Source organism: Bos indicus x Bos taurus, chromosome 6, assembly GCF_003369695.1.
Source record: "Bos indicus x Bos taurus breed Angus x Brahman F1 hybrid chromosome 6, Bos_hybrid_MaternalHap_v2.0, whole genome shotgun sequence".
NCBI lineage: Eukaryota > Metazoa > Chordata > Mammalia > Artiodactyla > Bovidae > Bos > Bos indicus x Bos taurus.
In genome coordinates, this window is record NC_040081.1 from 72,740,244 (window position 1) to 72,812,332 (window position 72,089).

Sequence of the window (72,089 nt, forward strand, 5' to 3'; positions counted from 1 at the left end):
TGCATCCCTCTCTCACCGTCCCATCCTTAGGAACCACTAATCTTTGTCACCAAAGCGTTACCTTTTCCAGAATGTCATATCATTGAAATTAAGCAGTATGTAGTCTTTTCAGATTGGCTTCTTTCACTTAGTAATATGCATTTAAGTTTCCTCTGTCTTTTCATGGTTTGATAACATTTATTTTTAATAATATGTTATGCTGAATAACATAATAATAATGCTGAATAATATTCCATTATCTGGATAGACCACAGTTTCTTTATCCACTCACCTACCATCTTGCCCATCTAAGTTTGGGGAATTATGAATAAAGTTGCTATAAATGCCTGTGTATAGTTTTTATGTGGACATAAGTTTTCAACTCCTATGGATAAATACCAAGAATCACAATTGCTGGATCATACAGTCAGCAAAAACAAGACCAGGAGCTGACTGTGGCTCAGACCATGAACTCCTTATTGCCAAATTCAGACTTAAATTGAAGAAAGTAGGGAAAACCACTAGACCATTCAGGTATGACCTAAATCAAATCCCTTATGATTATACAGTGGAGGTGAGAAATAGATTTAAGGGCCTAGATCTGATAGATAGAGTGCCTGATGAACTATGGAACGAGGTTCGTGACATTGTACAGGAGACAGGGATCAAGACCATTCCCATAGAAAAGAAATGCAAAAAAGCAAAATGGCTGTCTGGGGAGGCCTTACAAATAGCTGTGAAAAGAAGAGAAGCAAAAAGCAAGGGAGAAAAGGAAAGCTATAAACATCTGAATGCAGAGTTCCAAAGAATAGCAAGAAGAGATAAGAAGCCTTCTTCAGCAATCAAAGCAAAGAAATAGAGGAAAACAACAGAATGGGAAAGACTAGGGATCTCTTCAAGAAAATCAGAGATACCAAAGGAACATTTCATGCAAAGATGAGCTCGATAAAGGACAGAAATGTTATGGCCCTAACAGAAGCAGAAGATATTAAGAAGAGATGACAAGAATACACAGAAGAACTGTACAAAAAACATCTTCACAACCCAGATAAACACGATGGTGTGATCACTGACCTAGAGCCAGACATCCTGGAATGTGAAGTCAAGTGGGCCTTAGAAAGCATCACTACGAACAAAGCTAGTGTAGGTGATGGAATTCCAGTTGAGCTATTCCAAATCCTGAAAGATGATGCTGTGAAAGTGCTGCACTCAATATGCCAGCAAATTTGGAAAACTCAGCAGTGGCCACAGGACTGGAAAAGGTCAGTTTTCATTCCAATCCCAAAGAAAGGCAATGCCAAAGAATGCTCAAACTACCGCACAGTTGTACTCATCTCACACGCTAGTAAAGTAATGCTCAAAATTCTCCAAGCCAGGCTTCAGCAATATGTGAACCGTGAACTTCCTGAACCCATCCTGAACCTCCATGGTTCAGGATGGGTTCTTAAATTTGTAAGGAATATATTAAATTAAAAAAAAAAGAATCTTCCTTCAATGTGGGAGACCTGAGTTTGATCCCTGAGTTGGAGAGATCCCTGGAGAAAGGAATGGCTACCCACTCCAATATTCTGGCCTAGAGAATTCCATGAACAGAGGAGCCTGACAGGCTAGTCTGAGCATATTTATATTTTTTAGTTTACAAACTTTTAATTTTAGAATATTTTTAGATTTACAGAAAATTTGCAAAGGTATGTAGTGTTCCAGCATATTCTTTACCTAGTTTCCTTCTATGAGTTTTTTTTTTTTGTAACTATGCTTAATTTTGTAAGAAACTGCTGAACTGTCTTCCAAAGTGACTACACCATTTTACATTCCCACCTGCAATGAGTGAGAATTCCTGTTTCTCCCCATCTGTACCAGCATTTGGTGTTGCCAGTGTTCTGGATGTTGGCCATTAACTAACAGGTGTGTAGTGGTATCTTGGGCTTCCCAGGTGATGCCGTGGTGAAGAACCTGCCTGCCAATGCAGAAGATTCAGGAGATGTGGGTTTGATCCCTGGGTTGGGAAGATCCCCTGGAGTAGGAAATTGTAACCCACTCCAGTATTCTTGTCTAGAAGATTCCATGGACAGAGGAGCCTGGAGGGCTACAGTCTATGGGGTCGCAAGGAGTCAGGCATGACTGAGCGATGGAGCACAGTGGTATCTCCTCGTTGTTTCAGTTTGCCTTTCCCGCATGAGAAATGATGTGGAACATCTTTTCATATAATCTGTGTATCTTCTTTGATGAGGTGTTTGTTCAGATCTTTCTCCCATTTTTTACAACCAAGATGTTTGTTTTCTTACTGTTGAGTTTTAAGAGTCCTTTGTATATTTTGGAGAGCAGTCCTTTATTAGATGTAACAAATAAATATTTTGTAAACATTTTTTCTTGCTCTGTGACTTGTCCTCTCATTTCTCTCTCTCTTTTGATCATTTGTACTTTTTACCTAAGTTTAGATATAAAAATGGACAAACTGGGGTGGAAAAATAAATATAAACCCTATCCTAAACATGATAATGAAATTCTTCCTTTACACAGTACACCTGGACATGGCTGTGCTCCATAAGACCTTACATGAGTCGGTCCTGACAGTTTCTCTGTCTCATATGCACTGCTCTCCCTCTCTCCCACTCTATTGCAATTCCTGGTCTTCTGGATGTCTGTTAGAACACTGGGCTAACTCATTTCTAGGGCCTCTACACTTATACTTCCCCTAGGACTCTTCTTGATCTCATTCTCTTCATACCATCTTTTGCAAAGTAGAAATTTTAATTTTAATGAAGCCCAGCCCATCAATTATTTCCTTCATGGATTGGGCCTTTGGTGCTGTATCTAAAAGGCTTCTCCATACCCATAGTCATCTATCTTTTTCTTTATGAGATCTTAATTACATCACTTTCCTGTCTTCTCTTCATTTCCTTATCTAAAAATGGTTGTAATACTGCATAATATTGTAAGGTTAACTGAGATAACATATTTGAAATTTCCTGTCAGGACCTCCTATACAGTAGATACTCAATAAATGTTAATGCTGCTGCCTTTTGTCTTTTCCACTATCCTCTTCTTAGTCAATATAAAAAAAGTTGCTGAAATGAACTGTAAGCCTTCATAGCATTATGGTAATAGAACTTCAAGTTAACAGCGTGAACTCCTGGTATACGTAGCATGGGCTACAGAGACCAGGACAGAAGGAAACCGCTTGAATAGTGTCAGTATGTTGGCTGTGCAGGCAGTCCCCAGGCTCTAGAGGACTCATCGCCTGCTTAACGAAATGTGTTTAACTCTAGCCAAGCTTGCAGCTGCCTCTGGCAACCTCTGAGAATTGTGTCACACCATGCAATGGCTGCTTTGTCACAGATAAGGCCAGAGGCAGCAGGCAGAGCTTAGGCCAGTGCTGTGTCCCTACCTGACCCACTTAAGCCTCCCCCAAGGACTGCTGGGGTACTGGAGTGAGAATAGAGGGGCTAAGGGGAAATCCAGTTTCAGGAGAATGGCCTAAAGTATGTAATATGTGGTGCCATCAGTATGGGTTTATTCAGATACCTACAGCTTTTCAGGTTCTTGGGGAAGTAAGATTTTCTAGCCATGGCCATTTACCTGTGTGAAATGGAGAAAAGGAAACCAAGGAATGTAGACTTTTCACTTATTTTTATTCTTGCATCTTGACTTCTCCCCCAGTGGAATATTATCACTGTCACACTGGAGTGGGGAACCAGCCTGGTCTGAGGGGCCATGTGAATAATGATTAAGGTCAAGGCCTCAGAGCCAGAGCATCCTCAAAACTCACTTCTCATGTGATTTTGAGGCACCAAATCTCCATGTGCCCCAGTTTTCTCATGTGTTGGATGGGCCTAATTACCTCATAAGGCTCTCCTAGGATTGCATGAGTTAATATATATATATAAGAGCCTTAGAACAGGGCCAAAGGTAGTTTCCATGTAAGTTTGTTAAATGAATATTCATATATGTATAGAGCTGAAAAACCACTTTCTTTCCTTCCTCACCAGGCTCCACAGTGTATTTATTATACTCATGGCAGGTGTGTGCATGCATGCTCAGTTGTGTTTGACTCTGCGACCCCATGGACTGTAGCCCGCCAGGCTTCTCTGTTCATGGGATTTCTCAGGCAAGAATACTGGAATGGGTTGCCATTTCCTCCTCCAGGGCATCTTGCTGACCCAGGGATTGAACTCACGTCTGCTGTGTTTCCTGCATTGGCAGGCGGGTTCTTTACCACTGTGTCACCATCACCTGGGAAGCCCCCATGGTAGGTGAGGAGCCTCCAAACCCTTTAGCATTTACCGCAGTTTGGTTCAGACCCATTTGGTATGTTAAATGTACTTATGTGCATATAAACTGAAGCCATATCTCAAGAAAGGTGTTGTGGGGATGGGGTAGAAATTTGAGAGAGAATTTACCACAAAGAAAGAGTCTAGCTTATCTAGGAAGACAGATTTCTGAGGTGTAGAGAGGAGTAGATTCCAGGTACAAGATGCTGGCTGGGAACCAAACGTATCCTGCCTGACTATTGTGGCAGTGTATCCTTGCCTTGGGAAGAAACAAACTGAAACCAGACACATCACCCATTAATGGAGCAAAAATCAGAGCAAGAGAGAGCCTTCCTTTATTTCAGAGGACTGTGGAGCACTCACAGGGCGTTGATGACTGAGGGATTGGTTTCTGGGATGACCACAAGAGATGTGGGTCTCAGTGAGGTTAGAGGAAGAAGATTATGCTGAGCAATTCAGGCCCTTTGGGGCAGCTCAGGTGCTATAGACAGCCAGAATGACTTCCTGTCACTGGCTGGGTTCTCTGGAAGTAGATGCTGGAGTGGAGTTTGCTATGCAGGATATTTATTAGGAATCAGCGCCTGAGGAGGGAAGCAGCAGGAAATAGGATTGGGCAGATAGAGAAGATAAACTGATGGAGGCCAGACAAAGCCTTGGTCAGTCCCATTGGGAGTTCTGCGTTGCACGTGGTTCATCAGAGTTGTCTTGAGTGGGCTGAAGTGGTCGAGCCTTTACATCCCTCCTTAATCTGCCACCAGGCTTCTCTGGTGGCTTAGACAGTAAAGAATCTGCATGCAAGGTGGGAGACCTGGGTTTGATTCCTGGGTAGGAAAGATACCCTGGAGAAGGAAATGGCAACCCACTCTAGTGTTCTTGCCTGGAAAATCACATGGACAGAGGAGCCTGGTGGGCTATACTCCATGGGGTTGCAAAGAGTCAGACATGACTGAGTGACTAACACTAACTCCACCTGCTGCTGGGTGTAGGCTGCCTTGGGAGGGGTGTGACCTTGAGTGACATGGCTCTTTGTAGCTGAGGCCAAACCCTCATGGCAGGGACAAACCCTCCCCTGAAAGGGACACTCTCCATGTCCACCAGAATTCATACAGGTGGTGGAGAAGGGGATTCTCAGAGATATTGGAGGAGGAGTGGGAGCTCTGCCAGGGACTGGTGCTCTCCTATATTAGCAAGTAGGGCTTTAAAGCTGATGAAATATGTCCAGTTAATATTAATATGAACTTGTTCATACCCATGACCTGGTGAGATCTGGGACATTCAAGTTACATATGTTGACTGTACACTTTTATAATAAAAATAATTGAAATAATGAAAAAATGATCTAAAATTCCACCACTCTTTCTAGTCACCTGTTCCTTCTGGTCTTTCTCAAATATGTCTGTAAATTTTATAGAGTTCAGTTTTATCTTGTTTTTATGCTAATTTGAAGACTTAGATCTAAAAGTCTAAACACTATGTGGGAAAAATGGTTTAGGTGGTAATGAAAGAGGTGTAACCTGGACATTGTGGGCGAGGAGGTGTGGCATATATCACTGCTCAGCTCAGGCATCAGGTAAAGAATTGGCCTGAGGGAACAAATACTCCTACAGCTCTGACTACGAACTCCAACCACCTTTTTAGAAAAATTAACCTTTATGATTAAGTGGTGGTGTTGATATCAAGAGCAATGTTCTTGAAGTCTTATAGCAGCCTGTTTCTTCTGAGTCATCAGTACAGTTTCCCTGAGCTTGTTAGTTTTTGCATGTTGGCCTCATAACAGGCAGCTGCATTTTGGGTTGATTATTTTCATTTTAAAAAATAGGCTGCTCACACTGCATTAAATTTTTATAGCTACTGTGTTCATTGATCAGATCACTCTGTTAGCAGTTACTATTCCAGCTATATATTTTAATTACACTTGAACAATCAGCCTTTCTTTAGTCCTTGAGTAATTTGCTGAGTTTAATTTGTCCTTTTGTCTAATTCCAACTTAAATTATTTCATTAGTGTTGGCAGTCCTCTATTACACACCCTTCCTGGTCTTTTTCAATCAATTTCTTGCAGTTTTAATTATGCAGAACAGTCAATAAAAGTTGATGCCAACAAAAGAACTATCAAGGCAAATGATTATGAAGAATATGTGTGTACAAGATATATTTTATTAATGAATATCCATTGCATTTATGCCAAAACATTAGCTAATTAATTTATACCACACCCCATAAGAATGGTCAGCAATTTAATTTTTTGTTTAGTTAATGACAAACTGTGGCACAGAGAAACTATATAAACTATTGAAAGCTGCACAACAAGTGTGAGGAAAATGATTAGGTATTTCTGGATCTTGGAGGCGTTGAAATAAATGATTTATTTGAAGATAGTAATAGCTAGTAAAAATAGTAATAATTAGTAATATTAGTTATTAGACTTGGATCAAAACATTGACTTCTTATAACCGTTTATTTTCATATCTATTAGAGACTATAGAGGGAAGGGATCTAAGCTTCAAGTTCAGAGGTGTTAAATTGTCTGACTATGGGCTATATCTGACTCACAGGTCTGTCTTTTGGATCTACACTATTTTGTGTTTTTTAAATTTGTATTGGAATGCCTTTAAAAGGAATATGAACTCTCCAGTTTCCTACTTCTGCCTTGTAGTCTTGTATTTGGCCTGCTTTACACATTTAAGTTCCTGTCCTGATCCTCTGGGGCTTCCTTGGTTGCTCAGATAGTAAAGAACTCTCCTACAATGTGGGAGACTCAGGTTTGATCCCTAGGTTGGGAAGAAAGAAAAGTATTTTATTATCTTTTTGGATTATGGAAATAAAGACTTAAAGCTATAATATAGATCCATGGAGGACATAATAAGTTTTCTAACACTTAGAAAGTGTGTTATTTTGGTATGGCATAGAAATATTAGCTATGAGCAAAAAGTTGCAGTTCCAGTCTCAGCTATGTCGGTAACTAGAGACTATTTGACTCCATGGGCTTTTATTTCCTCAGAGTATTGTGTTAGATAAGCTCTAAATTCCCTGTTAGCCCTAGGATCCTACAATTCTTTCATGAACTCCAATAAAAGAATATACAGTAGTAGAAAGATAAGCCATTAGAGTAAAATTCTATTGTTCTAGGCAATTGGTTGTCTTCTGGAAGCATTTTGAAATTAAAGTTTGACATCCTCATCCATCTTTTTAGTTGGAGAGGAAATTTAGAAATATAGCATCTAGGGAGGTAAGTGAAAATTGCTCAGTTGTGTCCAACTCTTTGTGACCCATGGACAGTAGCCTGCCAGGCTCCTCTGTCCGTGGAATTCTCCAGGCAAGAATAAAGGAGTGGGTTGCCATTCCTTTCTCCAGGGGATCTTCCTAACCCAGGGATCGAACCTGGGTCTCCTGAATTGCAGGCAGATTCTTTACCATCCGAGCTGTCTAAGGAGGTAGTTATTAGTAAGTAAACCCATAAACATGTAAAAGATTTCTAGACAAAACTAAATAGATAATTTAGAGATCTTGAAAGTCTCTAATTGCTTTGAGAAGGGTGTTGCCAAGCCACTGACTGTCATGTCAGCTAGACTATGAGCTCCTTGAGGACAAGGGCTCTCTTTCTTTCATCTTTGTTTTCTGTGTGCTTAGTATGTTGTCTGATACATTGTAAGTGTTAAACAGATATAGACTAAATTTCAGTATTCAGGGGAGGACTGCAGAGTCCTTGTGTTGGGAGGAATCTTAGAAATTGAGTCCAGCCTCTCTTGCCAATGCAGAAATCCTCTCTATGATATCCTAGGAGGTTGCTCAGTAGGCTGCACTAGCTCACCTAGTCATTCATTCCATGAATGTGTTGTTTGGATCACAACAAGCTGTGGAAAATTCTGCAACAGATGGGGATATCAGAATACCTTACCTGTCTCCTGAGAAATCTGTATGAAGGTCAAGAAGCAACAGTTATAACTGGACATGGAACAACAGACTGGTTTAAAATTGGGAAAGGAGTATATCCAGGCTATATATTGTCACCCTGATTATTTAACTTCTGTGCAGAGTACATCATGTGAAATGCCAGGCTAGATGAATCACAAGCTGGAATCAAGATTGCCAGGAGAAATATCAACAACCTCAGATATGCAAATGATACCACTCTAATGGCAGACAGTGAAGAGGAACTAAAGAGCCTCTTGATGAAGGAGAGTGAAAAACCTGGCTTAAACTCAACATTCAAAAAACTCAGATCATTGCATCTAGTCCCATCACTTCTTGGCAAATAGATGAAGAAAAAGTGTAAACAGGGGCAGGTTTTATTTTCTTGGCTCCAAAATCACTGTGGATGGTGATTGCAGCAACAAAATTAAAAGATGCTTGTTTCTTGGAAGAAAAGAGATGACAAACCTAGATAGCATACTAAAAAGTAGAGACATTACTTTGTTGACAAAGTTTTGTGTAGTCAAAGCTATGGTTTTTCTAGTAGTCATGTACAGATGTGAGAGCTGGACCATAAAGAAGGCTGAGCACCAAAGAATTAATGCTTTTGAACTGTGGTGTTGGAGAAGATTCTTGAGAGTCCCTTGGACTGCAAGGAGATCAAACCAATCAATCCTAAAGGAAATCAGTCCTGAATATTCATTGGAAGGATTAATGCTGAAGCTGAAGCTCCAGTACTTTGGCCACCAGATGTGATGAGCAGGCTCATTGGAAAAGACCCTAGTGCTGGGAAAGATTGAGGGCAGGAGGACAGAGGATGAGATCGTTGGATGGCATCACCGACTCAATGGACATGAGTTTGAGCAAACCCCAGGAGATAGTGAAGGACAGGGAACCCTGGTGTTCTCCTGTCCGTGGACTTGCAAAGAGTCAGATACAACTTAGTGACTGAAAACAATGTATTGAGTGTCTCTATGTATAGGAATGATTCTAGAATACAGTAGTGACTCAAAGAGGTACAGGCCCTGTACTGGGAAGCCTGCCATTTCAACTGGAGCATGATTAGTGATGGGTATACACTACGTGCAGAGAAGGCAATGGCACCCCACTCCAGTACTCTTGCCTGGAAAATCCCATGGATGGAGGAGCCTGGTAGGCTGCAGTCCATGGGGTTGCTAAGAGTCAGACACAACTGAGCGACTTCACTTTCACTTTTCACTTTCATGCATTGAAGAAGGAAATGGCAACACACTCCAGTGTTCTTGCCTGGAGAATCCCAGGGACGGGAGAGCCTAGTAGGTCTATGGGGTCGCACAGAGTCAAACATGACTGAAGCGACTTAGTAGCAGCAGCAGAAGCATACACTATATGTGAAAGCTCTCCACTCCTCCAGTGACCAACTCTCAGTTCTAACAAACTTCTTCTGGAAATGAAACTCCTTCTCTGATGATACCAGCATCAGATCCCCCTGGGACTTTCCCTGTGTGTCCCAGCACATTGTTCTAGGACCTCCAGTGTTCCTGAGGTTGTGTGCACTTATTCCATCTGTCACCAGCCTTTACCTTGAACTCAGTTTCAGCTACCATTTAACATCTCCCAAACCACCAGCATGTGGAAACTTACCTATGCCAATGGCCACATTCACCTTCAGAACAACCTGACTTATACTTGGTCCTAGGGGTAGGAATAGGAGAATATATTCTAGTCTGCTAATACCTTTCCTGGTTGGGCAGAAAAAAACAGTAATGGCAGTCATATTGGGGAACACTGCCTTATAGCTCAGCTTCCTGGAGAGTTTTCTCTCTTGACAGAGGCCATTCAACCCTTTCTCCAAAGTCTCAGGGAATACCTGGTTGAAAACTTGGTAGTATCTTTTTGGAGTCACTATTAAGGAAAATCTGAAATGATTATGGATAGGGAACAATATGGCTGAGGGGCAGGCGGGGCCTGAACACAGAGTCATGAAACATGTCCAGTTTCAGGAACACACTGTTCAAAGTCTTCAGCCGCCACTTGCATCCTCCACAACTGGTTGTTCAATCAAATCTAAACTCTTTAGCCTGGCATCCTGACTCTCCATGGTTTGCTCATAAGTACCTTTCTACCTTCATCTCTTATAAGTTGCTCTATAGTCTTTGCTTTGGTTAAACAGAACCTTTCACTATTTACTTAATCATCGCCATGTTTTCTTCCTCCTATTCTTTGCTTAGGCTTTTCTCTCAGTTTGGAATCCTTTGTCTTTACTTAAAAGATCTTTCCTTCCCTCCTTTCTCTGCATACCTAAAGCCTACCCATCATTTAAAGCCCATCTATGAAGCATTCTGTAATTCATAATGGTTTTCTGTTTCCTATGATTTCCTTCCCAGCTGTAAGTCCTCTGTCCCTATTCTGAGCTTCTACAGAGCCTGATCTCTGTTTCTCTTTCTCTGAGTATCAGCTTTGAAATAGAATATAATTGTCATAGTCATTAAATGGTAATTATACCAGCTTAAACTCCTTGGAAACAGGGCCCTTGTCTGATATCTTTAAATTTTCTACAGGCCAGGTTGAGTGTTTTGCACTTAACAAATACTAAATACATTGAATAAATTACTCTAAGGAAAAGGCCAAACAAATATAAATATCTAAACATGACTGTGTAAGATGAAGTCAATGTGTGGACCAGTTTCAACACAGGCTTTAAAAATAAAAGACCCTTGTCTGCAATTTCAAAAATACTTGAAAAAAGCAATTTTAATCTTTAAACAAGCAATCTCTCAAAAATACAAAGAACAAGACAAAGAGCAAGCAGAAAACTAAAAAGAGTTTTACCTTTACAATGTACAGCATAACTTCTTAGAATCATCTTTTTCCATCATCCTCTTAAAAAATGTCTTAAAGCCTTTCACCTCCACACCCTAATTAAAAAAGAACACAGGAGAACATACTATGGTGTTGGTACCTGATAGCCTCTTTCTGAACTGGGTCTTTGGAGCAGACAACCTCAAGTCAAGGCAGTGTACCCCAGGACAGTTAGGTGAGACTGAGTCTTGCTGCTGGTTGGCAGCCATCAGCTCTCAAGCTACAAGCGAAAAAATGAAGAGCCAGAGTCTCCTGAGCCATTTATTACCTGTGATGGCAGGCCTCCCCATCCCCTTGTGTGAGGTGACAGTAAGCATTTTTCAGCTTGTGCTTTCAGAATGTAACTAGTGTGGTATTTTTTATTCCAGTGCTGCTTGGCTTGCTTCATTTGCTTTTATGACAGTGCTTGGGTACGATTAAATGACAATTTAATGTGTATAATAACTCATTTAAAGTTTTAGCGAGGGCTTGAATGAAGGTGATGGGGTTTGAGCACATATTCAAGAAAACGGTACAATTTAAACTAAGCTAGGGGCAACTTAGAACCATTACTTATTTTGGCAGAAGAACAGATCCATTTTCTACATTATTTCCCTTCTCCTTAGTGTTCTCTCTCTCACTCTCTGTTTTTTTATATGTAGTTTTTACTTTTTGATTGTGTAGGGGACAATGCTGGGGAATCTGGGCTTAACATCCTTCTATGTGCTTTAGTTTTTTCCTGGGATTCATAAGCTATTTGAAGAATACATTGTCACTGAAACTCCTCTTAGCCCAAGGCTTTATGAACCAGGAAGAGTATGGGGTGGTGTGCTTTGGAACATGGGCAAAGGCTCCAGAATCTTTTTCTCTTCCTGTCAGAACATGAGGAGAGTGTAACTTGTCATCTGTTTGCCTCATACATGCCTCCTGAGGATGGTCAGATGATGTTTTGCTACCATTCAACGAGCAGTTGGTGGAGGAGAGAGGTGAGTCGGAGTTGGGTTCACCATCCTCTGAACCCAGGGGCTTGGCTGACGGGAGCAGGCACCAGGACTCCAGATAGGATGACTGATGCCTGCTTCAGCTAACCACTCTGGTTGTGGCCTAGGAGGAGTGGGGAGCAAAGAGAATCCTGACCCAATACATTTTTCCAGCTTTAAATATTCCCTGCAAATGGAAGTGCCAAAAAACATCTCCTGAATAGATTGGAGCGTAATTTTTTTCCAAGGCCATAGCTTTTGGGTCTTAAACTCTTACCAGTCTGCTGATGACCTAGTGTCTGTACTAAGTTTGGTAAGAACATGGTGACCTCCGAGAGGCCGGGGACCACCAAGTTGCCTAAGGAGGGGTGAGCCAGCCCAGATCAGAAATGGAGCAGGTCAAAACTCTCATGCTGTTCCTGTGGTTGTTCTTTTAAAAATTTATGAGAAACCTCCACACAGTTTTCCACAATGACTGTAACGACTTGTATTTGCATCAGCAGAACATAAGGATTTCCTTTGCTCTACAGCCTCACCAGCACTCATTATCTCAAGTAGTTGTGATAAAAGTCTTTCTACCTGGTAAGAGTTGATGTCTCATTGTGGTTTTGATTTGCATTTCCATGGTGATTAGTGATGTTAAGTTCTTTTTCTTGTTGTAATTCAGTGATTCAGTAGTGTTCGACTCTGTGACCCCATGGACTGCAGCATGCCAGGCTTCCCTGTCCCAGAGCTTGCTCAAACTCGTGTCCATTGAGTCAGTGATGCCATCCAACCAGCCCATCCCCTTCTCTTCCTGCCTTCAATCTTTCCCAGCACTAGGGTCTTTTCTAAAGAGTCAGTTCTTAGTATCAGGTGGCCAAAGTATTGGAGCTTCAGCTTCAACATCAGTCCTTCCAATGAATATTCAGGACTGATTTCCTTTAGGATTGATTGATCTCCTTGCAGTCCAAGGGACTCTCAAGAGTCTTCTCCAACACCACAGTTCAAAAGCATTAATTCTTTGGTGCTCAGCGTTCTTTATGGTCCAACTCTCACATCTGTACATGACTAGAAAAACCGTAGCTTTGACTATATGGACCTTTGTTGGCAAAGTGATGTCTCTGCTTCTTAATAAGCTGTCTAGGTTTGTCATAGCTTTTCTTCCAAGAAGCAAGCGTCTTTTAATTTCATGAGTGCAGTCACCATCTGTAGTGATTTTGGAACCCAAGAAAATGAAGTCTGTCACTGTTTCCATTGTACTTTTTCATGTACTTGTTGGCAATTTGGATGTGTTTGGGAAAATTCTATTCAGGTCATTTGCCCACTTTAAAACTGCATTATTTGTGGGTATTTTTGCACTTAAATTGTATAAGTTCTATATATATTTTGGATAGTAATCCCTTGTCAAATGTATAGACTGTATATTTTATTCCATTCTGTGTTTGCCTTTACATTTTGTTTTTTTTTTTCCTTTGCTGTCAGAAGCTTTTTAGTTTGATGTTAATCATTACATATTAAAGCTGTGTTTTAATTCTTAAGTTAGCCCTGCGAAAAATAGCTTTTTATTTTTTCCTTTCATAACTGTCTACTGGCTCTAGACCAATTAATAACTACAATTTAATGATTTTAACTTTATTCAGAGAAGGCAGTGGCACCCCACTCCAGTATTCTTGCCTGGAAAATCCCTTTAGCAGTCTGTATTTACTGCTGATCAGAAGAGTCTTGCAGAAGGTGGAGGAAGTCAGGTTTCAGTGGCTTATTTTCTTCCTCCTTTGGAGGTGATGCGTATGAGTGCCAGTGTCTTGACACAGCAGACCTTGAAGGGTGCTGCTGAGAGAGCTCTGGAGGGGAGCAAAGACAGCAAGGGAGGCTGAGTCTCCTTTCTGCAGAAGCCTTTCAGAGCCAATTGGAAATGAGTGTCTTAATTACATGTGCGCTTTTCGTGTTTTGTTTGTTTCCTACATGAGGAGGCAATTAATTTTCACAAAGCGCAGCAACCATATTTTGGAGTGTCAAGTTTTAAAGTCATTTTGTTTGCATCTCAATGGCCATTTTCAAAATAGAGGCGAAGAGGGGTGGTTTGCACATTCCAAGAATAGTAGGGTAGCCAGAACATCAGTGGGGATGCCGCTTTATAGGGCAATCAAAAGGAGAAGCTGAAATCACAACCTCTCATTTATCCACTAGTAATAATGCCGAGTGAATTACAGGGTGCTTTTCTGGCAGGAGTGTTTGTTTCTATAGAACAGGACTTGGTTTAAAAATGCATGTTGGGTTAGCATCCCCCCGACTGAGGGATGAGGGACTTGAATACTACTTTTGTGCTCACTGGCTAATTGTGTGTGTATGTGTGTGTGTGTGTGTGTGTGTGTGTGTGTATGTATATGCGCACACACACACTCACACGTGCTGTCAGGGCAGGGATCGGTGGGAGAGGGTGATGCAGGAGCACTGTAAGAAACAGGTGGGGACACACACGTGCTCCCAGTCCCATGGCTTTTCTTTCTGTATCTTTTCCTTGGTGCCAAATCTGAGCAGTAGGTGTTAAGAGAGAGAAATGGGCTCATGGTGGAAGAAAGATGAAAAAGACGGAGGACGACAAGGGAGCTGTCTGCTCTTTGTCTTTATCACCAGGGGCCTAACACTTGACTCTGAATGCTAAATTTCAGTACTTTAAAAAAAAATTCAACTTTATTTTAATTTCTGTCTTAGAGGACTTAGCTGAAGGCTGAACATTTGATCTAATCAAGATTACGCTCAGCACTGCTTTCAGTCTTTGCTGAGAGCTCTGTTGAGTTATTTATTAACTCAATGGCTTAAACAGAATTAAGAGGGCAGTCACAAATCTAAGAGAGAGAGTCTAGACCCAGGCAGGCAAGGGGAAGAGAGTGGGCCTGTTTTATCTTGGGGCTAGAAGGCCCTGGACAGTATGACAGTGACCTCTAAACTGAGGGGTGTGTTTGATGAGAAGTATGAGGATCACCGTTTGTCATCAGCATAGAATGGACAAATAGTTCATGAGTTTTAGCAGCAGCATAAAAGCTATTCCTCATTAGGAAGAACTTGGCACTTGGGGGCATGTATCCCATTGGAACAGTGGAGGCCTCTGAAAAAGAGTGTTCCCCTCATTACTTGCCCCCATAGCAAAACATTACCTGCTTACACATGGCTGCATCTGAGGCCCAACCCCGCCTTTCTTGAGATGTGTGACCCAGGAAGCCTGGGCTAGGTAGCCTTAGACATGAAACTGGTAAGAGGACGTCCAGTTATTGGCATGTGAGGAGATCTCTGATTCCTATCAAGATAGTACCTAAGGTGATTTCTCTGAGTCTTATTTTCTTGATAATTCTTTTCTGAGCCTGTTACTTCTAACTAGAGTTGGTCATATCTGTGTATCGTGCTCTTCCCTTTCCATTCCTGATAACGTTGTACTGTGCTGTGCTTAGTTGCTCAGTTGTGTCCGACTCTGCATGACCCTATGGACTGTAGCCCACCAGGCTCCTCTGTCCATGGGATTCTCCAGGCAAGAATACTGGAGTGGGTTGCCATGACCTCCTCCAGAGGATCTTTCTGACCTAGGGATCAAACCTGCGTCTCTTACTTCTCCTGTATTGGCGGGTGGGTTCTTTATCCCTGGTGCCACCTTCTGATAATACCTTCCTTTAATTTCGATGCTCTTCACTGTGGTGGAGGGACAAATAGCAAATGCTCCCTTCTCTGTAACAGTCTGTGGCTCTGTCGCTACCAGTATCTCTGTGAAGCTGCAGCTATAGTGGCTTTTCTGGGGTGAGACGTGACAGCTGGATATGATAGCTTCTGAATCCCCCAGTCACACGCTCTGGCCCATGTAAGTATTTGGTTATAGCAGTTAAAATCTCAGCATATCCTTGTGTCCTGTGTCTCCAGAAACAGGAGCTGAAGTACTAGATGTTTATACATTAGTCTGTGGCACCAAACACATTCCAGAGTGGAGGGATGTGCAAGTGTCTGTTCAGTTGTGTCCAACTCTTTGTGATCCCATGGACTATAGCTTGTCAGGTTCCTCCTTCCATGGGATTCTCCAGGCAAGAATACTGAAGTGGGTTGCCATTTCCTATACCAGGGAATCTTCCTGACCCAGAGATCAAACTCACATCTCGATCTATGTCTCCTGCATTGATAGGTAGATTCTTTAGCACTGAGATACCTGGAAAGCCAGAGTGGAGGGATGCCCAGGGTTAAATCACAGCAAGTCTATTATGCTTTACTCTGAGCAAATCAACCCCACTTCCAGCAAAGTAGGCTGGGTAGTTGTTTTCATTTTCAGAATGAAATGACAGATTTACAAACCGGTCCCTAAGTTTCCTAAATCCCCCCAACAAAGCTCTTTACCAGATATAGGTGGGAAGACACTGGATGAAGGACGGCAGAGGGCTGTTGTCTTCCGTGTTTGAGGACAGAGTCACGGGGAAGAATTTGGGCTACAGCCTGTGCTTCAAGACAGTCAGTCTTGAGGAAGGGATGCTTTTAAAAAGAAATCGTAAGAAGGCACTGTTTGCCAAACTCTTCACCTTCAGAGGAATGACTTTATTTTCTGCACAAAGATCCCATATATGCTGTAATCCTTATACATCCAGATGCTATGTGTCCTATTGCACATTGCACAGCCAGCACAGGGGCTGAATGAAAATCTAATGGCAATCCATTTGGTCAAGTTATTCCATTAGCATTAAAGTCTGACACTCCTGGATCATGAAGGATCATGATTGCTTTTTGGGAAGCTTATGGGAAGCAGGGAAAATAGAGGTAGGATGGGGATTTTGCTTTACTTCTCCCCTTTCTTTTGTATGCTGCTCTCATGGTTGTCTAGTAAAGGTAGGGAAGCTGATTACAAAGAAAAGCAGTAAATTTCAGGGAATTGATACACTCTTATGAAAAGAAATGCTATATAAAATGTCCCCCAAATGTAAATGCAAAGTGCAGAATTTGTCTTTGGGCTGTCTTCAAGAAACGAACTTAAATCCAATTGCTATGGCTACATGGGACTCATCTGATCAGCAGGGCTTCAGTTCCACAGAGGCTGAAACTGTTTTGTTTTCAAAGGGGAAAACATATCTGTGTTTGCCCTCCTTTGCTTTGTAAAATTGAATTGCAGCGAACTCATGAATAATAGAAAGAACACTAAGGACTGTGAAATTAACACTGTCATGAAACAGAATTTCTAAAAGGGGAAGCTTTATTGGAGGAAGACACACTTCAACCTCCTTCAGACAGGGGTTTGGAAACTGGGACATCTTAGTACTGGAGGGTGAAATAAGAAGTCCAATTTGGCTCCTGCTTTCAGGAAGGTGACAGTTTTCAAATCCTTTCAGTTCAGTTCAGTTCAGTTGCTCAGTTGTGTCTGACTCCTTGCGATCCCATGGACTGCAGCATGCCAGGCCTCTCTGTACTTCATGGAGTTTACTCAAACTCATGTCTATTGAGTCAGTGATGCCATCCACCTATCTCATTTTCTGTTGTCCCCTTCTCCTCCTGCCCTCATTCTTTCCCAGCATCACGGTCTTTTAAAATGAGTCAGCTCTTTGCATCAGGTGGCCAAAGTATTGGAGTTTCAGTTTCAACATCAGTCCTTCCAATGAACATCCAGGACTGATCTCCTTTAGGATGGACTGGTTGGATCTCCTTGCAGTCCAAGGGACTCTCAAGAGTCTTCTCCAAGACCACAGTGCAAAAGCATCAGTTCTTCGGTGCTCAGCTTTCTTTATAGTCCAACTCTCACATCCATACATGACTACTGGGAAAACAATAGCCTCGACTAGACGGACCTTTGTTGGCAAAGTAATGTCTCTGCTTTCTAATATTCTGTCTAGGATGGTCATGACTTTTCCTCCAAGGAGTAAGCGTCTTTTTATTTCATAGCTGCAGTCACCATCTGCAGTGATTTTGGAGCCCCCCAAAATAAAGTCTGACACTGTTTCCACTGTTTCCCCGTCTATTTCCCATGAAGTGATGAGGCCGGATGCCATGATCTTAGTTTTCTGAATGCCGAGCTTTACACCAACTTTTTCACTCTCCTCTTTCACTTTCATCAAGAGGCTCTTTAGTTCTTCTTCACTTTCTGCCATAAGGGTGGTGTCATCTGCATATCTGAAGTTATTGATATTCCTCCCGGCAATCTTGATTCCAGCTTGTGCTTCTTCCAGCCCAGCATTTCTCATGATGTACTCTGCATATAAGTTAAATAAGCAGGGTGACAATATACAGCCTTGATGTACTCCTTTTCCTATTTGGAACCAGTCTGTTGTTCCATGTTCAGTTCTAACTGTTGCTTCCTGACCTGCATACAGGTTTCTCAAGAGGCAGGTCAGGTGGTCTGGTATTCCCATCTCTTTCAGAATTTTCCACAGTTTATTGTGATCCACACAGTCAAAGTCTTTGGCATAGACAATAAAGCAGAAGTAGATGTTTTTCTGGAACTCTCTTGCTTTTTTGATGATCCAGCGTATGTTGGCATTTTGATCTCTGGTTCTTCTACCTTTCTAAAACCAGCCTGAACATCTGGGAGTTCATGGTTCATGTATTGCTGAAGCCTGGCTTGGAGAATTTTGAGCATTACTTTGCTAGCAAGTGAGATGAGTGCAATTGTGCAGTAGTTTGAGCATTCTTTGGCATTGCCTTTCTTTGAGATTGGAATGAAAACTGACCTTTTCCAGTCCTGTGGCCACTGCTGAGTTTTCCAAATTTGTTGGCATATTGAGTGCAGCACTTTAATAGCATCATCTTTTAGGGTTTGAAATAGCTCAACTGTAATTCCATCACCTCTACTAGCTTTATTCATAGTGATGCTTTCTAAGGCCCACTTGACTTCACATTCCAGGATGTCTGGCTCTAGGTGAATGATCACACCATTGTGATTATCTGGATCATGAAGATCTTTTTTGTACAGTTTTGTGTATTCTTGCCACTTCTTCTTAATATCTTCTGCTTCTGTTAGGACCATACCATTTCTGTCCTTTATTGAGCCCATCTTTGCATGAAATGTTCCCTTGGTATCTCTAATTTTCTTGAGATCTCTAGTCTTTCCCATCCTATTGTTTTCCTCTATTTCTTTGCACTGATCACTGAGGAAGGCTTTCTTATCTCTCCTTGCTATTCTTTGGGACTCTGCATTCAAATGGGTATATCTTTCCTTTTCTCCTTTGCTTTTCACTTCTCTTCTTTTCACAGCTATTTGTAAGGCCTCTCAGACAGCCATTTTGCTTTTTTGGATTTCTTTTTCTTGGGGATGGTCTTAATCCCTGTCTCCTGTACAATGTTATGAACCTCCATCCATAGTTCATCAGGCACTCTGTCTATCAGATCTAGTCCCTTAAGTCTATTTCTCACTTCCACTGTATAATCGTTAGGGTTTTGATTTAGGTCATACCTGAATGGTCTAGTGATTTTTCCTATTTTCTTCAATTTAAGTCTGAATTTGGCAATAAGGAGTTCATGATCTGAGCCACAGTCAGCTTCCGGTCTTGTTTTTGTTGACTATAGAGAGCTTCTCCAACTTTGGCTGCAAAGAACATAATCAGTCTGATTTCGGTGTTGACCATCTGGTGATGTGCATGTGTAGAGTCTTCTCTTGTGTTGTTGGAAGAGGGTGTTTGCTATGACCAGTGCATTCTCTTGGCAAAACTCTATTAGCCTTTGCCCTGCTTCTTTTTTTGTATTAATTCTAGAAAGTCTTGTAGGTCTTCATAGAACTGTTCAACTTCGGCTTCTTCAGCATTACTGGTCGGGGCATAGACTTGGAGTACTGTGATATTGAATGGTTTGCCTTGGAAATGAACAGAGATCATCCTGTCATTTTTGAGATTGCATCCAAGTTCTGCATTTCAGACCCTCTTGTTGACTATGATGGCTACTCCATTTCTTCTAAGGGATTCTTGCCGACAGTAGTAGATATAATGGTTATCTAAGTTAAATTCACCCATTCCAGTCCATTTTAGGTCACTGATTCCTAAAATGTCGACATTCACTCTTACCACCTCTTGTTTGATCACTTCCAATTTGCCTTGATTCATGGACCTAACATTCCAGGTTCCTATGTGATATTGCTCTTTACAGCTCTGGACCTTGCTTCTATCACCAGTCACATCCACAACTGGGTGTTGTTTTTGTTTTGGCTCTGTCTCTTCATTCTTTCTGGAATTATTTCTCCACTGATCTCCAGTAGCATCCTATAAAATCCTTTAGGTCAGGTAGATATTTCTTAATTTACGAAGATCTTGTGTAACTCTATAAAGCTATGAGCCATGCCCTGTAGGGCCACCCAAGACGGTTGTGTCATAGTGGAGAGTTCTGACAAAATGTGGTCCACTGAAGAAGGGAATGGCAAACCACTCCAGTATTCTTGCCTTGAGAACCCATTAGACAGTATTAAAAGGCAAAAAGATATGACACTGAAAGATGAGCCCCCAGGTTGGAAGGTGTCCAAAAAGCTACTGGGAAAGAGCAGAGGGCAGTTACTAGTAGCTCCAGAAAGAATGAAGCAGCTGGGCCAAAGTGGAAGCAAGGGTCAGTTGTAAATGAGGCTCAGTTCTGGTGGTGAAAGTAAAGTCTGATGCTATAAAGAACAATATGGCATAGGAACCTGGACTGTTAGGTCCATGAATCAAGATAAACTGGATGTGGTCGAACAAGAGATGGCAAGAGTGCATATCAACATTTTATGAATCAGTGAACTAAAATTTTGGTATTGACCATCCAGTGATGTCCATGTGTACAGTCTTCTCTTGTGTTGTTTGAAGAGGGTGTTTGCTATGAGCAGTGTGTTCTCTTGGCAAAACTGTGTTAGCCTTTGCCCTGCTTCGTTTTGTACTCCAAGGCCAAATTAGCCTGTTACCCCAGGTATCTCTTGACTTCCTACTTTTGCATTCCAGTCCATGTAATGAACAGGATGTTTTTTTGCGTGTTAGTTCTAGAAGGTCTTGTAGGTCTTCACAGAACTGTTCAGCTTCTTCAGAATTACTGGTCAGGGCATAGACTTGGATTACTGTTATATTGAATGGTTTGCCTTGGAAACGAACAGAGATCATTCTGTCGTTTTTGAGATTGCATCCAAGTACTGCATTTCAGACTCTTTTGTTAACTATGGTGGCTACTCCATTTCTTCTAAGGGATTCTTGCCCACAGTAGTAGATATAATGGTCATCTAAATTAAATTCACCCATTCCAGTCCATTTTAGGTCACTGATTCCTAAAATGTCGATGTTCACTCTTGCCGTCTCCTCTTTGACCACTTCCAATTTGCCTTCATTCATGGATCTAACATTACAGCTTCCTATACAATATTGCTCTTTACAGCTTCAGACCTTGCTTCTATCATCAGTCACATACACAACTGGGTGTTGTTTTTGCTTTGGCTCTGTCTCTTCATTCTTTCTGGAGTTATTTCTCCACTCTTTTCCAGTAGCGTAGTGGGCACCTATTGACATGGGGAGCTCATCTTTCAGTGTCATACTTTTTGCCTTTTCATACTGTGCATGGGGTTCTCAAGGAAAGAATACTGAAGTGGTTTGCCATTCCCTTCTCCAGTGGACCACATTTTGTCATATGGCCATTAATATCTACTACTGTGGTCAATAATCCCTTAGAAGAAATGGAGTAGCCCTTATAGTCAACAAAAGAGTCAAAAATGCAGTACTTGGGTGCAATCTCAAAAATGACAGGATGATCTCTGTTCGTTTCTAGGCAAACCATTCAGTTTCACAGTAATCCAAGTCTATGCTCCAACCACTAATGCTGAAGAAGCTGAAGTCAAATGGTTCTATGAAGACCTACAAGGCCTTCTAGAACTAACACCAAAATAAGATGTCCTTTTCATCATAGGAGACTAGAATGCAAAAGTAGGAAGTCAAGAGATATCTAGAGTAACAGTCAGGTTTGGCCTTGGAGTACAAAATGAAGCAGGGCAAAGGCTAACAGAGTTTTGCTGAGAGAACATGCTGGTCATAGCAAACACCCTTTTCCAATGAAACAAGAGATAGCTACAGATGGTCAATACCAATATCAGATTGATTATATTGTTTATATTTTTTGCAGCTGAAGATAGAGAAGCTCTATACAGTCAGCAAAAACAAGACTGGAACCTGACTGTGGCTCAGATCATTAGCTCCTTATTGTGAAATTCAGGCTTAAATTGAAGAATGTAGGGAAAACCACTTGGCCATTCAGGTGTGACCTATCAAATTCCTTATGATTCTGGAATGGAGGTGATGAATGATTCAAGGTATTAGATCTGGAAGACAGTGTGGCTGAAGAACAGCTGTGAGTGGAGGGGCATAATACTGTACAGGAGGTGGTCACAAAACCATCCCAAATAAAATGAAATGCATGAAGGCAAAGTGGTTGTCTTAGGACAACCATTATTTATAAATAACTGAGGAAAGAAGAGAAACAAAAGACAAGGGAGAAAGGGAAAGATATACCCAAATGAATGCTGAATTCTAGAGAATAGCAAGGAGAGATAAGGCCTTCTTAAGTGATCAATGCAAAGAAATAGAGGAAAACAATAGAATGGGAAAGACTAGAGATTCCTCCAGGAAAATTGGAGACATCAAGGGAACATTTCATGCAAGGGTGGGCACAATAAATGACAGAAATGGTAAGGACCTAACAGAAGCAGAAGAGACTAAGAAGAGGTGGCAAGAATACACAGAAGAACTGTACAAAAAAGGTCTTAATGACCTGGATAACTACGAGAGTATGTTCACTCACCTAGAGCCAGACATCCTGGAGTGTAAAGTCAAGTGCCTTAGGAAGCATGATTATGAACAAAGCTAGTGGAGATGATGGAATTCCAGTTGAGCTTTTTCAAATCCTAAAAGATGATGCTGTGAAACTGCTGCACTCAGTATGTTAGCAAAGTTGGAAAACTCAGCAGTGGCCACAGGACTGAAAAGGTTCAGTTTTCATTCCAATCCCAAAGGACAATGCCAATGACTGTTCAAATTACCATACAATGTGCTCATTTCACATGCTACAAGGTTATGCTCAAAATTCTTCAAGCTAGGCTTCAGCAGTATGTGAACCAAGAACTTCTAGATGTATAAGCTGGGTTTATAAACAGTGGAGGAACCAGAGATCAAATTGCCAACATTTGTTGGATCGTAGAGAAAGCAAGGGAATTCAAGAAAAACATCTACTTCTGCTTCATTGAGTACGCTGAAGCCTTTGACTGTGTGGATCACAACAAACTGGAAAATTCTTCAAGAGATTGGAATACCAGACCACCTTACCTGTGTCCTGAGAAACCTGTCTTCAGGTCAAGAAGCAACAGTTAGAACTGAACATGGAACAACTGACTAGTTCCAAATTGGGAAAGGAGTATGTCAAGGCTATATATTATCATTCTTCTTTTTAAATTCCTATACAGAGTATATCATGTGATATGCTGGGCTGGATGAATCACGGGCTGGAATCAAGATTGCTGAGAGAAATATCAACCACCTCAGATATGCAGATGATAGCACTCTAATCGCAGAAGGTAGAGAGGAACTAAAAAGCCTCTTGATGAGGGTGAAGGAGAAGAGTGTAAAAGCTGGCTTGAAAGTCAATATTCAAAAAACTAAGATCGTGGCATCTGGTCCCATCACTTCATGCCAAATAGATGGGGGAAAAGTGAAACCAATGACAGATTTTTTTTTTCTTGGACTAGCAAATGACTGCACAGTAACTACAGCCATGAAATTAAAAGATACTTGCTCCTTGAAGAAAAGCTATGGCAGGCCATGACTGTATTAAAAAACAGAGATATCGCTTTGTCGCCAATGTCCAGGTAGTCAAAGATATGGTTTTTCACTAGTCATATATGGATGTGAGAGTTGGACCATAAAGAAGGCCAAATGCCAAAGAATTTATCCTTTTAAATTATAGTGCTGAAGAAGACTCTTGAGAGTTCCTTGGACTGCAAGGAGATCAAACCAGTCAATCCTAAAGAAAATTAACCCTGAATATTCCTTGAAAGGACTGATACTGAAGCTGAAGCTCCAGTGTTTTGGCCACTTGATGCAAAGTTCTAACTCATTGAAAAAGACCCTGATGCTGGCAAAGATTGAAAGCAAAATGAGAAAAGGGCAACAGAGGAGATGGTTAGATAGCATCAAGGACTCAATGAACATGAAACTCAGTGAACTCAAACTCTGGGAGATAGTGAAGGACAAAGGAGCCTGGCATGCTGCAGTCCACAGGGTCACAAAGTGATGGACACAACTTATTGAGTGAACAACAACAAGGGTGGCAGCTATGGTGGTTTACGGCTCCAATTAGGACCATAGGTTCAACTGTGACCTTTGTTGATGGGAACCACCATCTTACTCTTTAATAATGAAGATAGCTAACTTTTACTGAACACTAACTACATGCCAGGCACTGTGCTTTACACAGTTTCTCACATAATCTCATTGTAATGAGTAATACCTAATAGTAGGTATTACTTTACCTAGTAAGGTAGCTACAATTTTCTCCGTTGTCCAGATGCAGAAATGGAGGTGCAGAAGGGTTAAGTCATACAGCTATTAAGACATGGGGCTGGCCCTCAACCCAAGCCTGAATGATTAGGGAGCCTGGTCTTTAACTAGAACAGCGCCCCTCTGTCTGCAAAGCCCTTGTACAACTTATTGTGATATTCTAGTGATCCCTCTTCCCCTTTCTGCTCTCCACAAGCAACACCCTGCCTTGTGTATTCCTCATGTTCCAGATTTTCTCTAGGTTGTCTTGGGGTCATATAGAATAAGCTGGGAGAAGTGGGAGTATCCTGCAAGAAGTGCTTTATTGAGGAGAACAGTGCTGTAGAACTGTTTCTAGCCCAGGGTCACTACAGAATACTTTAAAGTACTAAAAATGGTAAAGCACTGAATAAATAATCTGAGTTTTGGAATCAGACAGATCTGCATTTCATTCATTCATTCATTTGGGGATTGTTTTCTAAACCCCTACTATGTGCCAAGTGCTGTGTTAAATGCTAGATTTGAATTCTAGAGTCACTTCTAACTATGAACCTTGGGAAATTTATTCAACCTCTTTAATAATAGTAATAATAGTTATCTCTGGGCTGTTCTAAGATTAGAATCTGGCACATAGTAAGAGCTCAGTAAATAGTATTAATAAAAAAATGAAAAAGTACTGTTTTGGGGCCAATGCCCACTTATATTACTCTCCCTTTAGGCCTCTGCTTGCCAAGGTTTCAGCTAGCTAGTGTGCATCCCAAGGCCTGGGAAGTTAATGTGCCAAACTAAGCTATTAGCCTTTGCAAAGGCCTTTTAGCAAGATAATGACTTAGCCCAAAGGAATACCTAATTTTGGGCACAATGGCAGACTCAAATGGAGGTCATGTCAGCCAGGAACTTGTATATCAAACCATCAAATATCTGCCTGCATTTTTGCTTTAGTAACTGTCTTCTGACAGATAAGAAGTGTTCCTCCTGTATGATCAAATGAATCGGTAGTTGCTTACAAGTATGGATACATTTATTTTAAATAATGAGAGAATTTCCATTTGTCCTTCTAGGCATTGTATCTCACCTCTATTTAATGCATAGTACACTGACGTTAGCATTTGAGGTTTTTCAGATGCCCTCAATAACACTACTTGGCTAATCTAATGTGATTCAGCTAATAGGTTTTCTATCAGTGTTTATGGACCATCTCATCCATCTACCTTTCTGCCTAAGACAAGTGTGTATATACAGTAGGTCTGAGCTATTTTCTTTCCCAAAGCAGTTAATTGTTTGAAAATCAATATGTAGAATTTGTACTTCCATAGTATATTTTCTGAGACAGACTGGAAGCTAATTTCTCTCTTTCCAATGAGTTCATAAAAGAGTAAAGAATGAGTTGTGAAACAATCCTGTTTTTAGAATAAGGCTTTTAAAAATTATTATTTTAAAATAAAGCCTAAGAGTTAGTAGTAATAACTACTTAAAGATGATTTCAGTTAGCAGGAAGTAAGAGTATTCCCCCTCTCTCTGGTTCAGTAGCCTCCATGGACTTCCATCCCAAGTTTCAGCCAGACAGAGCCAGGTTTTGGCTGCAAAGCCCAATCCTATCTGGCCTCGTGTTTTCTCTGACTCCGTTTCCTCCTAGGCTCTCCTCGCCCACTTGAGTCCAGCCCCATTAGCTTTTCCGTGATTGTTAGGCTCAGTCGTGTTGAAGATGCTTCCTGCATAAGGTCACCTCTGCTTGCAGGTAAGTTTACCAGTGATGCTGTTTCTTGTTTCTTGCTCTTTCTGGCCTTTACTGGCATTCCTTAACTCCTTTCCTGACTTTATTTTAATTCTTAGCCCTTATACCTTTCTCGCATACTACATTTTTATTTAAAAATTAAAAAAAATTATTTATTTGTGGCTGTGCTGGGTCTTGGAAAAGGCAATGGCACCCTACTTTAGTACTCTTGCCTAGAAAATCCCATGGGCGGAGGAGCCTGGTAGGCTGCTGTCCATGGGGTCGCCAGGAGTCGGACACGACTGAGCGACTCCCCTTTCACTTTTCACTTTCATGCATTGGAAAGGGAAATGGCAACCCACTCCAGTGTTCTTGCCTGGAGAATCCCAGGGACAGGGGAGCCTGGTGGCTGCCATCTATGGGGTCGCACAGAGTTGGACACGACTGAGGTGACTTAGCAGCAGCAGCAGTGCTGGATCTTTGTTGCTGTGTACACTTTTCTCTAGTTACAGTGTGTGGACTTGTCACTGCGATGGCTTCTCTTGTTGCAGAGCACAGACTCTAGGGTGTAGAGCTTTAGAAGTTACAGTGTTTGGGCTCAGTAGTTGCGGTTCACAGGCTCTAAGCCATAGGTTCAATAGTTGTGGCGCATGGGCCTAGTTGCTTCACAGCATATGGGATCCTCCTGGACTGAGTATCAAAACCGCATCTCTTACATTGGTAGGCAGACTCTTTACCACCGAGCCACCAGGGAAGCCCACTATGCTATGCTATGCTAAGTCGCTTCAGTCGTGTCCGACTCTGTGTGACCCCATAGATGGCAGCCACCAGGCTCCCCTGTCCCTGGGATTCTCCAGGCAAGAACACTGGAGTGGGTTGCCATTTCCCTCTCCAATGCATGAAAGTGAAAAGTGAAAGTGAAGTCGCTCAGTCGTGTCCGACTCTTAGCGACCCCATGGACTACAGCCTACCAGGCTCCTCCATCCATGGGATTTTCCAGGCAAGAGTACTGGAGTGGGGTGCCATTGCCTTCTCTGAGGGAAGCCCACTACTTACTTTTAAAAAATTGTTTACTATGTCTTCCTTCAGCACAATGTAAGCTCCTTGAGCAAGAATTCTTCTGTCTTCTTTATTGCTGAATCCCCAGGGTTTGGAAAGGTGCTCGGCATGTAATAATCACTCAGAAAAAACATGTTGAATTCAAGTATGACTGTGTTACAGAGTCCAAGCTTGTATACTTATAGATACAGACATCACATTGCTGACAAAAGTCTTTATAGTCAAAGCTATGGTTTTTCCAGGAGTCATGTATGGATGTGAGAGTTGGACCATAAAGATGGCTGAGTACTGAAAATGCTTTCAAAGTGTAGTGCTGGAGAAGACTCTTCAGAGTCCCCTAGACAGCAAGGAGATCAAATCAGTTAGTCCTAAAGGAAATCAGCCCTGAATATTCATTGGAAGAACTAATGCTGAAGCTCTAATAGTTTGGCCACTGATGTGAAGTGGCCACTGATGTGACTTACTGGAAAAGCCCCTGATGCTGGGGAAGATTGAGGGCAGGAAGAGAATGGGGCGACAGAGGATGAGATGGTTGGTTGGCATCACTGACTCAGTGGACATGAGTTTGATCAAACTCTGGGAGATAGTGAAGGACAGGGAAGCCTGGTTTGCTGCAGTTCATGGTGTCATAAAGAGTTGGAGATGACTTAGAGACTGAACAGCAATAGCTATAAACATCACCCTTTTAGTAATTATAGTAACAAAAGCAATGGAAAGCAAAGGTTAAAGTAAAAGAAATAGATCCAACATGGAGTCAGATTTTGTTCTTCCCTGTTAAAATTGTGGATGAATTATTTAGTTTGTTAAATTTCACTCTTGGTGTTTATATAGAATAATAACAATATGTTACTGTTGTATAGAAACTTTGAGGTTCTCAAACACTTTTCAATCTTGGTTATTGAAAAGCCTGGATTCAAAAATATCCAGAAAGCAGCAAAAGTCTGTCTGGGATTCCAAATATCTCAAAATATGGGGTTGTTGTAAAACCCACTGGAAGTAGAAATCTACATGCTAAAAGAAATCTACATATAAATGAAAAGCACATTAAAGACTCAGATCACAGGACTAAAGGGAGTCCAGGAAGAGAAAGCAACTGGTTTGCATCCGGGTTTCCATCCTAAGTCACTTTTTGACCTATGGCAGTTTTCCTAACCTCTGGAACTATAAAAATTTTTTAGGGAGAGATGACTTTTCCCTCTTTCTTTACTTTATTATCTTTTATTGTTTCAGCCATTTACTGTGAGATCTTTAAGCTGTGGCATATTATTTGTAATGAGCTAAGGAAGGCACCTTGACTCCTTTGAAACTTCCATTATTGTTAAAACTAATGCAGCAAAGTTGAGCCCTCTTCTGGGGCTTTCTGATAGCCATTGCTTGCTGCTGGTAAATATTCATAAATCTGCTATCATGGAAATGAAATAGAATGCCTCAAAATTACTTTGGGGGCATAAGAAGGCCCTGAAGAGTGAACAAGGAAGGCGCATTTCATTTTCAGACTTGTAATGAAGAAAGTATGTTTTTTGTCAGTGGACGATGTGCCCTGTCCTGGAGAAGTCCTGAGCAGATTGTGTTCAAGGCAACAGTTGCATAGCATGTGGTGGCAGCAGGTTCTATTTGCACCTGAGTCGAATACCTCTGAGGTGGCTGGTGGCAATTTCTTAGGAGTTCTCATCAGTAAAAAGGAACTCTTGGAATACACCTTAAAACCCCTTGATGCCTTCTCATGCTCATTAGAGGATTTTCTTTAGGCCAGTACACATTTTCTGAGTGCCTCCAGTGGGAGAGGGGGCTTATATCCTAGAAATACCAGCCCCATCTGTAAAGAGTTGATAAACTAATTAGCTTCTGATGGTGGCCATACCATTAGGGCACCTTTAACTTTAGTGTTGAATCCTCTCTTCCTCTCCCCCTTGCATTATCTACCTGTGGGCAAATCTAGGCTCTGGGGTCAGGGGCAGAATGAGTCAAAGATTTTGATGAATTGATGGATGTGATATATTTAATCAGAGACTGTTCCCAGAGACACAATCTTCTTTGGAATCACTTAAAGGAGAACTATAATCTAGAAAATTAAAGGCATCAGCAATATTTGCAGTTGTGGAACGTCAAGGTCAGGAGAAAAAAATAAAAACCTGAGAGGGCACTCTTGTCACTGATTCCAAAGGAGCTAATTCTTAGGGTTATTAGCTGCCTCACTTTACAACGCTACATACCCTTGAACACCAAGTGCTCATTATAAAAAATTAAAGAAGCGTGGAGCTGAAATTTGAATTATATTTTAGATAATAGATTTTGGAACATGCTTCATATTGTTAAGATTGACCTGACCTTACAACTAATAAATGTGTCCAGTAGGCACAGAATCCCAGTTTATAGTACCATATTTCCATAAGAATGAGAAAAGCAAGGAAAACCTCCTTTGTTTCTACTTCTATCATGGTACCCAGAAGTAGACAAAATTATTAGATGGGTCAAGCCTGGCTTTGGAATATGTAGTCTTGGACTCTCTGGGTCTGAAAGATCTTACCCACCTACTCTATCTTAATCATTCTTCAGGGAGGAAACAGAAGAATACTCAGTTTAAAAAAATAGACAGTAGCTTAGTGGGTTTGCATGCAGCCAGAGAAAAATGTTCTACACGGTGGACTTTCGGGCTCCTGCTATCTATACAGGAGGGACTGGAAGGCAGATGGTTATATATTGAGTCAACAGCAAAGCTGGCTCATCGCGATGACTCTAGCTGGTCCCCTTAACCCTGTTTTCTTATTCCAAGCCAACCTACACATAAGTCCTAGAAAATAAAAAGCTTCATTAAATCTGGTTTTTGTCACAAGTCTTAAATCAAGAGTGACTGCCTATTATACTGTCACCATCACAGACACATCTGTCTGGCTTCCATGATCTTTTACTGACCATTGAATTCTCCTTCCCTCTGTTAATAAAATCCCGGTTCTTTCATTGTTAACCCTAACAAACACATTTTCAGGATCCTCTGGAGTTTTCTTCTTCAACTGAACAAATTGTTGTCATGGCTCAGACTTGCTAAAAAATGACTTCTGGGCCTCAGCCCTTGACATTTCACCTTCAAAGTGTTTTTTCGTCCCCTCTTCCACCACATATCTTTGTCCAAAAGCCTATTTCCCAGCCTAGTATATTCTGATCACATCTCTGGAGCAAGAGACTGACCAACTATTCATAATAATTTTTTAAAGGTATCTCTGGGCAGAAGCAATTCCTTTGATTTGTCTAAATCAAAGCCCTTACATTATGGTTTAAGTCCACATGCTTTTTTTCTTTTGTTTTCTTAGGATATGATAAAAACTAGTTACCTTTTTTCATTTAAGAATTCTTCATAAATTTAAGCTTGTTAAATTGCCTTTTATCTTATTCTTCCAGCTAAGTACTCTCAGTTTTTTCTCCCCTCTTTTATGGGCATGTTTTTCAAAGTTCTGATTGTTATCTGCAGCTTTCTTTTTATATCAAATCTACACAGAAATGTCATATTTCATTGATTCTAAGAGGCACTTTTATTCCTCATGTTTTAACAGATCAGATTTCAACATTTAGCAGGATGCATTTTACAGTTGATGACATTTTGCAATTATAAATGACAGTAGTTTTTTTCTTAGTAATTTTAAAAATTAAGGTATTTCTTGAATGATTAAAAAAGGCAGGAGGGACTAGTCTGGATAAAAGGAGAATGAAGAGAAATGACAATCAAATGTATTGTGTAATTTCTTGATGAGATCTTAGATTGAAGACAAAAGCAAAGAGCAATAAAACTTTTACTACTTTTTTGAAATTGCTTCTTCAACTTGCTTGAGGTATAATTAACAAACAAAATTAAAACATATTTAAAATATACAGTGGGGCTTCCCAGGTGGCACTAGTGGTAAAGGACCTGCCTGCTGATGCAGGAGAGGTAAGAGATGTGGATTTGATCCTGGGGTCAAGAAGATCCCCTGGAGGAGTACATGGCAACCCGCTCCAGCAGCCTTGCCTAGAGAATCCCCATGGACAGAGGGGCCTGGCAGGCTACAATCCATAGGGTCTCAAAGAGTTGAACATAATCAAAGTGACTTGGCATGCAGCAGGGTATATGATGTGATGACTTGATGATTTGATATACATATACTTTGCAAAAGTATATGTAGATTTAGTGGATTTAGTTAACATATCCATAGTTAACATATCCACTGTGGATTTAGTTAACATATCCATCCCCTCACAAACTTTTTTTTTTTTATTCATGGTGAGAACACTTAAAGTTCTACTTAGCAGATTTCAACTGTATAATATTATTATCAATCATAGTTACCATGTTAAGTATTAGATTGTCAGAACCTTATTCATCTTATAACAGAAGGTTTGTACCCTTTGATCTGCTGCTGCTAAGTCACTTCAGTCATGTCCAACTCTGTGTGACCCCGTAGACGGCAGCCCACCAGGCTCCCCCGTCCCTGGGATTCTCCAGACAAGAACACTGGAGTGGGTTGCCATTTCCTTCTCCAATGCATGAAAGTGAAAAGTGAAAGTGAAGTTGCTCAGTCATGTCTGACTCTTAGCGACCCCATGGACTGCAGCCTATGAGGCTCTTCCATCCATGGGATTTTCCAGGCAAGAATACTGGAGTGGGGTGCCATTGCCTTCTCCGACCCTTTGATCAGTGTCTCCCTATTCCCCCCACTCTTCCAGGTCCCTGAATATCATCATTCTACTCTCTCTTCTTTGTATTTAATTTTTTTAAAGATTTGATATATAAGGATACCATGCATTATTTGACTTCATTTGACTTATTTCATTCATTTAACATAATAGAGGAACCAGAGAGCAAATTGCCAACATCCATGGATCATAGAAAAAGCAAGAGAATTCCAGCAAAACATCGACTTTTGCTTCATTGGTTACGCTAAAGCCTTTGATGTTGTGGATCACAACAAGTGATGGAAAATTCTTCAAGAGATGGAAATACCAGACCACTGACCTGCCTCTTGAGAAACCTGTATGCAGGTCAAGATACAACAGTTAGAACCAGACATGGAACAATGGACTGGTTCCAAATTGGGAAAGGAGTACCTCAAGGCTGTATATTGTCACCCTGCTTATTTAACTTATATGCAGAGTACATCATGTGAAATGCCAGGCTGGATGACTCACAAGCTGGAATCAAAATTGCTGGGAGAAATATCAGTAACCTCAGATATGCAGATGACATCACCCTTATGGAAGAAAGTGAAGAGGAGCTAAAGAACCTCTTGATGAAAGTTAGAAAGGAGAGTGAAAAAGCTGGCTTAAAACTCAACTTTGAAAAAATGAAGATCGTAGCATCCGGTCCCATCACCTCGTGGCAAATAGATGGGGAAACAATGGAAACAGTGACAAACTATTTTCTTGGACTCCAAATTCACTGCAAATAGTGACTGCAGCCATGAAATTAAAAGACACTTGCTCATTTGAAGAAAAGCTATGACCAATCTAGATAGCATATTAAAAAGTGTAGACGTTACTTTGTCAACAAATGTACATCTAGTCAAAGCTATGGTTTTTCCAGTAGTCATGTATGGATGTGAGAGTTGGGCTGTGAAGAAAGCTGAGCACTGAAGAATTGATGCTTTTGGACTGTGGTGTTGGAGAAGACTTTTGAGAGTCCCTTGGACTGCAAGGAGATCAAACCAGTCTATCCTAAAGGAAATCAATCCTGAATATTCATTGGAAGGACTGATGCTAAAGCTGAAACTCAACTACTCTGGCTGCCTGATCTAAAAAGCAGACTCTTTAGAAAAGACCTTGATGCTGGGGAAGATTGAGGGCAGTAGGAGAAGGGGATAACAGAGGACAAAATAGTTGGACGGCATCAGTGAATCAACGGACATGAGTTTGAGCAAGCTCTGGGAGATGGTGAAGAACAGAGAAGCCTGGCTTTTTGCAGTCCATGGGGTCTCAAAGAGTCAGACACAACTGAGCAACTGAACAACAAATAACCTCTGATTTCATCTGTTATCACAGTGGTAGAATTTCCTTTAAATCTGGATAATATTTTATTATATATATATATATACACATACATGTATGTATATATAGATACATAAATAGATATACATGCACACACATGCACACACACCATATTTTCTTTATCCATTCATCCATTGCAGACACTTAGGTTTTTTTCCATATGCTGACTATTGTGAAAAATGCTGCTATGAATATAGGAATACAGATATCTTTTTGAGATAGTAATTTATTTTCTTTTGAGCATGTACTCAGAAGTGGGATTGCTGGATCATAGATTAGTTCTATTTTTAATCTCATAAGGACCTCCATACTGTTTTCTGTGGTGGCTGTATTATCTACATTTCCACCAACAGTGTATAAGGGTTCACCTTTCTCCACATCCTTGCCAGGATTTGTTATCTGTTGTCTTTTCGGTCTGAGAAGGCAATGGCAACCCACTCCAGTACTCCTGACTGGAGAGTCCCATGGACGGAGGGCTGCTGTCTATGGGGTCACACAGAGTCGGACACGACTGACTCGAATTAGCAGCAGCAGCAGCAGCAGCAGCAGCAGTCTTTTCGGTAACAGACATCCTACCAGGTGTGAGACGATATCTCATTTTTGTTTTGATTTGCCTTTCCCTGATATTTAGTGATGTTGAACACCTTTTCATATACCTGTTGATCATCTGTATATCTCCTTCAGAAAAATGTTTAGTCAGGTCCGTTGTTCATTTTTAAACTGGGATATTTGATTTTGGCTCTTGAGTAGTATAAGTTCCTTATGTATTTTGAATATTAATCTCTGATCAGACATCAAACACGTGGTTTCCAAAATTTTTTCCTAGTAAGTAGGTTGTGTGTTCATTTCATTAATAGTTTCCTTTGCTGTTCAGAAGCTTTTCAGTGTGATGTAATCCTAAGTGTTTATTTTTGTTTTTGTTGCTTTTGCTTTGGTATTAACATAAAAAATCATTACCACTATCAATGTGAAGAAGCTTATCCCTATATTTTCTTCTGGGAGTTTTATAGTTTCAGATCTTATGTTTAAGTCTCTATTTGAGTTGCTTTTTGTGTATCATGTAAGGCAGTGGTCCAGTTTCATTCTTTTACATGTGTCTGTGCAGTTTTCTCAACACAGTTGTTGTAGAGATTATCCTTTCCCCATTGTATATTCCTGGCTCCTGTGTTGAAAACTAATTGACAATATATTTTAATGGGTTAATCCTGAGCTGTTTACTCCATTGACATTGATCTATTCTGTTCTATTGGTATCGGTTTTTATGCAAATACCATCATTTTTTGATTGCTATATCTTTGTATTACAGTTTAAAATCAGGAAGTGTGATGCTTCCAATTTCGTTCTTCTTTCTCAAGACTGCTTTGATGATTCAGGGTTTTTTGTGTTCCATACAAGTTTGAGGATTGTTTTCTCTATTTCTGTGAATGCCTTTGGAATTTTATAGGAATTGCATTTATTTGATGATTGCTTTGGGTAGTAGTGTGTACATTTTAACAAGATTAATTCTTCTAATCCATAAACACAAAATATCTTCATTTAGTTGTGTCTCTTCAGTTTTTACATGAGTGTTTTATAGCTTTTATTAATAGTTTACAGAAATTTCACCTCTTTAAATTTATACCTAAGAATTTTATTCTTTTTGATGCTGTTGTATATGGGATCACTTTCTTAATTTCTCTTTCTGATAATTTATTGTTAGTGTATAGAAATGCAACTATTTTTTGTATATTGATTTTGTATCCTGCAACTTTACTGAGTTTATTCTAACAGTTTTTTTTGATGGTATCTTTTGGTTTTTCTGTATATAATGTCATATCATCTGCAAATAGTGACAGTTTCTCTTCTTCCCAATTTTTTAAAAAAAATATTTACTTACTTATTTGGTTGTGCTAGTCTTCGTTGTATCGCACAGGATCTTTGATCTTCGTTGTGGTATGCAGGGTGTTTTAGTTGTGACTTGTAAATTCTTAGTTGTGGCATGTGGGATCTAGTTTCCTGACCTGGGATTGAACCTGGGCCCCCTACACTGGGAGCCCCGAGTCTTAGCCACTGGACCACCAGGAAAGTCTCCCTTTCCAATTTGTATGCCTTTTATTTCTTTTCTTGGTGATTACGAATGGCTAACACTTCCAGTATTATGTCAAATAGCAGTGGCAAGAGTGGGCATCTGTGTTTCTGTCTTAGAAGGAAAGCTCTCAGTTTTTTAACGTTGAATATGAAGTTGACTGTGGATTTTGCATACATGACTTTTATTTTAAATTGTGTTCCTTCTACACTGAATTTATTGAGGTTTTTATCATAAAAAGATGTTATGCTTAGTCAAATGCTTTTTCTGTGTCTACTGAGATGGTCATATAATTTTTATCATTTAGTTTGTTAATGTGGTATATCACATTTATTGATTTGTGTATATTGAAACTTTTTTTTTTGGTATCCCAGGAATAAATCCCACTTGATCACAAGAAAGTAATCTTTTTTAACATGCTGTTGAATTCAGTTTGCTAATATTTTATTGAGGATATTGGCAGTAACAAAAGTGTTCATCAGACATATTAATCTGTAATTTTCTTGTAGTGTTTTTTTCTGGCTTTGGTATCAGGGTAATACTCAATCTTGTAAAATGTATCTGGAACTATTCCCTTCTTTTCAATTTCTGGGAAGAATTTGAAAAGGATTTGCATTAATTCTTTAAATGCTTGATAAAATTCATCAGTGAAGCCATCTGCTCATGGACTTTTTTTTGCTGGGGAGTTTTTGATTTCTGGTTCAATCCCCTTGCTAGTAATAAATCTGTTCAGATTTTCTATTTCTCTTTATTATTCAGTCTTAGTAGGCTGTATGTTTCTAGGAATTTATCCATTTCTTTTGGATTAACTTGTTGGCATATGATTATTCATAGTGGTCTCTTATGGTTTTTAGTATTTCTGAATTAGAAGTTGTATTATTTCCTCTTTCATTTCTGATTTCATTTGTTCAAGTCTTCTCTCTCTCTTTTTTGTAGTTAAGCCAAAAATTTGTCAATTTTGTCTTTTCAAAAGAGTAAGTCTTAATTTCACTGATTTTTTTCTATCATCTTTGTGGTGTCTATTTTCACTCTGATCTTTGTTATTTCCTTCATTCCTTCCACTAACTTTGGGCTTAGTTTGTTCTTTTTCTAGTTTCTTAAGATATAAAGTTAGGTTTATTTCAGATCTTTTTTCTTGATATAAGTATTTATTGTTATAAACTTCATTCTTAGAATTGCTTTTGTTGAATCCCATAAGTTTTGATATTTTGTATTTCTATCTTTGCTTGTCTCAAAGACTTTTTTCCAGCTTTTTCAAGGGATAAATAATGCATAAAATTTAATAAAGTGCATAGTATCATGATTTATGTAATCATTGTCTATCCATCCATCATCACATATTTATCTTGTTTTGTGAGAACATTCAAGTTTTACTGTCTTAGCAAGTTTTAATTATATGATGCAATGTTATCAACTCTAGTTACCATGTTATATCAATTAATTAGATTATCAGACCTTATTCATCTTGTTAGCTGAGAGTTTGTACCCTTTTACCAATATTTTCCTATTTCCCCATCTCCCCACCAGCTGGCAACCACTATTCTATGTTCTGCTTCTATGAGTTTGACTTATTTTAGACTTCATATATAAGTCATACCATACAGTGTTTATCTTTCTCTGTCTGGATTATTTCTTTTAGCATGATACCATCAAGCTCCATCTATGTTGTTGCAAATGGCAAGGTTTCCTTCTTTCTCAGAGCTGAGTAATATTCTATTGTGTGTGTATATGTATGTCTCTCTCTCTACACACACACATACAAATATATGTGTCTGTGTATATAGATATACTCACCCCATAGACTTTTCATCCATTCATCTGTTACTGAACACTTAGGTTGTTTCCATATCTGGGCTATTGTGAATAATGTTTCAGTGAACATGGGATTGCAGATACATATTCACTATCCTGTTTTAATTTCCCTTGCATATAGCCAGAAGTGGAGTTTCTGGATCATATGGTAGTTTTAAGGACCCTCCATACTATTTTCTATACTGGCTACAGCAAGTGACCTTCCCACCAACATTGCAGAAAGGCTCTTGTTTTTCCACATCTTCCCCAATGTTTATTACCTTCTGTCTTTTTAGCCATTCTAACAGGTGTGATATTGTTCAAGATAGCTTTTGATTTCCCTTTTGATTTCTTCTATGACTCATTGGTTGTTCAGTAGTGTAGGGAGTGGAGCTGAATGTTCTAACTCTATAGTCATCTGACTGGCTTTTTTTTTGATGTCAAGTCCCTATCTTGAAGCTTTCTTGGGGGCTCTTCTATCAAGTACCATCTTACAAGCATATAAAAGACACTCAGAAGATTCCAAGTTCCTTATGAACTCTGTGCCAGGAACTGGGGAAAAAGATGAAATATTTATTTCTTATTATACCACAGTCCCATAATGTGAGTGGACACAAGAAGTTCTCAAAGAGTGGGTGAGATATGGTCTGAAAAGACATTCCCAATAGTCATTCCTGAAAGGCCTCAGGAAGACAGCAGAGGAGAACGAAGGAATTTACTTTCTGGAAGGATAACTGTCTTCAAAAATATTTGCTTTATCTGTTTGTGTGTTGCTGAGGACATGCTCCCCTCAAACAGCTCTACAGGATGCCTCTCCTTGCCTTATTATCTCCTGTCTTAACTACCTCAGGCTATCATAACAAAATACAACCGATTGTGTGGCTTAAACAACAGAAATTTATTCCTCATAGTCCTGGAGATTGGGCAATGCAAAGTCAAGGTGCCAGCAGGATAGATTGTGAGACCTCTTTTCCTCACTTTTAGACCTCCACCATCTTGCTGTCTGCTCACATAATCTTTTCTTTGTGTTTATGAGAAAGAGAAGGGAGGTAGGGAGAGAGAGAGGATGAAGGGAGAGAGGAAAGCAGGGGTGCTCCCCCTGCCATCTTTTCTTATAAGGACAGTAATCCTATGGGATCAGGGACCCAGCCCTTATAACTTCATTTAAACTTAATCATGTCCTTATAGGCACTATCTCCAAATAGTCACATTAGGAGTTAGGGCTTCAACATGTGAATTTTATGGCAGCACACCATTCAGTCTGTAACATTCCCTAGTTTTAATACCACCAAAACCCCCAAGAACCCAAGGAACCTTGTTCCTAGGGAATTTGCTTTATAAAAGACCACCACAGGAGGAATTATTTAAGGGAATTAATTACCAATGGTGATGTTTTAGCTATCAGTAGGGAAGAGATTTTGGGGATGAGATTGGAATAGGGATTTTGGAGGTGAAGTGAGAGGATCTATTAAGTTCAAAATCATGCTTTCTGGGCAACCTTATATTTTAACTATAATCAAGGCTAAGTCTTCCTCTTTCAATTCCTGGAAACTGGAATCAGTGTTCATTAAAATTCATTTTAAGTTGCTGATTTTCTTTTTCCTATTTCCCTAGCTCTTGGTTATTTTTTGAAACTATTTTTCTTTTCCTTGAATAATTCTCTCATTAGAATAGTTTCTTAGCTCATCCCTTTGGGACACGTCATGGATAGGAAAGTCTCACTCTGTATGTTTGTATATTTTTGTGTTAGCCCCATTTTTTTCTCTGGCTTCTCACTCTATGGGGCTGATTCAAGCACAGAGCTTCCACTGACTTAAAAGTGCTCTGAGGTAAAGTGATAAATATTCTTACAGAAGTTTCTCAGAGATATTTTGGATTTATAAAAAAGCATGGTAATATTTTAAAATATGGATATTAGTCCTAGAAAACGAATGGATGTTATGAGTACTTGCCAGACAATGTCACAAAATTCTCCTTTGATAGTAGGAAAAAAGCTCTTGTAAATTCATAATACTTGGTAAATGCACTCATCCTTCTGGGGAGAAATTTTGAGTTCTGTTGTGGTATAAAAACATAAAGATGGAATCCCTTAAATCAGATTTCTGCTTTATAGATGCCAAATATCTACCATAGTATTTTCATAATATGAATGTAAAAGTTGCAAGCTATTTTGAAAAAGATATATGGTATATACAATTTAAAGAAGATACTTTCTTAATTTCTCTAAACTCTCCAAATTTCTCAGAAACAGTTGTTTTAAATTTAATGTAAGATCTTGATAGTGACTAGTTGTATTCATAATATTGTTTTACAGATTGGAGATCTATGTGAGACTCATTCAGGCACCTTTGGAAAAAAGAAAAATGTAATACATAATGGTTTCTGCAGACAGGAACCAGAAATAGGGTCAGTGAGGCTCTGGAGACTGACTCTCTGCAGTCATGTTTTTTTGTGTTTTTTCTCCAAAGTACTTTTCCTTCCAACTGGCCAATAGTAGACACCGTCACTTACGTGTCTGGTTCAATAGTCTTTCCCCCGTGTTTTCCAACATTTTCTGTTTGCTCCACTGGAGCAGCACCTCTGGCAGAACAGGTTAGAAATGATGAGTGTCCTGGATACTCCTCTCAATGCAGAGACAAGCAGAATAGATGAGACTGAAAGTAGAAATAAAGAGAAAATTCCAAGATTCCAGCCTGTAGAAAGAATGATGTGAGCATGAGAAAGAGATATAACAGAACTCAAAGAAAGAAACAGGATTCTCTGATTAGGAAGAAAAAAGATATCTTTCTTTGCTTATAGCAGTCTATTGTTTCTATCCTGATCCAAGTTTGATATTCTTTTTATTGTTCATATGATCATTTGCACTGAATGATCACTGATACCACCACCCTCTGTGAGGGAAAAGGACCAAGGTGGTCTCATGATAAGCTAATCACTAATGGTTTTCATTTTCAGGAGCATATGGCTAGAGGTTCATTGAAAAAGTAGATATCTAAATTTGAGCTCCTGAATTAGCGTGTAGATACTTCGCATTCTTACTGCCGGATATGTAGCATCATTAAAATATTAAGGAAACAATGTTTCATTGGGAAGACATACCACCTTTGAAAGGGAAGAAAGAATAACTTCTTCCCTAAGTTTAATGGAGAGCATGATCTTCATGCTTTGTGTCGATCTATTCACTAACTCTCCTCTTATCAGGTATAATATATTCCTGTTGGCAGCTTGATTTAATTGGACTTGTGGTAACTGATTCAATTGAGCACTTTAATTAGGTAATTATTCTGATATAAGAACTGCTTTTCAGCTTGCTAGAGAGAATGAATTTTCCACTTTTCTTAAGCTAAAAATGGAACCTGGATTTTATTCTTTTAGAACAAAGTGGAATAAAAATGATCAGATATAGAATTAGGCTGAGATTGAGCCTTAGAATGAAGAAAAATAACCTTGACTTATGTACTGATAAGAAACAAGTGTGCTCTTGAGAAATGGAGACAGAATTAGAGTTTCTCAGGTTGTGAATACTGCCAGTGGGTACTCACGACTTTTGAACAGATTATTTGTTCCCTCCCTCAGTTTCCCTCAGAAGTGGAGATTTCTTTTTTAGACACTGTGCAAGAAAATAAGTGCTGAAAAAGAAAAAAAGGGATGTAAAGAAATACTCCTATCTCTTGATTTTGAACAAATGTCCCTTGCTCTAGGGAGTTTTTTCCTCCAGGCAAATTAATTAGTTATTGCCTTCTTTGAAAATTTATTGTGAAAGTTAGTCATTTGTTAACTCCAGAAGGAGACTTTGTCTTGAAGAAAAGGCTCAGGCTCTAAAAATATTGCCTCAGATTGAGCATCTGGGAAAAAGGCTATCCTCAAATTCCCCACATACTTGGTGAGATTCCACCTTATTATCTTTTGTGGGTTGGCAGGACTGATTGTAAATAATCTAAGGATATTTCAGATCAGACAAACAGATAATTAGAGTTGACACTATTAAAGCCAACAAACCCTAATTAATTGATTTGCTAATAGCTATTCTCCATTTGCAGACATTAGCCAAAATTGGGTTTTAAGATGCAGCAGGATCATAAGATAAACATTTTCCTCCTTGAAATTACCTACTAGCTTTCCAGTCTCACCACTGGCTAGTCTTTGGAGGTTTCGTTCATTAAAGGATTGAGGCTAATTCCAAATAGCTCTCATCTGAAACATACTATTCACACATAAGCTTTTTTGTGGAATGGTCAGGTAACAGAGTACTTATAATTTGCTTTGGAATTTTTTTAGCTGTAAGTTTTCAGCAAGGAAAACAGAACAAAGGAAACATTTCTCATTTAAACAAATGATGTTGCAAGTGTAGCCTTCACTAGCAGGTGATGAGAATAATGACAATTCTGTTCCAGACACCCAAGGACCAGAGGGGCTGTGTTCCAGTCACCACTGTGCAACAGACCACTCCAAAACCTAATGGCAGAAAATAGCAAGCATTTTATCAATAGTAACAGCTTTGTAGGTTGGCAGGGCTCAGTTAGGGCTGTTCTTCTGTTTCACATGATGTCATCAGGGCTTCAGTCATCTGGGAACTCACCTAGGCTGGAACATCCAAGTTGGTGCACTTGCATGGCTGGCAGGAGGTGCTGGCCATCTGTTGGGAGTTCTGCAGTTGACAGAAACACCTCAGACTTCTCCATGTGGGCTTCTTAAAGCATGGTGGATGAGCTGCAAGAGCATATGTTGCAAGAGAGGAAAGAGGAGGGCCCAGCCTTGAAAGTCACACAGTATCACATCTGCCACATTCTATTAATAGAGTGGTTTATAGGACCACAGTCTAGGTTCACTGTGGTTATACTAAATAAAATGTGGTCCTTAGAACCATCTTCGGAGAAGGCGATGGCACCCCACTCCAGTGCTCTTGCCTGGAGAATCCCAGGGACAGGGGAGCCTGGTGGGCTGCCGTCTATGGGGTCGCACAGAGCCGGACACGACTGAAGCGACTTAGCAGTAGCAGTGGGACCATCTTTGGAGACTATCACAAACATCTAGAGCAGAAACAAAGGCAACATTTCACTGAACTGTTGTTTAAAAAGTTCTGTCTTGCCCTTTCTCAATGACCGTCTTCATTGGTTATTACTGAGTGTGACTTTGGTTGGAGTCAGGAGTAGGTATTTAGGTCTTTCTCTTGGTAAGAGGAATGAGTTGGAGGTAAAAGCTGTTCCAAAATGGTGTAATACTACCACTCTCCTAAATTTTCTAATTTATTAAACAGAGTCAGCAGTGAAAACCTGCACTCTTTTCTGAGAAGGTTTTTCCAGATATTTCTCCTTTCTCCTAGCTTCTGTGGCTGTGATGGTGGAGTGCAGGTTTAGGAGTCCAGCTTTTTCAGCCTAGCTCCTTCAGTTATTGTGGCCTAGCTGTGTGAAACTGGGCAATAGATTAGTTTTTGCAAGTCTCAGTTTTCTCATCTTTATAATGGGGTATTCATTCTACTGCATAGATTGTGAAAATTAAGAACCTACATGAAGCGTATACCAGAGTGTCAGTATTCAGGAAGTTGTAGGTACTGTTATTATGTAATGGTAGGTGTATAGGAGAATGTAAGTACCAAGGAATTAAGCATAAAGTCACTGGAAGCTGAGAGGTTACAATAAGATGGGAGGAGGTCTCCTAAGCCATATATCTTTGAGTCAAGAGCAAATGTCATTGTACCAAATGGATCTTCTATTTCTTCCTCTTATACTTATGCCACATTTTATGGCATCAATCTACCACAGATTCATGTGATGAGAGTTGTTCTGGTGTTGAAAGGAACTGGGAGGGAACTGGAAAGCAGTTAGTGGAAGCAGGCCAGAAATACAAATGTCCAGTTCCATCGTCTCCACCTAGACATTATCAGAACCTCTTGAATTGTGTGAGCCTGTGGTCTTTGTATTCTTTTAAATTATTCTGCACCTCTTGCAGGGCTTCCCTAGTAGCTCAGATGGTAAAGCATCTGCCTGCAATGCAGGAGATGTAGGTTTGATCCCTGGGCCAGGAAGATCCCCTGGAGAAGGAAATGGCAACCTACTCTAGTATTCTTCCCTGGAGAATTTCATGGACAGTGGGGCCTGGCAGGCTACAGTCCATGGGGTTGCAAAGAATCAGACACAAGAGTGACTAACACATACACAATCTCTTGCAAAGGGAAAGTATAACTATCACACACTTATAAAAAAATGAAGGGTAGTAATTTGCATGAGTTACACCACTTGGAAGAGCAAATGTTTATTTCATTTTCCCCCGTCTCCCACATTCATTTGTGACTTATGTGCTGTGACCTCATGGTTTGGGAAAGAGATACTTACCATAAGTTTGTCACGGGGTGGCAGGGAGGTTTCTCCTTTTTTCCAACCTCATTGTTTCCATGTGTAGGGACTTCAGTTCAGTTCAGTTCAGTTGCTCAGCCATGACCGACTCTTTGCGACCCCATGAACTGCAGCACACCAGGCCTCCCTGTCCATCACCAACTCCCGGAGTTCACTCAAACTCATGTCCATTGAGTCGGTGATGCCGTCCAGGCATCTCATCCTCTGTTGTCCCCTTTTCCTCCTGCCCCCCAACCCCTCCAGCATCAGAGTCTTTTCCAATGAGTCACCTCTTCACATGAGGTGGCCAAAGTACTGGAGTTTCAGCTTTAGCATCATTCCTTCCAAAGAACACCCAGGACTGATCTCCTTTAGAATGGACTGGTTGGATCTCCTTGCAGTCCAAGGGACTCTCAAGAGTCTTCTCCAACACCACAGTTCAAAAGCATCAAGTCTTTGGTTCTCGGCTTTCTTCACAGTCCAACTCTCACATCCATACATGACCACAGGAAAAACCATAGCCTTGACTAGACAGACCTTTGTTGGCAAAGTAATGTCTCTGCTTTTAAATATACTATCTATGTTGGTCATAACTTTCCTTCCAACCGTTTTGGCTTCTTGTCCCACTCATTATTTCTTGTGAATTTCCTGAATAATATCCACTGGTCCATGATTCTCAAGGATTCAGATTCTGGGGATATGTTCTTTTACTTTTTGTATTACCCTCAATACAGTGAGGAGACAGGTGTATGTGTCACACAAAGCCAACCCTCCTGTTAGATAAGCTTTCCCAAGAACTAGTATTGGTGAGGGACAAAGCAGGCTCATACATTTTGCATTACATGTAATTATCACTGTGTCACCTTTATTTATCCATTGGCCTTCAACTAGGAGAAGGAAGAAATGGATGTTGTTTATTGACTCCCTAAAACCACACCAGTGACATTCTCTAACCCCCAATGAGCTGGGGTTGTCTGGATGATTGAGACCGATCTGATTAAATTGAAATCATATCCCATTTTTCTTGAAAGACATACATATTTCTTCAGTATCTATATAAGAGCAGTAAAAAACTTTTCTTTTTAAAATCAGTTACAGAACTCTGAAAAAGAATTCTTTTCTTGTATACTCACAGTATGGCTGTTGGTGAGACCTCTGTGTTTCTCTTTATTCAACAAATGTTTGTTTAGCACCTTCTACATGCCAAGCTCTGTCTTAGGTGTTGGAGCTATTGCTGGAAAACAAAAATAGATATGCCCCCTACTCTTCTTGTTGATCTTATATTCTACTTGGGGAAATAGGCGTCAATCTAAAAATCAGATCAGATCAGATCAGATCAGTCGCTCAGTCGTGTCTGACTCTTTGCGACCCCATGAATCGCAGCACGCCAGGCCTCCCTGTCCATCACCAACTCCCGGAGTTCACTCAGACTCACGTCCATCGAGTCAGTGATGCTATCCAGCCATCTCATCCTCTGTCGTCCCCTTCTCCTCCTGCCCCCAATCCCTCCCAGCATCAGAGTCTTTTCCAATGAGTCAACTCTTCGCATGAGGTGGTCAAAATACTGGAGTTTCAGCTTTAGCATCATTCCTTCCAAAGAAATCCCAGGGCTGATCTCCTTCAGAATGGACTGGCTGGATCTCCTTGCAGTCCAAGGGACTCTCAAGAGTCTTCTCCAACACCACAGTTCAAAAGCATCAATTCTTCGGTGCTCAGCCTTCTTCACAGTCCAACTCTCACATCCATACATGACCACTGGAAAAACCATAGCCTTGACTAAACGAACCTTTGTTGGCAAAGTAACGTCTCTGCTTTTGAATATGCTATCTAGGTTGGTCATAACTTTCCTTCCAAGGAGTAAGCATCTTTTAATTTCATGGCTGCAGTCACCATCTGTACAAATTGTTATACATTGAAAATCAAGCTGAAGTAATAGTCCACAATTCTGTGAAAGTGTTTAACAGATACCCTGATCTTCACTGTTTGTGGGATTGGGGATCTGTAAAGGTTACCTCTGAAGAAATGATACTTGAAGTAAAGATAAGAGCAAATAAATAAATAATTAAGTGAAGTTAACTGAGTCTATATATTCATAGAAAAACAGCTAACTGACTGTCTAACTTTATATTTCACTGTCTGTGGTATTCTATCCAGCCTTTCTGAGCATTTAGTTATGGCAATGATTTTCTTTCATACTTTCTAACTACCTTTACCAGCTTTCCCTTGTCACATGAGAAAATGAGAATACATGATCTATCAACAGATATTTTCCCCCAAATTTTCAATTTATTTTTCATTTATTCAGTCATTCATTCACCTGTTCACTTGCTCACTCACTCACTCTTCCCATCTACCCATCCAATACCATTTATCAAACGTCTGTATGTGCCCAGTGCCATGCTTGAAAATGAGGTGTAGCAAGCCATAAAAACAAAATCATAGCTAATTGACATTAATTGTGTCTTTCACTGGACTCCTATACTACTGTGTTTCTCTCTCTGCCTTTTCAAGGTGTGTTTAACGTTCATGTTTTGTTACCCTCATGATGGAGAAGGAAATGGCAACCCACTCCAGTATTCTTGCCTAGAGAACCCTGTGGACAGAGGAGCCTGGTGGGCTGCTGTCCATAGGGTCGCACAGAGTTGGACGTGACTGACGCGACTTAGCATGCATGCATGCTTTGGAAAAGGAATGGGCAACCCACTCTAGTATTCTTGCCTGGAGACTCCCAGGGGCAGAGGAGCCTGGTGGGCTGCCATCTCTGGGGTCGCACAGAGTCGGACACGACTGAAATGACTTAGCAGCAGCAGCACCCTCATGAGGTTGAGCTCTGTAGTAAACACCATCCATATCTTTCTCATTTTTGGGTTCTTTGTGCTTAATATGGTGATTGGCACAAGTTGATATTCAGAAGATATTTTGCTTGTTTAAGTGAATGAAATTAATGTATTACTATTATTGAGGAGCATAACATTAAATATCAGATGAATGATTACTAGGCTAAAATTGGAATAACCAATTTGATGCTCCATTATGTAAAAAGATGAACTGAGGCATATTAACATTTTCAGGAGTTTATTTGAGTATAGGTTGATTTGAATTAGGCTGTGCCAAATCTAAAGTGGTTAGGCGCTCTCCATTTAGAGGAGCTAGTGGAGAGGTTTTATATAGAAAAGATGCTGCAGTAATGGGGTATATTTTATTTGATTTCCTTATTTGGGAAAGTCTAGTTGGCTGTTTGTGATTGGCTGCCTTTAGGTTTCACTTTCTTGGGTTTAACTGCATTGACTCCAGCTTAGGTTTTGGTGTTTACATAGTCTACCAAGACATTAGAGCCACCTCAATCTAATAGTCTCCTTAAGTTTAAGTACTTTGCTGCTGCTAAGTAGCTTCAGTTGTGTCCGACTCTGTGCGACCCTATAGATGGCAGCCCACCAGGCTCCCCCATCCCTGGGATTCTCCAGGCAAGAACACTGGAGTGGGTTGCCATTTCCTCCTCCAATGTATGAAAGTGAAAAGTGAAAGTGATGTTGCTCAGTCGTGTCTGACTCTTAGCGACCCCATAGACGGCAGCCCACCAGGCTCCTCCATCCATGGGATTCTCCAGGCAAGAGTACTGGAGTGGGGTGCCATTGCAAGTGTGAACTAGTAATGCCCTACCCTAACTGAAGCACATGGCTTTTGGTAAGAACTCAACAGGTATTACCAAGAGCCATTAGTACTGGTCCCTCTGCCATTGTTCTAACTGGCTCACTTTGCCTTTTACCGCCTCAAATCTTAGAATCTTCTAGCAAACAAAGGAAGGTAAATGAAACGAGACTGATAGAGAGATCCTTTTCCTTGGATGGAAGTGCTGTATAACCAAGGTTCTAATTATTATGGCAGCCTATGTATTGAGAAATCTTATTCATGCCACACCACATTGTATCTCTAAATTCTAGAGAAGTAATGCAAAAATTGTCAAAAGCTAAAGAATTTGAACTTTATTTTAGCTTCAGAAAGAATTTCGATAAATTTCACAGCTGAGTTCTCTTAAAGTAAAGGCTGTTTGAGAAGAGTGAGTCAGGTACCTCATACACATCTCAACTCTCAAAATAGACCGTGAGATTCAGATGCAAAAAGAGGCCATAATTTTTTTCTCTCACAGGTGCAGCACAAATCAAATATTTTCATTTGTTTTTCTAGTCATGTTTAGCCACCACTATAGCTTTATTATAGCTTTATGTTTTTCTCCTGTTTGCCCTACCAATTCCTCCTAAGATTTTCCACAGTTTTTGGCTGAGAACTAAAATTATAAATTACCCAACAGTAAAGTCAGAGGATAAGTAAATCACCATCCAGTCTGATCACAAAATCAAAATGTTTGTGATATGTCAAACCTTTAACAAGTCAATTGCTTCTTTTGAAAAATGTGTCTGTTCTGCTTCATGCTGAGAACAGCCAAGTCATTCTATGAATTTTGCTCTGATACAGGACCAAAGGTGCAGTATCTTCAGACTACAAATTATGTCAAAAATCTAACAGAATGGCTAGCAGCTTTAAGGTCTTTTTTATTTTTAAGAATCTTATTTCATAGCTTAATTCCTAATAAAGCAGAGTTGAACTCTGGGTCTTTGGTAATCAAAATTTGTCCTAAAAACAAATTTTAGAGAGTAAAAGTTTGGTCTACAGGCCCTGAGCCATTTATGTTTTCCTGTTAATGTCACCAGATATTTTCCTTCTAAGAAATTTTCATAATTATGCTATTTTGTGCATATATACATTTATATGAAACTCCCTCCACTCTAAAAGTTGTTATCAGATCCCAGTTTGTTAATCAGTCTTGTTCCTACTTAGCTTCAAATAATCTTTCCTACAGATGACAAATTGGGGGAATTTGGAACACATTTGTCAAACCCAAGTTCTTTTACAAAGCCAAAAGTAAAGATCATAAAAAAATATTTTGAAGAATTCTTTGGACATGAATTGTGCAAGCATTTCCGAATCTGCTGAGAGTGATAATCATTGCAAACAATGGGCTCATTGAGCCTAGACGAATTCAAGTAGGGCTACCAATTTCCATGTGAAAAATTTAATATTAGAGGAATGTGTTAGGTTATTAAATATAGAAACCCATTTCTGAGAATGGTCAATAACTGAGCCTTAGAAAGCAGGCAGTTTCTCAGAGGATGTTTCAAGAATGGCTAAGGAAAACATTCCTGAGCCTTTCCAAATGCTGAAACCTGTAATTTGAGCTGTAACATGAATACTTTGTTGAACTGAAAATAAAGAAGAAAATATAGTTTCTCTCTCACCACTTTCTCTCCCTCCTCCTCCCTCCTTCCCCACCTACCCACACACATGTAGAGTCCGCATAATGCTCTTTAAAGTTTAGGTATGAATTTCCCTGGATGAGAGTTTCAGAATAAAAATATTTTATCTGGCATTGAAAGAACTCAAAGATCTTTTATTAATATTCTTGTACTTGTCATCTTCACTCATCTGGCTTCCTGTCTCAAATAATTCTTTCCCAATTTACAAATAAGCCTCAAACAGAACATCAATATTTTTGTGTTGTCCAATTAACTAATAATCATATATATTTCTTGCCCACAAGTATTGGTAGACAAGTTAGAGGAGGCTTGTTAATTCTCTCAAAGATTAGAGTCCATCTTGATATCTTTATTTCAGCTCTAAATACAAGATGAAGGGCCAGTAGGACTTGGGTGGGTGTCGTTGGGAGACACTGCTTAGTCTTTCAACGCCCTTCGTTTATAGCCTCCATTATCATTTTTCTCATACAGTGAATCAGATCATCCTCTTTGTCATTAGCCAGCCCTCCCAATGGCTTGGTCTGTTTCAAATGGATTGTTCGCTGCACATCATGCATGCTCAAATCTCTCATCAATTTCACAAAATTCCACTAATAAAGATACTTATACTTTCATTGCATCCTCAAAGAGCAATTTCCTAATGACTTATTAAAATAATGCCATTTTGCAGCCTTTGAAAAGTCCCACTTTTGCATAGTGTCATGCTATAATTAGTAATACAGCATCAGTGATTAAGCTGAATACCAATTTGAGGCATTTGCACAGCATTAACTGGGTTCAGTCACTAATGGGGTATAACGCTTTGATTGTTCCTTGATACCTGAACACTGTGACCATATCTAGATCTTTGGATTACCTTGAAATGTTGATTTCAGACTCTTGAAACCATGGCAACAGTTAATTCAAATGAATCCCAGGGCTTTAAAAACCATTTTTGAAGATTTTGTTGTTGAATTTCTTTGCTTTTTTTTTTTTTTTTAACCCCTTGGTTTAAAAAACCTGTGAGAAAATACTTACAACCAGACTTTGTATAAATGCAGTATCCATTCACCTTTCTTATAGAAAAGAACACAGGTGTGGTTATCTTTCCATCAGTGAGAGAAGGAAAAACTGGCATATGGATCCCATAACTGGTGTCTGAAGGTTGCATGTAATATGGTAGCAAAGTGATAAAACTGTACAATACTAGAATCCACCCAGTTGCCCAAGCTTAGGAATCACCCCCCTCCTATCTGATACAAAAACATCAAATTCTGTTGAAGAAATAGTTTTTATATTTCTTTGATCCTCCTCATTTTCTTTACCACCTTCCTAATTTAGGCAATCATCCATTAACCCAGCTCCCTGCCTCTCATCTGGTACCTTTTGAATGTGGTGGCCCAGATATTAAAGAATCTGCCTGCAGTGCAGGAGACCCAGGTTCTATCCCTGGGTCAGGAAGATTCTCCTGGAGAAGGGAATGGCAACCCACTCCAGTTTTCTTACCTGGAAAATTCCATGGACAGAGGATACTAGAGGGCTACAGTCTACGGGGTCACAAAAAGTTGGACACGGCTGAGCAACGAACACTTTTTTTACACTTTCATGTCTAGTTGATGCATGAGTGATCTTCCTACCTGAAAAAAACGTTCTTAATCTCCAGCACCTTCAGAATAAAATATAAATTTTTGACAAGAATTCAAGGCTCTCTAAAAACTGGCGTAGCTTAACTGTTTCACCTTTTCTATACTCATTTCTGCTATTGTTGTTGTTCAGTTGCTAAGTTGTGTCTGACTCTTTGGGACCCCATGTATAGTAGCATGGCAGGCTTCTCTGTTCTCCACTATCTTCTGGAGTTTGCTCAAATTAATGTCCATTTAATTGGTGATGCTATCTAACCATCTCATCCTCTGCCTCCTCCTTCTCCTTTTGCTTCAATCTTTCCCAGCATCAAGGGCTTTTCCAGTGAGTAGGCTCTTCGCATCATGTGGCCAAAGTGTTGGAGTTTCAGCTTTAGCATCAGTCCTTTCAATGAATATTCAGGGTTGAAACTGCCAGCCATATTGCTATTATGTCCATATTAAATTTTCTTTTAACTAACAGGATATTTCTTATTTTTTTCTGCTGTATTATAAACTCTTTGAAGGCCAGGGACCTGCCACATTTACCTGTGTGTTTCTAGCATTTAGCATAATTCTTGTTACATGACAAAATCTTGGTATTTATTGAGATGAATTATCACTAAAACTAATCCTGTAGCCTTCACTCTTTGAAACAGCCCAAGACAAAATGGTGAAGAAACAAAAACTTTTCTCATTGTCTTCTTTTTTTTCCTTTTTAGACCTAGCCCTACTTACCAGTCTAGTCCCAACATTGCTCTTGTAGCTTTTATCAGCACACAGAGAATCCATCACAGTTGGCCTTCCTTCAGGACAATCTCCACAATTTGTACACAACTTGAACAAATGCAAGAATAGGGGAGATGAACACAAAGGTTGTTGTTCACTCACTCAGTCATGCTGACTCTTTGCGACCCCATGTACTGCAGAATGCTAGGCTTCCCTGTCCTTCACCATCTCTTGCAGCTTGCTCAGACTCATGTCCTTTGAGTCGGTGATGTCATCCAACCATCTCATTCTCTGTTGTCCCCTTCTCCTCCTACCTTCAACCTTTCAGTTCAGTTCAGTTCAGTTGCTCAGTGGTGTCCGACTCTTTGAGACCCCATGAACTGCAGCACGCCAGGCCTCCCTATCCATCACTATCTCTCGGAGTTCACTCAAACTCACGTCCATTGAGTTGGTGATGGCATCCAGCCATCTCATCCTCTGTTGTCCCCTTTTCCTCCTGCCCCCAATCCCTCCTAGAATCAGAGTCTTTTCCAATGAGTCAACTCTTCGCATGAGGTGGCCAAAGTACTGGAGTTTCAGCTTTAGCATCATTCCTTCCAAAGAACACCTGGGACGGATCTCCTTTAGAATAGACTGGTTGGATCTCCTTGCAGTCCAAGGGACTCTCAAGAGTCTTCTCCAACACCACAGTTCAAAAGGATCAATTCTTCGGTGCTCAGCTTTCTTCACAGTCCAACTCTCACATCCATACATGACCACTGGAAAAACCATAGCCTTGACTAGACAGACCTTTGTTGCCAAAGTAATGTCCCTGCTTTTGAATATGCTATCTAGGTTGGTCATAACTTTTCTTCCAAGGAGTAAGAGTCTTTTAATTTCATGGCTGCAGTCACCATCTTCAGTGATTTTGGAGCCCCCCAAAAATAAAGTCTGACACTGTTTCCACTGTTTCCCCATATATTTCCCATGTAGTGATGGGACCAGATGCCATGATCTTCGTTTTCTGAATGTTGAGCTTTAAGCCAACTTTTTTTACTTTCCTCTTTCACTTTCATCAAGAGGCTCTTTAATTCCTCTTCACTTTCTGCCATAAGGGTGATGTCATCTGCCTATCTGAGGTTATTGCTATTTTTCCCGGCAATCTTGATTCCAGCTTGTCCTTCTTCCAGCCCAGCGTTTCTCATGATGTACTCTGATGAAAACATAAAAAGGGCACATCTGGTCTGCTGTTCTGATATTAGGGTTGGATGGATGCCATTCAAGGACTCCTGCTGTGTCATTCTCCTACTGTCTCTCCTCTCTTTCTCCCTAGTGTTCTGGACAGACACAAAATTTCTCAATAGTTCTCGCCAGTCATATGGAGAGTCCTTCCCTTTTCCCCTTTGGAGAAGTCTAACCCCCCCACCCCCTTCCTTCTAGAGTTCTGATGCCTTTTGTAAATTAATGTGATCTCTTTAGAACAGTAGATAGTCATGGTATATTACCAGTTATCTGATCTTCAATAGCATCTGAAAATAGAAGAAAGTAAACTCTTGGGATTTGTTTTCTTCCCCCTTGAGAAGCTGCCTGTGTATACTTATTAAAGTACCCCAATTACTTCACCCTGAAATCTCTACTGCTATAGTCTCTCACCCCAGGGGGTCAGAAAGTTGTCCAGCAAGAAGCAAAAACTTCATCTCAGACTCTTCTCTGTTTATGATTTTTGTTTTGCAGCTGTTTCATAAAAGGAGGCCAGAGAACAGCAGGCAAAGTGAATTCTGCTTCTGACATGGGTGGGGGTAGAAGTGGGGATGCTCCACACATTTTGTGTTTTCCTAGCCTCTGTCTTGTCTCTAGGCTTCTTTCAGAGACCTCTTGTTTCATTCTTAATCTTAGTTTAGCCTTTCTTGCTCTTGGGTTTCATCATACTCATTTAAATACTTCAGTTAATTTTTGAGTCATTCTTTCATCCAGCCATTTATTTCAACAAGATTTAATTGAACACCTATCATATTAGTCAGGATAAGTCATGCTAACTATTGAAACAAACATCTCCATAGCTTAGTACAGTGGTTTACTGTGGACTTTCATGCTCACCTAAAGTCCAGTGTGAATGTTCCTCCTGAGACCGCTCATCTCATAACTATCATCCAGACATTTGATCGCTTCTATGCTGTGGTCCTGCCATATTAATAGATATAAGAATTGTTTGCCTCCAACCACACGAATAAAGAATCTTTGAAAAATTGCTTAAGATGTATTATGGCTAAGTTTGGTAGTGCTGTATATTACATGCACTCGTGCTCCATTGGATAGAACTCAGTCACATGGTTATCTGTGGCAGGCTGGCAGTGGGTAGATTCAAGATGGATATGGGAAATGTATTTTAATTGTGTATACAGGAAGGAGAGGATAATCAACACAATGCCAGACATTTTGATTAGTATTGGGAAGTTTAAAAAAATGAATAAGGAATAGTGCTAATTGTTGGGAGTTCACAGTCCAGGGAACCAGACACACACAAATGGGAAATTAATATAATATGTTATTAGCAGTTACTGAGTGATATCTTCCTCCATGCACTACTTTAAGCCTTTAATATAGTGGCCTTTAATTAATATATTCCTTTCAACAGTCCCCAAAAGTAAGTACTTTTGTTATCCTCATTTCATAGATAAGGAAACTGAGTCACGGTATTTAAGAAATTTGCCCATGGTCACTTTGCAAATGAGTGGCTGAGCTAGGATTCAGACCTACATAGTCTGTTGGCAAAGGTTGCACACTTAATTATATTGTTCTACAATGATGAAGAGACGCTCAGGGTGTTAGTGGACTGTGCAGGGACCCAGCTGGTTGTAGGATTCTGCAGCAGGCCATCTCTGAATTTAGGTATAATGACTGAGCTGAAATTAGTCCAGTTTGGTGGCAGGGAAAATTCCAACAATGGAAATGAGGATGGATAAGGGTAAAGAAGTGACAGTTATCTTGGCATATTCCAGGATCTGTGTGCAATCTGATGCCATGAGTCAGGTTCCAGGCTAGAAATAGGAGAGACTAGCTATAGAGGTAGATGAGGCTAGGTCATGGAAGGCATTTTATGCGTTGCTGTGGAACTCAGAACTTATCCTAAGTAATGGAAGCCTTTGAAAAGCTTCAATTAGGGGATTTAAAAAGTCAACTTTACGTTTTACCTAAATTCTGCTGGTGGTTATCTGAAGGATGGATTGGAGTGGACCAAGAACACTGACTGAAAGATTAGTTAAGAGGCTTTCAAAGTAGTCCAGGATGGCCAAATGTTAAAATATCTTGTTTTATTTCTTATTACACAGAGAATATAAAATGGTAGCAAATGATTATTACTTATCATAGCACTCATTTGTCTTCACAACCATGTGTAAGAGGTACTGTTAACCCCATTTTACAGATGAGGAAACTGAGTCCCTGGGTGTGTCAATGGCTAGTAATCATTGTCACTAAGACCCAGCCTCTGCAGTCTGTTTCCAGAGGGTGTACAGTTAACCCCTAGTGTATACGGTCTTTCCATGTGAGGAGTGTTACATTTTATCGAAGATGCAAAAAGTGGATGGGTTATGTGGGTGAGGGGGATGAGGAGGGATTGGGCAGCAGGATCAGTAAGAGGTGAACCAATCAGGGGGTACAGGGCCCTCCTCCTGAAGGTCAAGGAAGTGGGGAGTCTTGGAGGCAGGTAAGATGATCAGGTGTGCCTTATTTTACAGAAGGAAAATCTGAGGCATGGAAAAATTGTCATTCATTCAAGATCTTATAACTGGTAAGTCACAGAGGGGATATCAATTCAGTTCAGTCACTCAGCCATGTCTGACTCTTTGAAACCCCATGAACTGCAGCATGCCAGGCCTCCCTGTCCATCACCAACTCCTGGAGTTTACCCAAACTCATGCCCATTGAGTTGGTGATGACATCCAACCATCTCATCCTCTGTCATCCCCTTCTACTCCTGCCCTCAATCTTTCCCAGCATCAGGATCTTTTCAAATGAGTCAGCTCTTCCCATCAGGTGGCCAAAGTATTGGAGTTTCAGCTTCAACATTAGTCCTTCCAATGAACACCCAGGACTGATCTCCCTTAGGATGGACTGGTTAGATGTCCTTGCATTCCAAGGGACTCTCAAGTCCAAGGGACTTCTGTAACACCACAGTTCAAAAGCATCAATTCTTCAGCGCTCAGCTTTCTTTATAGTCCAACTCTCACATCCATACATGACTACTGGAAAAATCATAGCCTTGACTAGATGGACCTTTGTTGACAAAGTAATGTCTCTGCTTTTTAATATTCTGTCTAGGTTGGTCATAACTTTCCTTCCAAGGAGCAAGTGTCTTTTAATTTCATGGCTGCAATCACCATCTGCAGTGATTTTGGAGCCCAGAAAAATAAAGTCAGCCACTGTTTCCACTGTTTCCCCATCTATTTGCTGTGAAGTGATGGGACAAGATGCCATGATCTTCGTTTTCTGAATGTTGAGCTTTAAGCCAACTTTTTCACTCTACTCTTTCACTTTCATCAAGAGACTCGTAGTTCTCCTTCCCTTTCTGCCATAAGGGTGGTGTCATCCAATGAGATTATTGATATTTCTCCTGGCAATCTTGATTCCAGCTTGTGCTTCTTCTAGACCAGCGTTTCTCATGATGTACTCTGCATACAAATTAAATAAGAGGGGACATGAATACAGGTAATTATTTCTGGAGTCTATATCATCATGTGTGAAGAAGTGAAGTGGCTCAGTCGTGTCCAACTCTTTGCAACCCCATGGACTGTAGCCTATCAGGCTCCTCCGTCCATGGGATTTTCCAGGCAAGAGTGCTGGAGTGGATTTCCATTTCCTTCTCCAGGGGATCTTCCTGACCCAGGAATCAAACCCAGGTCTCCTGCATTGCAGCAGATGCTTTACAGTCTGAGCCACCAGGGAAGCTATGAAGTGACGGGACTGGATGCCATGATCTTAGTTTTCTGAATGTTGAGCTTTAAGCCAACTTTTTCACTCTCTTTCACTTTCATCAAGAGACTCTTAGTTCTCCTTGCCTTTCTGCCATAAGGGTGGTGTCATCTGCATATCTGAGATTACTGATATTTCTCCTGGCAATCTTCTGGAGTCTATATCATCATGTATAGTTACCTTTATTGTGCCACATCCAACCAGTTATTTAGAGTGAAAAGTGCTTTCCTGAAGTATGAGGAGGTCTTGGATCAGTATAAACTTTAGCATCTCTCAAATCTATTTTTACAGTTATCAGTAAACACTTTCTACTACTAATAAATCAGGAGTAGCTGTAGAGTATACTTATTCTTGGTAAGAATGGGAGCCATTTTTTATGGTTTGCTAATGAATTACTCCCTACAGATATCATAAGGCATTAAAAATATATGTTTATGTCAAATCTGGTGGTATAAAATTGTCCTCATTTTCTTAGAGCTCTCGTGGGACTTCCCTGCTTTTATTTTTTATTATCCTGTGCATCCTCCAACCCAGCGCCACCATAAATAATGCTGAATACATAATCTTTGGGGCCCAGAGCAATACGAAAATGGGGGCTCCCTGTTCAAAAATAAGGAAGGATTTCAAGACTGTGACAACAGAGAATTAAGCCAAGCTTAGGGCTCTACTGAGCGTGGGACCCTGTGATTGCTTAGATCATACAGCCGCAAAGTTGACCCTGGTGGTGGCCCTGCCCAACACTTAGCTTAGAGGCATTGTCTGGTGTATGTCTCTCTGTTGATCCCTAAGTATATGGTGTTTGTGTCTTCAAAATGCTTAATTTGCTCACTAGGAGTTTCATCTTTAGGGCTTTCTCAGCTTCCCTCACTGTCCAGGGGTATAGAGGTTATGAATGACCCTGAGAGGACCCTGTTCCTTCTCACTGAGGCAGGCTGCCCGTATGTCAGATCCTGTCTTTCTGCTTCTGGCATCTTGGTGCATCGTTAAGACTACAGACAAAAGGAAACAATTAGAATTCAGTGGCCTTTTTGGCTTTAAGAATATGACAAAGAGTGAGAAAAAATATATTTTCAATACATAACTATCACAGGGTGATTGTCAGTAGCCAACGTCTTATGAAAATACGTTCCATCCCTCAAGTAATCAGGAAAATGCAAATAAGAACTGTAGAGGAATTTTATATTTGTCAGATTGACAAGTTGAAGTTTATTGATACCAATTTTTGTTGAAAATATGGATAAATGGGAACTTGAAAATTGACCCAGAAGCTTTGGGAAATGACTTGGATTTTACATCCTACAAACAAGCATACATATTTTAGCCTTATGCCTTGTGGCTCAAAGGGTGGTTCCTTACCTAGTAGCATCTGGTACTGGGTACCTGGGTGTTTGTTAAAAAATGCATCTCAGGCCCCAGTTCTTACCGTGGAATCAGAATTTACAGGTGATTTGTGTTCACATTACAAGTTGAGAAGCTCTACTAGGGCACTTTCTTAGACATTTTTCACAGACACTTAAAGTCTAGAGGAAGAAGTACATTTTCCAACATCACACACACACACATAGAGTGATATGAAATTTCCTAAAGCAATTTTTACCAGATGACTTGCCTTGCACTCTGATATTTTTCATTTCTGTTGTCTTGGGAGACTGACCTAAGAAAATATTGGTGCAGTTATGTCAGAGAATGTTTTGCCTATGTTCTCTTCTAGGAGTTTTATAGTGTCTTGTCTTATGTTTAAGTCTTTAAGCCATTTTGAGTTCACGGTATTTTTTATTCTAGTGTAAACTCCTGGTTGAGATTCACTAAACTGACTCACTAATGGGTGAATCTTGTCTAGAGAGCTCTGTTCTATGGAAACTCTCACATGTGTCTGGAAGACACAGAAAAGAATGTTTGAAGCACCAGAGTCCATAATACCAAATATTCACACTTAGATATGCTATGTAGCAATGAAAACGAATGAACCACTGCTATTTGCAGCAACAAGGATGCATCTCATGGACTTAATGTCAAATGAAAAAAAAAAAACCCAACAGATTGTGAAGGAATATATGCAGTATAATAATTTTGTATAAGGTTCAAAAACATGGGAAAATTATATATCGTATTTCTTAGGGATACACAGATATGCATGAAGCTATATAAAGACAAGAGATTGATAAATACATAATGTAGAATAGTGGTTCATGCGTTGAGTTTAGGGAGGAGTACATAGCGGTTGTGAAGCTGATGTTATTTCTTTAAGCTAGGTGGTTGATACATGGTGGATCACTTCCTTGTTATCCTTCATTTCTTGAACATTATAAATATTCCTTTGTGTATATTTAATATTAACAACAACAACATCAAAGGTAAAGACTTCACATCAAAGCTATTATGAGCATAGTTTCCAAAAAGAGCTTTTTTTCTTTAAAAAGTTTTTTTAAGAGTAAGTTTGTGTATGTAAAACAACTAGACTTCCCCCATATGACTCGTATAATAAGATGAAAGCACACACAATTGATTTAGAAACCACCCCTGCAGCATAAATATGCCTTTAATCACTGTGTTGTTCAAAATATTTAATTGCGGTACTTCATTCTTCCATTTCAACGTAGGAAAACATGGTTTTGCTGATGACAGTTATGCTCTCGTATTACAATGGGGGCAGATGTCTGCACTTAATCCAAGAAATTATCTGCATTTTAATGTTGAAAATATCTTTCACAGTAATTAATAACAGACTGTGTAAGTGGACCCTTTCACCTCCTTGGCAAAGGCAACCACACGGGTGATACATAACCGTCTACAAACAGAGATACCATATGCTCCATGAAGTGTACCATGTGGGGCTGGACACTAACTAGTCAGGATTTATTAGGCCCTCATCTTTTACTGAGTTACCATTTCTTTATTATTCATTCTATATCAGCCCTGAAGAATAGGGCTGATAATTGCTACTCCCATTTTGAAGGGAAGGCAGTGAGAGGCGAGGTAATTTGCCAAAAGTAGAAGAGTGAGATGGTGACAGGCCAGAGATTAAAGTCCGCGGTCCCAGGGGGGTGATTTGGATTTTAGTGCCTCTGTGAGCAGATAACGGCTGCGCGTTCATCACACGCTTTTATCAGAGCTTTCTGAAGCAGTTCTTGAGCAGAAATCTCTTTCCTTCTGGTCTCTCTGGCCCTTACAGTCTGTACAACACCACTTAGCGCCTATACTGCTCTTATATGTTTCTATTTTCTTCTTTAAATGTTCCATTTGTGTAAAGGATTTGAGTCCCTAATAAAGTTATGAGCCCCTTAACAGCAGGAAATGCGTTTTTCTGTTTCTTTTGATACCCTCTCTCTTTATCAGCAAAATGCCAGGCATGTAGGCCAACCCTCAACAAATAGCTATTGCTCTCTGATCCCTTACGACGACCGTTGGTAAATTAGGTGACCAAAACACAGGATTCCAATTTGCTTTATAAAATTACATTTTTCTTTTTACCAAAAAGGATCTGTGTTTGGACTACTTTTGAAACATAGCTAGATTTAACAAAATTCAATTTTGACGTAATTTCATGTGTACACATTCAGCAGAGTGATATATGGAGTAGTCACCTTAGAGAACCATTTGCTCATGTAAAAAATTATAGAAAATGTGCTCTGTGCTCCCTGTGAATATTTGCTTGGGAAACTGGAGCTATGTAAGGCACCATCATCCCTTGTCAACTCTAATATTAAAGTTCTTATTTAATTAGCTGTGTCTGGCCTTTATGATTTCCAGGTTTGAAAGGAAAATGAAGGAAAGGATAAGAGCATTGAACTGCTTACCATGGATGATGGGAATAAATGATTGTGAAAAATGCTAATCTTTAATTTGAACTATTTTGAGTATTTTAAAAAGAATTAGTTATATAAGATGATTTGTGTCCTCCCCTCCTTTTCTTTCTCTTTTCCTTCTTTAAATTTTTAAAGTGTTCCTTTTTGTTTGGTTTGCACACTCCTAAGCATCAAATCCATCAACCCCAGCCTGACAAATTGGATAGCCTCTGCAGGCAGGACTGATATGCGCCAGTTCCCACTGATAGACATAACAGCTGGCATCCATTCTGAGTTGTCAGTCCCTGTACCGTACTGGTTGTTAAAGATTTGACTATCACCCATCCCTTGCCATGCATGATATGGACTGGCTGCATATTTGGGTTCTCAACTATTACAGTGTTCTTGCTGTATCTTTCTCTTCAGTTCTATCTGGGGTTTTCAAAGTTGAAGATGAACAATATGTAATGGGCTTTTATTATTTTTACCTTCCCAGCATGTGTTGGCCCTGTTTTAACAGCCCCCAGATATTTTTGGGGGCTCATCCCTCTCCATATCAATCAAAGAGGTTCCAGTAGAACTGCCTCCATTCCAAACATACGTTCCAGATCTGGCCACATTGATTGGGAAGGATGATGTCATCTCATCATACTTCTTAAATGTCCTGAATTATTTCCTAGGACCACTAGCCTAGAAGCATATCTTCATTTCTACTGGTAGGGATGGAGAGTCTGGGACAGCCATCATGGTACAAGTGGAGTCTGAGAATGGAGTTAGCACAGAGGCAGTAGAATGAGGACATGGAGAGTAAGGGAAATCTGGTCTTAAGACTTCGGTTGAAACTTTGAGGTTTTAACATTTTCTTAATTAAAACGTTAATAGTTTTTTAGAGTAGTGTGAGTTTCACAACAAATTTGAGCAGAAAGTATCAGATCAGATCAGATCAGATCAGTCGCTCAGTCATGTCCGACTCTTTGCGACCCCATGAATCGCAGCATGCCAGGCCTCCCTGTCCATCACCAACTCCCGGAATTCACTCAGACTCACGTCCATCGAGTCAGTGATGCCATCCAGCCATCTCATTCTCTGTCGTCCCCTTCTCCTCCTGCCCCCAATCCCTCCCAGCATCAGAGTCTTTTCCAATGAGTCAACTCTTCACATGAGATGGCCAAAGTACTGGAGTTTCAGCTTTAGCATCATTCCTTCCAAAGAAATCCCAGGGCTGATCTCCTTCAGAATGGACTGGTTGGATCTCCTTGCAGTCCAAGGGATTCTCAAGAGTCTTCTCCAACACCACAGTTCAAAAGCATCAATACTTCAGCACTCAGCCTTCTTCATAGTCCAACTCTCACATCCATACATGACCACAGGAAAAACCATAGCCTTGACTAGACGAAACTTTGTTGGCAAAGTAGTGTCTCTTCTTTTGAATATGCTATCTAGGTTGGTCATAACTTTCCTTCCAAGGAGTAAGCGTCTTTTAATTTCATGGCTGCAGTCACCATCTGTAGTGATTTTGGAGCCCAGAAAAATAAAGTCTGACACTGTTTCCACTGTTTCCCCATCTATTTCCCACGAAGTGGTGGGACTGGATGCCATGATCTTCGTTTTCTGAATGTTGAGCTTTAAGCCAACTTTTTCACTTTCCACTTTTTACAGAGTTCCATATATCCCCTTTCCCTACACATGCAGACTCTCCCACCACGACATACCCAGAGTGGTACATGTGTTATAATGGATCAGCCTACATTGAGACACCTTTATCATCCCAAATCCATAGTTTTCATTAGGGTTCATTCTTTGTACCGTACATTCTATAGGTTTTGACAAATGTATAATGACATGTATCTATCACCTACATGTATCATGTATCTACGTGCATCATACAGAATGTAATTTCTCCACTATTACTGTTGTCTTTTGACTGAATTGCAATATCCCTCAAAATTGGTCTCTCTGTCTTTAGTCTTGTCCTTCCCTTAGTCTTGTCTCCTAATCTTTCCTCCACCATGCAGCCAGAGAGATTGTTCTTATTTATAACGTGGATCATATTACTCCTCTGCTTAATCTATGCCTCTATAGCACATGGAATATTGCTGATAAAATGCACGGTTCACAGGGCCTTGGATGATCAAGTCCCCCTCTCTTAACACATTCCTCTCATTCTTTGTGTTTTGTCAGTTCCATGCCAGTTGTGCTACCTTTGAGGTTTTGCATATGCTGTTCTCTTTGCCTTGAAGACTATGTACTCTTGGCCTTCTCTCCTTCCTTGCCAGCTCCTCCTCGTCCTTCAATTCTCAATTTAGATATTGCTTCCTTCAGAAGGCTTTTTCTGATTCTATAATCTGGGTTAGGCCTCTTTACTATATGTATCCCCGTAATATGTATACTTAGTATTCACTGTCACGCTGGACTGTGATATCCCAGATGCTCTGGTGCCAAGCTTTGATGTGAGCCATTTCCTGGAACCAAGCCTCAAACTCACAATTGCAAGGGTGATGGGTAGGGGAGTGGGGCTGGGTTGGGAGTCCCAGACCTACTATAGGGAAGCAGGGATAAAATCAGATGGGTCCCAGAGTTGTGGGAAGGGGTAGGTAAAGGAGAAGAAAAGGCTGTGAAACAGTGTGGAGGAATGGAGGAAGGTGCACTTTATGTGCTAGGTGCTTTTGTGTGTGTCTCTGTGAAATGGAGGTGATTCTCTTCATTTCCCTGAAGATTGAGTTATGTAAGAAAATTACCCAAGCCTAACAATTAGCAGGGTGTGTACTTGGTGGCTCAGGGGTAAAGAATCCACCTGCCAGTGCAGGAGATGTGGGTCTGATCCCTGGGTTGGGAAGATCACCTGGAAAAGGAAAAGCAACCCACTCTAGTATTCTTGCCTGGGAGATCCCATGAACAATGGAGCCTGGTGTGCTCCAGTCCATGGGGTTGCAGAAGAGTCAGACACAACTTAGTGACTAAACAACAACAATAATTAGCAGAAGCAGAGTTGGTAGGACTGCCAGATTTAGGAAGTAAAAATGCAGAATGTCCAGTTAAATTTGAACTTCCAATAAAAAATGAGTAAATTTTTTTTTAGTGTTTATGTGTCCCAATTATTCATTGCTTATCTGAAAGTCAAATTTAACTGGGTGTCCAGTATTTCATTGACTCTAAAAGGCAGGGCACTCTGTTACACTAAAGACATGTAATTTCACAGTCAGGATATACTACCCTAGTTAAATCAGTGGTCTTGAGAATATTGAACATAAGAAAGCAGTGGGCAGGCCAGTGGTGTCAAAGTGATAAAGAAATCCTCAGTGGCAGTAAAAGTTTCCTTTCAAAAAACAATGAAGTGATATGTTTCTGGGAGGGCCACACATTCTGACTTGTGTAAGAATTCTCGGAATTTTAGGAAATAGCTAAATACCCTTGAGAAGTCAGTTAATCATAGATTCATTTTCTCAAGGAAGTATTCCCAAATATGGAAACATTTTTTTAAAAAAGATGCTCATAATTTAAATGCAAACACTCTCCAAAGTGGAAATAACATTGGATAGATGACTATATCCACCTTCATGGAATATTTTGCAGTTGTTAAAAGTAATAATTACAGAGAATCTTTAGTAACACGAGGAAATGCTACAAGGTAGGACACATGATTGTGTATACAAGATGATCGTAGCTTTTTGAAAGAAAGAAAAGGAAAACAGGATGAAACTTGTTTCAGCAAAAAGATTGGCAAGAAATATACTAGATGTTGAAAGTGTTTTCAGTGGGGGCAGGTGATCTTTTTCCTCCTTTCAACTTTTCTATCACTTCCAAAATTTATATCAATGATATATATTACTTTTATAGTGAAAACTATCAGTATTTTATTTGAAAAGAGGCAACCTAGATACTAATGTTAATTATTTAGAGTAACACACGTTTTCTCAACAGATATAAACTTTTAGCATTGTATTTGGCATTTGTTGTTCAGTCACTTAATCGTGTCCGACTCTTTGTGACACCATGGACAGCAACATGCCAGGCTTCCCTGTCCTTCACCATCTCCCAGAGCTTGCTCAAACTCATGTCCATTGAGTCGGTGATGCCATCCAACCTTCTTGCCCTCTGTTATCCCCTTCTCCTCCTGCCTTCAATCTTTCCCAGCATCAGGGTCTTTTCTAATGAGTTGACTCTTCGCATCAGGTAGACAAAGTATTGGAGCTTTAGCTTCATCATCAGTCCTTCCAATGAACATTCAGGATTGATTTCCTTTAGAATTGACTGGTTTGATCTCCTTGCAGTCCATGGGACTCTCAAGGGTTTTCTCCAACACCACAGTTTAAAAGTGTCAATTCTTTGGTGCTCAACTTTCTTTATGGTCCAACTCTCACATCCATACATGACTACTGGGAAACCCATAGCTTTGACTAGATGGACCTTTGTTGGCAAAGTGATGTCTCTGCTTTTTAATACTCTTTTTAATAGGTTTGTCATAGCTTTTCTTCAAAGGAACAAGCATCTTTTAATTTTATGGCTGTAGTCACCATCTGCAGTAATTTTGGAGCCCAAGAAAATAAAGTCTGTCACTGTTTGCATTGTTTCTCTGTCTATTTGTGATGAAGTGATGGGACTGGCTGCCATGATCTTCATTTTTTGAATGTTGAGCTTTAAGCCAGTCTTTTCACTCTCCTCTTTCACCTTCATCAAGAGGCCCTTTAGTTCCTCTTCGCTTTCACCATAAGTGTGGTGTCATCTGCATATCTGAGGTTATTGATATTTCTCCTAGCAATCTTGATTCCAGCTTGTGCTTCATCCAGCCCCACATTTCACATGATGTACTCTGCATACAAGTTAAATAAGCAAGGTACACTATATAGCCTTGATGTACTCCTTTCCCAATTTGGAACCAGTCTATTACTCCATGTCAGGTTCTAACTGTTGCATTTTGACATACATACAGGTTTTCTCAGGAGGCAGATAAGGTGGTCTGGTATTCCCATCTCTTTAAGAATTTTCCAGTTTGTTGTGATCCACACAGTCAAAGACTTTAGCTTCACTGACTTTAGTCAGTGAAGCAGAAATGGATGTTTTTCTGGAATTCTCTTGCTTTTTCTATGATACAATGGAAGAATGAATTAGGACAGGAAGAACGAATATTCTTTACCACTGCATTTGCTACGTCAATTAAAGAGAGTTGAGTGAATGGGGGATTTTAGCTCTTGGTGGTTTTGGACAAGCTTCCGAGACTCTCTGGGACTCAATTTCCTTACTTGTAAATTGAGGGCTTGGACTTTTTTCTCTATGGCATTTTCCAGAAGCTGAAATATTTTGTGATGATTTGATTATACAAGGTTCTGACTGTGAGGCAGCAAAGGCAGCAGCCATTTTGATTTTATAATTCGTGGCCAATTCTTACCTCTACTTTAGGATCAGGCAAGCCTTTTATGGTGGACTATTTTATGAGATGTCAGAACTGCCCAATTGTGCAGGATCACTCATGATTAAATCTACCGCTTTCTGCATTTCAAAGATTTTATTTTCCATCACTTGAATGCTTTCTGAATTATTGCTGTGTTCTGTAATGAGGGCAGTGTCTGTCCTATTTTAGGGTTGTTGGCAGCTGGCGGCTGCTCTCCAGAGCTGGCCGGACAGTTTGTCGTGCCTGTACTATATCAGAGAAATGGCACGTTGAGATGACCATTTTCTTCTATTGTTGCAATTATTATTTTGTATTTAGACAATCATAAAGGTGTTTCCTATAAAAACAAATTACCAAGAGGAGAGAGGAAATCAGAAATTCTTTACGTTCATGATTTTGTTTACCCGTTTGAGGCACATTCATAGATAAAATGGAAATGTACTCAACTGGCTACATTTGGGAGGATATTTCTGTGTTCAACAATTTTTGTGGTGAGTGAAGTCTTTCCTGTTTTGAAGATTTTTGCTGCTACTCTCCAAAATTTTTTTTTCTAACACTTTGCTTAATAAGAAATGGTTAGCAGTGATTTACAAACCTTTAATCAACAGCCTTTAAAATCTTTTCTTAGTTTTAAATAATGTTCTTTTTATCCTTTCTAAAGTCTTAGTTTCCTTGATAAAAATTATTTTGGTTATTACAGGATAATTTCTTGTGTAAGGAAAATGGGAATGCTCTCAAACCTGGGTAGGTTAATTCTGCTTACAATAGGAATAGGCTAAAAATGCTGTTGGTCCAAGGATAAATCAATTGTGGAAATATCAGGAAGGCTGACTTACCAAGCACCATGTAACTTTCTCCATATTCTCCCAGGGTGTTCTCCCTAGTTTCTCCAAGAGAGGTTCAAGTAGAGATTACTACTACTACTACTAAGTCACTTCAGTCGTGTCTGCCAGGCTCCCCAGTCCCTGGGATTCTCCAAGCAAGAACACTGGAGTGGGTTGCCATTTCCTTCTCCAATGCATGAAAGTGAAAAGTGAAAGTAAAGTTGCTCAGTCGTATCCGACTCTTAGCGACCCCATGGACGGCAGCCCACCAGGCTCCTCCATCCATGGGATTTTCCAGGCAAAAGTACTGGAGTGGGGTGCCATTGCCTTCTCCAAAGTACAGATTAGGACATAGCAATAAAGTAATAAATTCATAAAAAAACAAATATACAAAATATTGAAACAATAAGCAGTTTCTGTAAATCTAAAATTAAAGCATCCATGCTTATGACACACAAACACAAATGCACATGAGAAATCAGCAATGGTTGCATCTTACATGAGGAATACTTTGTTTCTTGAGCGAACCTTTCCATCAACATCAGTTACCCCTCCAATTAGGACTTAATTCTGGAATGTTTTTAGCTTTTTCCTGTCACAAAAGCTGATTGATTTTTGTTTTTTTTTGTTTTTTTTTTTTCGCCAGCATTCCATTATTTCAGATAAGAAGTATATCAGCTATTGAACTGGCATAAACATTTATTGGGCTAGATGCTTGGCTATTCTAGTCCTCATTCTCTGGCTATTGGGCTTTGACTGCAATTGTTAGAAACTGCATATAAAGGAAGAGGAGGCATCAATACCTATTGCAGTTTCTTCTAATCTTATCATTAGCAAATTGAGGGGAAAAATAAAAACCAAAGACTATTTCTTACCTTTTCTAATCAGGATGTGGATATTGAACTTAAATTCATGCTTTGGAGGAGGGATAGTTGGCTTGAGAGGGTATGGGGAGTGAGGTGGAAAGAAATTCTTCAGTTCAGTGAGAAGGAAAAATAAAGAATGAGGAGTGAATAAGAGATAGTACATTCCTGAACAGACTAGGAGGCAGGTCAGCCATTTATGGACATATTCATCATTATTTTTTCGCTCTTTGTCTTTGCAACATAATTCCAGTTCATACCTTAGCTCTAGATGTCCCTACTTTGGGATTAGGTGAGGCCTTTATGATCACTATTTTATGAGACTGCAGAACTGCCGAATTGTTCAGGAATCACGTACATTTTTGTTTAGTTGCTAAGTAGTGTCTGACTCTTTTGTGACCCCACAGACTGTAGCATACCAGGCTCCTCTGTCCATAGGATTTCCCAGGCAAGAATACTGGAGTGGGTTGCCATTTCCTTCTCTAGGGGATCTTCCTGACTCAAGGATCAAACCCTTGTCTCCTGCGTTGCAGGTGAATTCTTTACCACTGAGCCACCAGGAAAGTCTCACGTAGAATACATGTGGTGAAAAAATCTGTATTTCTCTCTCTGATCACCCCTGTATTTAGATACACTGTTCTACCTGAGAGTCTATAAAAGTCATATGGTTTCAGCCTTTTATGCTTTGCACATATGATTTTTTTGTGCTTACTTGCCCATCTCCATGCTTGGAAGTTTGGTTGAAATGTCTCTCTTCTATGAAGTCTTTTCAGATGCCTTAAGGCAGATATAACTATCCAATCTGTGATTCCACTGCAGTTTAAAAATTCTTTTTCAATTTATAAACTCTTTTTATATTGTAGCTAGATATTTGTATCTATCTTTTCTACAAAGAGGCTTCCTTGATAATTCAGTTGGTAAAGAATCTGCCTGCAATGCAGGAGACCTTGGTTCAATTCCTGGATCAGGAAAATCCACTGGAGAAGGGATAGGCTACCTACTTCAGTATTCTTGGGCTTCCCTAGTGGCTCAGCAGGTAAAGAATCTGCCTGCAATGTGGGAGACCTGAGTTTGATCCCTGGGTTGGGAAGATCCCCTGGAGAAGAGAAAGGCTACCCACTCCCATATTCTGACCTGGAGAATTCCATGGACTGTACAGTCCCTGGGGTTGCAAAGAGTTGGACACGACTGTGCTACTTTGAGTTATCTACAAAGACAATGAGCTCTTTGAGAACACATGGATGTGTTCATCAACTGTTTCATGAAGCACTGGGTTAAAAAGTAGGCACCTAAGTTCCTTATCTTCCATTTCTTTTCTGTGTTTCTGAGGCAGGATGGAATTTTCTTCCCCTTCTTCTTGGTGGAAAGTAGGTTTTTGTCAATTACAGTAAAGAAACAGTGACTGTGCACAACATGCCTATGAGAGGCAGTCAGTATTAGCATAAGTGTTTATCTTCTTCAACTGTAAAAAAAATAGAAAAGATCTAAGCTTTTTCCTTTGGTGAACTGTAGGGTTCTTCCTCTACTCAACAAGGACAGAGATTGATGTTTCTGGTTTCAGTGACATTGCAAAATAACTCCAAGACGAAAATGAGATGGAAGTGGACCTTGGGGAGCTGAGGGAAATGGAAGAGATCCAGGAAAAGCAGAAATTCCTGGAATTCTTTCTGATGAGATCCCCACGTGGAGGGGAAGATCACTGAGATGAAAGATCAAATAGATCCTTTGTACCATCTTCAGGATGGTAGGATAAAGGATTGTCTTAGTGGACTATGCTTTAAATGGGAATCTGGGAGTCTCTCTGTTGTCCTTTACTCTTTGTTCCCCTGCCTCCACCACACCCATGTCCCTGCCTTGTTTATTTCATGCCCATCTCACCCCTAGAATCTCAACCCTATCTTTAAGTCTCAGCCCTGACTTGGTAGAGAGAGATCACTACTGTACTGCAAGAATCAATGTCCAACTGGTGTGGACTGATGTCCCCTCACTTCCCCCATTTCCCTGGTAGCAGGGAAATGGTTGAGGATAAAGTTTCCATCTGTCCAGTAAAAAGGGACTATGGCATCAGAAGGTAAGTTAGTTATAGAAAATATAGTACTACATATTTCTTGTATACTTGTGTGCTGTGATTAGTACTTGCCAGTTTTATAAACATTTGTTTCTTTTTTGCATGATGAAGCAAACAAATGTCCTTTATATACATGTTAAGAATACAGAAAAACATAGAAAACCCCACCAATAATTCTACCATTATTTTTATCCAAGTTTGAAATGTAAAAAGTAAGTTTTAAACATTTCCCTCCTCTGCCATGCCCTCAACACTTATTTACTGCCATCCAACCCATATTTCTTTTAATATAGTTAAATATATGTTATTTAGTATATTCATTTATTTCTATAATTGAATAATTATAAGATATGAATTAAATACCCTGAGTGTGAAACACTGTAGTGGGTTCTATGAAGTTGTGTGTGTGTGTTTGTGTGTGTACACCTGCATGCATGTATGTAAAAGTAAGCTTCATTCTTACCCTTGAGGGATCAGTTAACTGCATGTCAGAAAGACATGTGAAAAAGATGGAAATATTTTAAATAGAAATGTATAACTACACATAGTTTCAGCCTAAAGAGATTGATTCATTTCTTAGGAATAGGTTAAAATTGTTGGGAAAAGAAATTTATCTTTTTTTTCAGCTTCTCCAGTGACATTTAGCACTTCCCTTGTTATATTTTTGAAGTTTCTGCATTGAGCCAGGCACTTAGAAATATAATCAACTCAACTATGATATGGCCTTATAAAGAAAACAAAAAAAATCTCTTTTTTTCTAGGCCAGCTATAGGCATCACCCCTATCTGTTTGGCCCCATTGTGCCTCCCAAGCAGCACTGCGTGAGACCAGGCATGAAGAATGATAGGGAAAAGAAGCCCCTCTGTGATTCTGACAAGAAGTGAATAAATACAACACTCTTTCATCTTACAAAAATAAATAACATTTCCCCATTCTCTCACCTTGGTTTAGGCTTGATTGAGCCTGAAAGGGGAATTTTCTTCCTCCTTTCAGAGTAGCATTTATGAACCTCTAAATGGAAATCTCTCTATCCGCTTCTTTGCTCAGATGAGAGACATCGCTTCCATATCCTCAGGGTGTACGACATGGAGCATGGTCTGCCAGGAGGGAGTGGGAGCTCCTATTTCTGGCACTGCCCCCTGGCTTGCTGTGTGCCCTGGTATAAATCACGTGCATGTCTCAATTTCCCTGAGGGCAAGACAGCTGCTGAAGCATTCACCACTGTCTCCGGTGTCAGAGCCAGTGTCTTGCTACAGGCTTGAGAACAGGACAGAGTTGTGTCACTTGTCAGAAGAATCAGCCAGTCAGTTACTCATTTTTTTCTGATATGATTGAATTACCTTGGATAAATCCACCAGAGACTCAGAAGCAGATGGTATAATTTTTCACTTTGCCCAATTAAAAAAAAAAAAAACGAAAACACCTCAAAACCTCCAAAACACTCAGGTAAAGTTTTATTTTAGTTTTGGGAAGTTTTAAGACTCAGATGTTTGGTCCTCCTGGGAATATATGTATAGTTTGGGCTTTGAAACAAGAGAATATGGGAGATTCTTGGAATCATAAAACTTGGGGAATAGAGAAAATTTTGGAAGTAGTCAAGATCTGACTGCTGATTAGAATCAACCAAGAAACTTTTGGGGCTTCTCTGATAGCTCGGTTGGTAAATCCTCCTGCAATATAGGAGACCCCAGTTCGATTCCTGGATTGGGAAGATTCACTGGAGAAGGGATAGGCTACCCACTCCAGTATTCTTGGGCTTCCCTTGTGGCTTAGCTGGTAAAGAATCCACCTGCAATGCGGGACACCTGGGTTTGGTCCCTGGCTTGGGAAGATCCCCTGGAGATTTCATGTGTAGAGTCATCTCTGTGTTGTTGGAAGAAAGTGTTTAGGGCTTCTCTTGTGGCTCAGCTGGTAAAGAATGCACCTGCAATGCAGGAGACTGGGTTTGATCCCTGGGTTGGGAAGATCCCCTGGAGAAGGGAAAGGCTATGCACTCCAGTATTCTGGCCTGGAGAATTCCATGGGCTGTATAGTCCATTCTGTATAGTCCATGGGGTTGCAAAGAGTTGAACAGGACTAAGCGACTTTCACTTTCAAGGATCTTTAACAGGATTATTGATCCCCACATCCCAAAAGAAATATGTGAATTCAAGGGGCCTAAGCATTTGTATTTTGAGAGAACTCCTCAGAAAATCTGATGGTCAGTTAGGTTTGGGAACCACGGAATAAGTCCACTAAACTGGACACATACTCTTTCTCAATGTGTTTGAATTCTTCCAGATTTGGGGAAATCATCACTTACAGAAAAAGTAAATTGTGTTTTGGAGTTTGAGGAATTAGCTATTATTATCTCCTTTGATTAGGAACTAACACTACTTCTACCTCAGTTATTTCTACTATTGGTATGTTAATATTTATTGAACACTTTCTATTTACCATTTTTTACAGGGTAACCAGCCATGCCAGTTTGCCTGCTGCTGTCCCAGTTTTAGCATTATGCTTTTTAATTCTCAGAACTGGGCTATGAGATAGATCCTGTTACTGACCTCACTCAACGTTTGAGGAAATCCAGGTGCAAATATAATGATAAGCAGTTTGCTTAAGATTATTCAGAATGTAAGCTCAGAGTTGGAATTGGAACCCAGATAGTCCAACTCAAGAGCCCTTTTTCTTCATCATCAGTCATTTACCAAGGGTCATTCTTTTTTCTCCATTGCTTGACAGGTTCATCATGGTTTGTGCAAATGGACCCTTTCAAACAGTCCTATTTAGTGCTCTGTGATTGGATCTGTTCAACACCAGACTTTCTGGGTGACAAAATTTAAGTCTTGCTATAGAGCTGTGGTAATTAATATGGGGTCTTCCTTCAATTTTTTATATAGGTCAAATTGGTTGTAAAATAAGTATCATATGAAGTAGCCTCAAAGGAGCAGGTAAGCCATGGCAGAATAAACCTGAGTTGAGAACTGAGGGCATGTGCAGAAGGAGGCAGGAGGTGGTATTGCCTGGCTGCTGACTGTCAGCTGTTTGTTGGCTTAGGGAGTGTTTATGATGTGATTTTGTCCAAGTCTCAAGGTTGTTTGTTTTATTTTGCTATTACTGTTATTATTCTTTAGCATTGATTGGTAGTGCTCTCAGCTTGTCTTCTATTGCCTGACTCTCATTATTGTAAAAAATGCCCC